The sequence below is a fragment of the Anguilla anguilla genome, chromosome 14 (genome assembly GCF_013347855.1).
Source record: "Anguilla anguilla isolate fAngAng1 chromosome 14, fAngAng1.pri, whole genome shotgun sequence".
Taxonomy (NCBI): Eukaryota; Metazoa; Chordata; class Actinopteri; order Anguilliformes; family Anguillidae; genus Anguilla; species Anguilla anguilla.
In genome coordinates, this window is record NC_049214.1 from 22,862,651 (window position 1) to 22,934,739 (window position 72,089).

The 72,089-nt window shown below is 48.3% G+C and overlaps 3 protein-coding genes across 7 annotated transcripts in view; all 3 read right to left on the reverse strand.

The window, feature by feature from the left end:
• Window positions 1-823: 823 nt before the first annotated feature.
• LOC118212827 (tyrosine-protein kinase ABL1-like) lies at window positions 824-40,538 on the reverse strand. Of its 2 annotated transcripts, none has more exons than XM_035391207.1 (11): window positions 38,112-40,538; window positions 11,825-11,989; window positions 9,506-9,801; window positions 8,240-8,512; window positions 7,700-7,784; window positions 6,777-6,954; window positions 5,932-6,116; window positions 5,155-5,307; window positions 4,517-4,606; window positions 4,086-4,214; window positions 824-3,653 (listed from the first exon to the last, which is right to left on the reverse strand). In XM_035391207.1, exons 1-11 carry the CDS (start codon window positions 38,239-38,241, stop codon window positions 2,005-2,007), a joined length of 3,333 nt encoding a protein of 1,110 aa, XP_035247098.1. In that variant the 5' UTR covers window positions 38,242-40,538; the 3' UTR covers window positions 824-2,004. The 2 variants fall into 2 exon arrangements, with proteins under 2 accessions (XP_035247098.1, XP_035247099.1); XM_035391208.1 differs by lacking the exon at window positions 38,112-40,538 and adding an exon at window positions 21,484-22,179.
• Window positions 40,539-46,724: 6,186 nt separating this feature from the next.
• LOC118213014 (PR domain zinc finger protein 12-like) lies at window positions 46,725-51,947 on the reverse strand. The gene is made up of 6 exons (XM_035391603.1): window positions 51,442-51,947; window positions 49,298-49,488; window positions 48,896-49,051; window positions 48,137-48,251; window positions 47,154-47,539; window positions 46,725-46,730 (listed from the first exon to the last, which is right to left on the reverse strand). Exons 1-6 carry the CDS (start codon window positions 51,656-51,658, stop codon window positions 46,725-46,727), a joined length of 1,071 nt encoding a protein of 356 aa, XP_035247494.1. The 5' UTR covers window positions 51,659-51,947.
• A 10,818-nt stretch (window positions 51,948-62,765) lies between these two features.
• The window catches only part of fubp3 (far upstream element (FUSE) binding protein 3), a 34,454-nt gene continuing 25,130 nt past the window's right edge, over window positions 62,766-72,089 (reverse strand). Inside the window, exons 12-20 of one of the 4 annotated variants that reach the window (XM_035391484.1) lie at window positions 71,805-71,933; window positions 70,762-70,903; window positions 69,918-70,078; window positions 69,317-69,390; window positions 68,629-68,705; window positions 67,947-68,015; window positions 65,357-65,428; window positions 64,861-64,991; window positions 62,766-64,517 (exon numbers count right to left, since the gene is read on the reverse strand). In XM_035391484.1, coding sequence (XP_035247375.1) covers window positions 64,509-64,517; window positions 64,861-64,991; window positions 65,357-65,428; window positions 67,947-68,015; window positions 68,629-68,705; window positions 69,317-69,390; window positions 69,918-70,078; window positions 70,762-70,903; window positions 71,805-71,933 — 864 coding nt within the window. In that variant the 3' untranslated portion in view covers window positions 62,766-64,508. The remainder of the gene's footprint in view (window positions 64,518-64,860; window positions 64,992-65,356; window positions 65,429-67,946; window positions 68,016-68,628; window positions 68,706-69,316; window positions 69,391-69,917; window positions 70,079-70,761; window positions 70,904-71,804; window positions 71,934-72,089) is intronic. The other 3 variants (XM_035391485.1, XM_035391486.1, XM_035391487.1) reach the window with 3 other exon arrangements.

The window sequence follows — 72,089 nt, forward strand, 5'->3', positions numbered from 1 at the left end:
AGGACCTGCACCAGCACCAGAACCAGCACCAGGATCAGAACCAGCACCAGGATCTGCACCAGGACAAGCAGCAGGACTGGCACCAGGACCTGCACCAGGACCGGTACCAGCATCACAAAAGCAATAAGGCACAAGGCACCGCTTTTTTTCAAGTAACACGTTTGCTTGTATTTTACCAAACAAAAAAAAAAACAAAAAAAAAAGAATTGCACCAAGGTTACAGAGGAACATGTGAAATGAAGAAAAATAATATTTACAAAGAGAAAAGAACAAATTAACTGCTCATTAGTGTACAAAATGGGGAGGCTGCTCAGATACAAGGAAAATAGTGGCATAATTTTACAGTAAAAAAAAAAAACATAAAAAGAGGGAAAAGAATGTTAACAGTACCGTGTTCGGATACAAAGGCAGCGTGTGGTCAGAAGGTCCTCGATAATCGCAGTCAGACAGGGCAAATTTAGCAGAAAAAAAAAACAGCACAACTAATACTGAAAACATCAAAATACACTGTTTACGCAGAGTAAAACAGGAAAAGGAACGTCGAAACATCTTAGTATGATAAACTCTGACTCCGTCGGTTTGTTAGGTATGTACACAATTGTCCCCGCCTTTCGGCCTCACTCACAGCGACGGTTAGGATTCACGGTGCGAACGCAGGAGCGAGTGTGTGTTTCAGGCACAGATTGCTTTAGAGGCTGTACAACGGCTACGCTGCCCAAACTTTTGGCAAAATTACTAAAGGTCAAAGCAGCCACATTAGAGTTTCTGTCAGTATTGTGAATCAATCTGAGGACGTTAAAAAAATAAAATAAAAACTTTCCAATACAATAGTTTGAGTTTATTCCTGGTCGTTCCCCAGACCTCCTGGAGACAGTAGTGTGTTGGGTTACGTGATGAGGCGTCAGTCAGGCTTCCACACTGTCGGCAAACGTGAGAGACGTACTGAATTCTTAACACAAACCATAAACAAAAGTAACAGGACCGTCCATCAGGGTCCCGACTCTCCGGCCGGGCCGCCGGTGGTCCCGCGTTCCTGGACGGCGGCCCTGTAGACGGTTAAGGCACGAGTGCGTTCGGAGGACGGCGCAGAGAAGACGGCGGCCTCTCCGCCCCCAGGTCCTCTCCTTGGCGTAATATTGCAGCGATTTCAGTGAAGGCACCCGGTCCAATCCCAGCCCCGCGAAAAAAAAAACGTCCGCGTTTTTAACGACGCGTCGGCGGCCGTGACAGGGGAAGGGAAACGGAAAAAGGTCACGACCTTTGGGGGAACTCCCTGCCTCCGGAACGTTCTCAAAGGCAGTTCAGTCTCACACAGACTCCGGTGCTGCGTACCCCGTGAGTGACACGGCTAAAACACCTCTCTTTCCTTCGCTCTCGCCCTGTCCCAGAAGGCAACTGTCCAAAGGCATACACGTCCACGGTGCTCTGGAAATAAAGAAACCTCCCCCACACGCATCAGGCAAGAACTCGACAAATGAGACTCAAACGAGGAATGTAGGCCATCCTCCTCACAGCAGACCGTTAAAAAAGCATGATGGCTTTATTCGCAGTAATATTCATTTGAAATATTCATAAGGAAAATATGGACCGGTAAACCAATTAAAAACAATTCAAGTGAATGCAGACTCAAGCACAAGCCTTTTAGCCAAGGCTTTAAAACGCAGTGTTGCATTTGTTTCTGTAAGATATTTTGTTTTTGTGTTTCAAAAAACCCAGACACAACAGAAAAGGTTAAAAGGTTCTGTTGATTCTGTGCACAGAACCCTGCCCTGTTTTTTGCTTTCATTTTTTTTCCTTGTTTTTCTTTTTTTTTTCTTAAAATACCATCTATCAGGCAACGAGGGAAGGAATGTCAGTGAGCTTCACGCTACGAGCTGGCCCTCCCGGCCCGCCCACGCCCCTGCTCACGCTCTGGACCGACACAGTCCGGGCCGCCGGACCGCCGTAGACAGTTTGGAGGCACACCCCCCCCCAGCCCCACCCTCCAGCGCCTTTCCCACAGCGCTACCTCTGCACGATGTCGCTGATCTCCTTGACGGAGGACATCAGCTTGGCGAAGTCCTGCTGCTGCGCGCTGCCCCCGGTGGTGGCGGGGCAGATCTGCAGGTCCCGCAGGCTCTGCTCCAGCTTGTTGATGGCCTCGCGGAAGGCGAACTTGTTCCTCATCTGCTGGATGGACTCCACGTAGCTGACGCAGTACTTGGACAGGTTCTTGCCCGCTTCCAGGACGGCGCCGTGGCTGCCCGTCTGCTCCGAGTTGCGCTCGATGGCGGTCCGCAGCCGCTCGGTGCCCTCCAGCACCATCTCCCGGGTGACGGCGGGGCTGGGCTGCTTCTCCGCGGGCTGGCGGGTCTTGCGCAGCGAGCGGCGGGTGGTGATGAGGGGGATGAAGGACGTGGGGTTCGCCTGCTCCCCGCCGAGGGGCGGCGGCTGGGCGGGGGCGGAGGTGGGGGACCCGGTTTTGGGAGGCGGGAGTTTGGGGGCGGAGGTCAGGCTGGGTTTTTTGCTGGCCTCCGGCGGCGGTGGTGGGGCTCGCCCCTGTTCAGCCGGGTTGGAGCCACCGGGGTACGGGTCGAGGTGCGGGGCGGCCTTGCTTTTGCCGTCTGTCGGGGGGAGTTCGTGGGTGGGGCTCCAGGAGGCCTTCCCGGACTTGGAAGAGGACGGCGGGGGTGGCGGGGCCGGTTTGGGCTTCTGGAACTTTCCGCGGTCCCTGTGCTGGGACTGGTCGGGGCCGTGCTTGTTACGGCGGGCGCGGCACTCCTGCCCGGCGGCGCCCATGGCGGGGAACACGTTGGGCTTGAGCAGCTCGGCCTGCAGGGCGCTGGTGCGGGACGCCTCGCCCGGGTCGCTCGCCCCCTGGGGCCGGCGGCCCAGCTTGGGCGTCAGGCTGGGCGGGCTGGACCCCGGGCTGGACTCGCCGTCCCGGAACACGTCGTCCGCCGGCTCCTCCGCCTTCTTGGGCAGCCGCGGGGGCGGGGTGAGCGCTCCCGAGCGGGGCGGGGCGCCGTCGGCCCTCTGCTCGCCCACCCGCTTGCGGGGCAGGGCCGGCTTGTCGCGGCGCCTGTCGAAGGTCCCCGAGTCGAAGTGGTGGCGGGACTGCGGGTCGCGGGGCAGCGTCACGGACTTCCACTCGGTGCGGTCCGGCCCGGGGGGCACGCTGGAGGTCGAGGACGAGCGGAGGAACCGCTTGGAGTTGGACACGGGGTCCTCCTCCCCCGGCGGGGCAGCCGCCCCCTTACTCGCCCCGACACCGGACGGCGCGGGGCCGCCCTTCCTGCGAGCCTGCGGCGGGAAGGGCCCCGGGTACAGGGGGGCCCCGTTGGTGATGCCGCCGCCGCCGTTGTTGTTGGTGCTCAGGAACTTGCTGGGGTCGACGGGATGGGCGTCCCCGACCAGGGAGCCGTTGTTGAAGTCGTCCCGGCCGTCGATCGCCACCATCCCGGCGCGGCGGTCCAGGTGGCCGTCCACATCGCGGAAGGAGCTGCTGCGTTTGGGCGGCGTGGGCGCCGCCGTCTTCTTCTTCTTCCTGATGAGGCTGAAGATGCTGGTCTTGGACTTGTCCTTGTCCTTGTCCTCGTTCAGGTTGCTGTCCAGGAACACCCTCTCCTTCCGGGGTAGCATGGGCGAGACCGCCACCTCGGGCTCTGCTACATCTGCCGCGACAAAACCAGGGCAAAAAGCTCAGCTAATGTTGCAGCTAAAGCTCGGCTAACGTTCAGCTAATGTTCAGCTAAAGCCCGACTAAAGCTCAGCTAACGTTCAGCTGACGTTCAGCTACCGCTCAGCAAAAGCTTGGCTAACGTTTAGCTAACATTCAGCTAAAGCTCAGCCAATGTTCAGGTAATGTTTAGCTAACGTTCAGGTACCACTCAGCCAAAGCTCAGCTAACATTCAGCTATAGCAAAGCTGAAGCTCAGGTAACACTCAGCTAACGTTCAGCTAATTCTCAGTTCATGATACACAACTAGCCCTGCAGGGGCTTGACGGTCAACTTTCATGACAGCCTACTTTATATTTTATTTATGTATTCATTTATTTATTGATTGATTGATTGACTGCCTGATTGAAAAGCGGAGCAGACAGACCTAGCCCGTCTCCATCCTTGTTGTCCACGTTCCTCCGCAGGGTTCTGGTCTTGGTGGGCAGCTCAGGGGCCTGTTGGGCGGGGCCCAGAGTCACCTTCCGCCCCTTCTTCCCCAGCTCCTTCTCCACCTCTGACCCCCAACAGGCAAACCCAGGGTAAGTGTTCAGTAGGACCAACCGCAGTCACGTCATTATTAATGCAGCAATTCTTTAATATCAGCACATGCAAGGAATGACAGATGAGAAACTATGTGTGTGTGTGTGTGTGTGTGTGAGTGAGTGTGAGTATGTGTGTGTGTGTGTGGGGAAGAGAGTACTACAGAAAGAGAGAGTGAGACACAACACGATTGAGAGTGAGAGAGAAAGAGAGCAAGTGAGACAGAGTGCGAGAGAGAGAGAGAGAGATAAGAGTGAGAAAGCAACAAGAGCATACCGTCTGAGATGCTGGACTCCTGGAACATGGTCTCGAAGGCCTGGTGTGTTTCGGCGAAGGACGGCCTCTCGGCCGGGTTCCACTTCCAGCCTGGATCGAAGGAGAGAAACACCCCGCCTCAGCGAGAGCCCGAATCAGGGGAGTAACTGCAGACATCTATCCTTCTCTAATGCTCTATTATCCCCATCTACAGACATCTATCCTTCTCTAATGCTCCATTATCCCCAATCTGGAATACCCAGCCGTGTACATCAGTACTCATTCACGGTACCTCCGCTATCGATGCGCGATGGCAGGCCCGTATAACTAAGGATTAAAATAAGGCTGTTTACAGAAAACTCATGGAGCACCATGGGGTTCTATACCTGCTAAAACAGCTGCTTATCTCCCCTCATTTAAACAAAACTACCACCCACTTAACAGTGTCAAAGAACAACACATCCTTCAGACATCGCTTAGAAGCCCCGTTGAGTTAAACTGACTGTTGAGATTCTGTTGAGACGGCAGGTAGTCTAGCCATTTTGAGTAAGGGTAAGGACTCCACGTTAGTGGAGGATGAAAGGAAGGGTCAGAGCAGAGAGAGAGAGGGAAAGGGGGATGGCTGCGGAGGGAAAGCGGGACCGGACGGGGGAACTCACAGGCTTTCATGAGCTGGTAGACCTTCTCGGGGCAGCCCTCGGGCCGGTCCATGCGGTAGTCCTTCTCCAGGAGCTCGTACACCTGGGACAGGTCGATGCCGGGGTACGGGGACATCCCGTAGGTGGCGATCTCCCACAGCAGGACCCCGAACGCTGCGGAAATGAGGCGGAGTATCGCCCAGGTTTCAGTCTCAAGGCTACCGCCATCGGCTCAACACAGACACCTCACAACCTCAACACAACCCCAACACAGACACCTCACAACCCCAACACAACCCCAACACAGACACCTCACAACCCCAACACAACCCCAACACAGACACCTCACAACCCCAACACAGACACCTCACAACCCCAACACACACACCTCACAACCCCAACACAGACACCTCACAACCCCAACACAACCCCAACACAGACACCTCACAACCCCAACACAACCCCAACACAGACACCTCACAACCCCAACACACACACCTCATAACAACCCTTGGAGATGTTCTCGCCTGCACCTTTCAGATTCTGAACAACAAGTTTACTCTATCCTACATTTGCCAACTTTCGACATTTTTTTTGATGTCTGATTACTTCCAAACCCCTCAGCTGCCTTAAAAACACCTGAGAAGATACTCATGAGAACACAAAGATACCCTGTCAAACAGTCCCATGTACAGCTTGAGTGACACGTCCTCAGCAATCCTGTCAATCAGTCAAACTCATTCCATTTAAACTCCATTGTAATCCCCGCCCCCCTCATGCGACCCCACCCATACTGACCCCACACGTCGGACTTGATGGAGAACTTGTTGTAGGCCAGGCTCTCCGGAGCGGTCCATTTGATGGGGAACTTGGCGCCCGCGTGTGCCGTGTAGGTGTCCCCGGTCATGAGCCGGCTCAGCCCAAAGTCCGCCACCTTCACCAGGTGGTTCTCCCCGACCAGACAGTTCCGCGCAGCCAGATCCCTGGAGGAGAGAGGGGAAGGGGGGTCAGTCATGAGCCGGAACCAGACTGGCTCATTATAGCCCTTTCCCACTGTAGAGCTGAATCAGGCTGGCTCATTATAGCCCTTTCCCACTGTAGAGCTGAACCAGGCTGGCTCATTATAGCCCTTTCCCACTGTAGAGCTGAACCAGGCTGGCTCATTATAGCCCTTTCCCACTGTAGAGCTGAACCAGGCTGGCTCATTATAGCCCTTTCCCACTGTAGAGCTGAACCAGTCTGGCTCATTATAGCCCTTTCCCACTGTAGAGCTGAACCAGGCTGGCTCATTATAGCCCTTTTCCACTGTAGAGCTGAACCAGGCTGGCTCATTATAGCCCTTTCCCACTGTAGAGCTGAACCAGGCTGGCTCATTATACCCCTTTACCACTGTAGAGCTGAACCAGGCTGGCTCATTATACCCCTTTACCACTGTAGAGCTGAACCAGGCTGGCTCATTATACCCCTTTACCACTGTAGAGCTGAACCAGGCTGGCTCATTATAGCCCTTTCCCACTGTAGAGCTGAACCAGGCTGGCTCATTATACCCCTTTCCCATTGTAGAGCTGAACCAGGCTGGCTGTTGCACACCAGTGGCTGCAGACTGCTCGGGTGCGAGAGGTGCAGTGCACAGGTGAGCTCACCTGTGGATGAAGTTCTTCCTCTCCAGGTACTCCATGGCGGAGGAGATCTGCGTGGCCATGTAGAGCAGCACCACGGCGTTCACCTCCTCGCGGTTACACTCGCGCAGGTAGTCCAGCAGGTTGCCGTGGGTCATGAACTCCGTGATGATGTAGAAGGGCGGCTCCCGCGTGCACACGCCTGCCGGAACACGAGGGGGCGGAGTCAGAACCACACAGCATGACCTCTGCTACTGGCTTTAGGGGTCCCTCAGGGGTCCCCCTGGGGTTCCTCTGCATTCTGGCTAAATCCCCAGACTGCCTCTACAAAGCTGGCCATCTAATCAGGCCCCTCTTACACCTGACTTAATCGTTCCTTACCCCTTATGAAGCAGGGTTCACACAGACATCATGAAATTCGTTTCAAGGACTTTCAAGAACTTAATTCAAGCACTGTTTCCTCTTTCTTCTATTTTCTATGGCCTAGCGCAAAACAAGCAACTGAAATGTGTGCTGGTTCTCTGAAAGCATAACATTACATCATATAACATACAACAGTACAAATATTAAAATTGTTCTAATAGTTTACTAATATTGAATAGTATATTTGTAGTATTCTTTTTTCTATTGAAACAATAATATAAAATTTTAATTAACAAATTTTTGGGAAATCATCTCACACAACATTCTTTGAAAAATGTCATTTTAGTTTTAAGGACCTTTTCAAGCACTAGATGGAAAAAGAAACTCTTTTTCCGGGTATTCCAAGACTTAAAATTTCTGGCCATCAATTTCAAGCACTTTAAGCACTGGAAGAACCCTGATGAAAGATGCATGCTGTGTGCTGATTGAGTGGATGAACCAGCCGCTGCTTCTGATTGGTCGGCCCTTTGCGCATCACGGTTACGGTCACGGTCACAGTCACAGTCGCGGTCACGGTCACTCACCGAGCAGCTGGACCAGGTTGGGATGTTTGATCTCCTTCATCACCGCCGCCTCCTTCAGAAACTCCTCCACCTCCATGGTGTCCTCCTGCAGGACCAGAGAGAGGAGGAGCGTCAGGGTATGGGGCTCGGTAGATTTGTACCGAGGGCCACACAAACTGGTCTGCAATTTCACTTACCGGCCACTAGGTGGGGATATAATGATCTGTCTACAGTGCAGCACCTCAAACTCTGATTGAACTCATGCTTTCCTTCAAGTGAGAGCACCGCTCTCCTTCCTTCCCAATTTGAACTCTCTGGAGACCAGGGCTAACTTATTTAAACAACCTACTGTAATTACTCCACATGCTTAGGAGAAGCCCTTCTGGCTGGCAGAGTTTACTGTTTTTCATATTACCCACTGATAGGACTGGATATTTACAGAACCGACTGGGTGAATCATGCTGGCTTGAGAATACAACAAACAGTGCCCCACAGTGGACTTGACCCTGCAACCCCCTGAGCCAGGAGCCCAGCTCCCGGAGACAAGGCCTGCTCTCACACCTTCAGCGTCTTGACGGCCACGGTGAGGTTGTACTTCTTCCAGACGCCCTCGTAGACCTCGCCGTACTGGCCGCCGCCCAGCTTGTGCTTCATGGTGATGTCGGTGCGCTCCATCTCCCACTTGTCGTAGTTGGGCGAGACGCCATAGATGGTGGGCTTGTTGCGCTTGGGCGCCGGGTAGTGCAGCGTGGTGATGAGGCCGTCCGCCACCGTGGAGTGGTGGTGCACCAGCTCGGCCAGCGTGTTGAAGCGGCTCTCCGAGGACACGTAGAGCTGCGGGGGGGGGGGGGGGGGGGGGGGGGGGGGCGTTAACCATGCAGGTGGAACACGTTCCGTTTACAGCCAGACAGAGAGGGAATACATGTGAGGACTACCACTGCACATCTCTTCAGACTGGACCATGACTATCTCTGCACTACTCTTCAGACTGGACCATGACTATCTCTGCACTACTCTTCAGACGGGACCATGACTATCTCTGCACTACTCTTCAGACTGGACCATGACTATCTCTGCACTACTCTTCAGACTGGACCATGACTATCTCTGCACTACTCTTCAGACTGGACCATGACTATCTCTGCACTACTCTTCAGACTGGACCATGACTATCTCTGCACTACTCTTCAGACTGGACCATGACTATCCCTGCAATACTCTTCCGCAGGGTTACCCCCCAATCCAGTATCACTCATCTAACACTAGTATCTTGATCATATAGCGCTTCCATGTTGCACTCTTATCTTCATCTGGTACTTTCGTGTTGGACTTCATGTATGTCATCTTTATGTGTAGTCATGCCTCACTTCTAGTTTGACTTGCCGTAACTTCACTGACTTTACTGTGTGAACTAGACCTGATATTTATGGCTATGGATACATGATACTTTATGAGAACTGTACCTTATCTGGCCCGTGTTTTGTAGTTGTTCCAATAACCTTCGGTATGCACTTACTGTACATCGCTTTGGATAAAAGCGTTTGCCAAATAAAATGTAATGTAGCTATATTTCAACGGCAGGTAGAAAAATGTTCTTTGGTAAGGGAGGGGGACATCAGAACAATTCTGTGGTTGGATGCATTAATCGGTCTCTGCAGGGAGAGTTTAAACTCTCTAGTTCTCCCACAGAACTGAAAAGCTTGACATCATGTGACAACTGATCCATTTTGTCTCTACACACCGCGGGGACAAAGCAAACGAACATCCTGAATGGCTGCAGTGAGCCAATCACACGCGAGCCAGCCATGAGGTAGACGCAGTACTGACCTTGGCGTCGGACGCGGTGTTGATGCGGTAGTGGTAGACGCGGCCCTCGTAGCGCAGGGAGATGGACCTCTGGCCCGGGCTGCTCTCGCTCTCGCGCACCAGGAAGCTGCCGTTGATGCCGCTGCTCAGCAGGTACTCAGCCGCGTTGCGAGACACCGGCCCGTGGTACCAGCTGTGCTTCTCCAGGCTGTTGACCGGCGTGATGTAGTTGCTAGGCACCCAGCCCTGGCCGTTCTTGGTCTGGGCCTCGCACCACTCGCCATTGTGGTTGTAGCCCAGGACCCGCAGCTTTTCCCCTGGGCAGGAAGTGACATCACAACGAACATTACACACATCACAGCAAGGATCCCCTTCTGTTATCTGGTGTATGATGCTTAAAGCTCAAACCTAGTCATCCAGTTTTAAAATATTAATGTTATCAAATGAAAGTCATCCAGATTTAACATACTAATGTTATTTTTGCTTTTGCCTGTTGACACAACATGGACTTTTAGAAAAAATATTTTACAGCACTGCAAATTTTACAGCACATTTTAAATTAGAAATGCATTTCAAATTCTGGTGACTGTCATTTAAGTTGCTCCGTCCGCCTATGTTACTACCTTGGCGATCTGACCCTAGGGGCTAATGGGATTGAGGCTGCATCCTGGTGTAATCAGGTGTCAGTTTCCCTTATTCTGTGGCTGAATGGCTAAGTGGTAACAAACCAGCGCTCTACAGGCAATTACATACAAGGGAAAGCCACAAAAAAAGTTAAAAGTTAAAGCTGCCTGCCACAAACTGAAAGACTGGACCCCAATCTTCTGTGCAAACTAATATTTGGGAACCTGATTATGTGCATTCAGAGTTAAGAGCTTGGCTTCACTGAAACCCAACCTAATAATAATAATCATAATAATAATAAAAATTGCTTCATAAGGCACTGTTCATACAAAATGAAGGTTTACACCAATCAAGATGAAACAAAGTGTAAACAGTGCTATACAGAAACGCTGACCAACTGACCGACTGATGAAACACTTCCGAAATAAATAAAAACATTACTTATTTCAAAAACGTTCAGAGACAAAGTAACAGTAATATGCAAGATCACATAGCTGAGCTGGAGATTTATTTTGAGGTTGTGGATTCAATTTTCGATAAGAATTTCGGAATCCAGCCCTCAGATAGAGACCTACGTCATTTCTGACAAAATATCATTAACGACTGTCCTGTGGCAGCGTTTCAGAGAACATATCCAGCCGTAGGACCACCCTCAGTGGCTTACGTTTTCTAGGAAAACGAACACTCAATCTCTGGTGAGATATTCCTGTTTAAGATTAACAGTAAAGGCGTGTGTTTGGCATTCAGTTCTCCTTTAACAGAAGGACACGGTGCTCTCCACCCCCCCCCCTCAGCTGGGACACAGTGCTCTCCACCCCCCCCTCAGCTGGGACACAGTGCTCTCCACCCCCCCTCAGCTGGGACACAGTGCTCTCCACCCCCCCTCAGCTGGGACACAGTGCTCTCCACCCCCCTCAGCTGGGACACAGTGCTCTCCACCCCCCCCTCAGCTGGGACACAGTGCTCTCCACCCCCCCTCAGCTGGGACACAGTGCTCTCCACCCCCCTCAGCTGGGACACAGTGCTCTCCATCCCCCCTCAGCTGGGACACAGTGCTCTCCACCCCCCTCAGCTGTGTTACTGTATTACTCCAGAGCTCTGAGAGGAAGGGCAGGAGCACACTGTGCAGGGCCAGTTCTCCTTCGCTCCGTCCCTGCTTATCTTTGTTCTGTACTTTCTGTTCTCCGTCCCTGTTTCCCACTCTTGAGTCCACATTTCCCTCTGTTACACCCACCATTTTCCCACATATCTGTCTATTAAATCCCCATTTCCCTCAGTTCCATCCCCATTTCCCTCTGCTCCATCCCCATTTCCCTCTGTTCTATCCCCATTTCCCTCTGCTCCATCCCCATTTCCCCCTGCTCCATCCCCATTTCCCTCTGCTCCATCCCCATTTCCCTCTATTCCATCCCCATTTCCCTCAATTCCATCCCCATTTCCTTCTGTTCCATCCCCATTTCCCTCTGCTCCATCCCCATTTCCCTCTGCTCCATCCCCATTTCCCTCTGCTCCATCCCCATTTCCCTCTGCTCCATCCCCATTTCCTCTGCTCCATCCCCATTTCCCTCTGCTCCATCCCCATTTCCCTCTATTCCATCCCCATTTCCCTCAGTTCCATCCCAATTTCCCTCCGCTCCATCCCCATTTCCCTCAGTTCCATCCCCATTTCCCCCTGTTCCATCCCCATTTCCCTCTGCTCCATCCCCATTTCCCTACCTTTAGTGATGCTGAGCGTGTTGTCCCCACTCGCCACAAAGTCGTACAGGGCCACAAACAGATTGGGGTCATTCTCGCTGGGTCCCGACAGCAGGTTCTCTTTGGAGTTCCAGCGGGCCGCCTCCGTCAGACCCTGGGGCTCGAAATCCGGGCGCTGGAGAGCTTCTGCACAAAAACACACAGGGAAAACACACGAGCGTGCACGTCAGAGTAAACCTGCACAAGCACACACAGGGAAAACACACGAGCGTGCACGTCAGAGTAAACCTGCACAAGCACACACAGGGAAAACACATGAGCGTGCACGTCAGAGTAAACCTGCACAATCACACACAGGGAAAACACACGAGCGTGCACATCAGAGTAAACCTGAACAATCACACACAGGGAAAACACACGAGCGTGCACGTCAGAGTAAACCTGCACAAGCACACACAGGGAAAACACACGAGCGTGCACATCAGAGTAAACCTGCATGAGCACACAGAGGGAAAACACACGAGCGTGCACGTCAGAGTAAACCTGCACAAGCACACACAGGGAAAACACACGAGCGTGCACATCAGAGTAAACCTGCATGAGCACACACAGGGAAAACACACGAGCGTGCACGTCAGAGTAAACCTGCACAAGCACACACAGGGAAAACACACGAGCGTGCACGTCAGAGTAAACCTGCACAAGCACACACAGGGAAAACACACGAGCGTGCACGTCAGAGTAAACCTGCACAAGCACACACAGGGAAAACACACGAGCGTGCACGTCAGAGTAAACCTGCACAAGCACACACAGGGAAAACACACGAGCGTGCACGTCAGAGTAAACCTGCACAAGCACACACAGGGAAAACACACGAGCGTGCACGTCAGAGTAAACCTGCACAAGCACACACAGGGAAAACACATGAGCGTGCACGTCAGAGTAAACCTGCACAAGCACACACAGGGAAAACACACGAGCGTGCACATCAGAGTAAACCTGCACAAGCACACACAGGGAAAACACACGAGCGTGCACATCAGAGTAAACCTGCACAAGCACACACAGGGAAAACACACGAGCGTGCACGTCAGAGTAAACCTGCACAAGCACACACAGGGAAAACACACAAGCATGCATGTCAGAGTAAACCTGCACAAGCACACACAGGGAAAACACACGAGCGTGCACGTCAGAGTAAACCTGCACAAGCACACACAGGGAAAACACACGAGCGTGCACGTCAGTGTAAACCTGCACAATCACACACAGGGAAAACACGAGCGTGCACATCAGAGTAAACCTGAACAATCACACACAGGGAAAACACACAAGCGTGCACATCAGAGTAAACCTGCACAAGCACACACAGGGAAAACACACGAGCGTGCACATCAGAGTAAACCTGCATGAGCACACACAGGGAAAACACACGAGCGTGCACGTCAGAGTAAACCTGCACAAGGACACACAGGTTAAAACAGCATTTCCCAACCTTTTTCCTTCTTAACTTTCCATTAATTTACAGAATCTCATGGCGCAACACTCTCGAAAGCATAAGAAATGAACACCCTGCAGCCCCCCTTCACGTTGATGTGACGTGCCAACAGTAGGCCTAAATGTTCTTTTGGGGTTTTAATTAAGCGATATGCATTTTAATGACAGGTATTTTGGCTTTTGTGAATGGGATTTGTTCATTTAAGTTTTTTAATTCATTTGAACATTAAAATTTCGGTAAAGGATTTTTCACACGGCACACCTGACCTCGCCTGACGGCACACCGGTTGGGAAACGCTGGGTTAAAAACACGAGCGTGCACATCAGTGTACCCTTCCGCACGCTCCTGCTGTTTCTTTACACACGCCAGACGCACCTACACACACACACACATCACACACCACAGGGGACAGAGACACAGGGGGTCCCGTGACCTTTGACCCGAGCCATGCCCTTCCGATGTCACTGTCCAGGCTGCTAACAGGCGAGTGCAAACGGGGAAGCTAAGACGCGGCGCACACCGAATCCATTTCCCCAAGTGCAACATTCGCCCAGTCTACTCCGCAGCCCGGCTCGGACGGCTGAAATTTCAACGCTAGCTCCACCAGCTCAGCTACGTGGCGAGAGCGGGCGAAGGGACGCCGGGTGAGTCACCGTCCCCCTTCGGCGTGGGAGCCCGGGAGAAAACGCGCGCGGCCGCTAAGTTCAGTGCTAACGTGGCGCTAACGCGAGCTAAAGCAAGCACGCCGGCACCTGGTGTCAAATTAGCAGATGTTTACCGTCCTTTTTTCGCGAGAGGCAAAAAGCGCCTGACGCGGCGGGTGACGTAGAATAGCCGAAGACGCACGGGACCCCGGTTGTCCCCGGTGACGGAACGTTCCGCTCCGACGGTTCCGTGAAGCAGTGGAGGATTCCGGGAAACTCCACTCCACGCCCGCTGAGCGCAGATCATCCGGAGCAGCACGAGCGCTTTACTGTGCTGCTGCTTTCACAGCGCGGCGGTCAGCCGCCCAGCACACGCACACATTCTGTCTCCAAGCACTGACCCTGAGTCACACACCACCTGGCACACTGAGTGGTGGGGAATTCCAATTAGCCTTTCTCAAACTGATCCTGGATCAGCCTGCTGGGGAAGCGTATATCACCCTGGAGTGCAGGGGAATGAGGAAACAACACTCAATCACACACACACACACACACACACACCCGCACACTCACACACGTGTGCCCAGACACACACATTCACCCACACATCCACACAAATCAGTGATATTAGTGAAAGAGGTCCATGCCTTAAGCATGAACGTCAAAGCTGGCTTGACTGACTGTTTTAGTGACTGCAGGAGGGGTCTATCAGACAGGTGGGGAGGACCACACCACCCAAACGCAGCACCCAAACGCCCTCCTGGGAGCCAAAAGAGCTACATCAGGACAAACATAAAGCCCCCAGAATTGGCGGTAAGCCCCCGGCGTTGGCGGTAAGCTTTAAGCGTCCAGAGACCTGAGGTCTACAGCGGTCACACAGCGGTCACACAGCGGTCAAAGGGAGAGACCGTCCCCTGGGACCCTGGAGTGGAAAAGCCCATTTTGAGACGGGCAAACCCAGAGGACCCCCATACTGAAAGCCCCATAGAGAGAGCCCCGCGGCCTGTACGGGACTCCTCCAGCATGGGACGGGGCCTCCTGCTACAGCAACAAATCATCAGCCAACAACCTGAACAAGACCCACAGTCTAACTGCTCAGAGGGAGGAGAGGAGGGGAGAGGGGAGAGGATGGGGAGGGAGAGGAGAGGAGAGGAGAGGAGGGGAGGGGAGAGGAGGGAGAGGAGAGGAGGGGAGGGGAGAGGAGGGGAGGGGAGGAGAAGAGGAGAGGATGGGAGGAGAGAAGAAGAGAGGAGAGGAAAGGAGAGGAGAGATGGGGAGAGGAGAGGAGGGGAGGGGAGGGGAGAAGAGAGGAGAAGAGGAGAGGGGAGGAGGAGCAGAGAGGAGAAAGGAGAGGAGAGCAGAGAGGAACAGAGCAGAGCAGAGGAGAGGAAGAAAGAAAGGAAAACAGGAAAGAGTGGGAGTGTGACAGACAGGTCACCACGAGTGAGCAGCAGATCCACCCATATCATACCCTCCCTCACAGACCTCCTTAAATGCCTCGGCTGACTCCAGCCCACATCATCACTCAGGGGAAGAGCGGAAAAACAAGAGCGAATCGAGGAAAACAGAGGGGGGGGACAGCGAGAGAGAGAAACAGAGAGAAAGAGAGGGGGAGAGGCGAGGGGTCTTTGATGTAATGGGGTTGCTATGTATCTACTGGGGCTCTTGTTGAGGTAAATTGAATCGTGAACTGAATTATGAAGACATTTTGCCCAAAACTTTGCCATCCCTCTGCCGGGAAGCTCAAACTTCCTACACACGGACCTTTCAACAAGACAGTGATGGCGAACTTGCCACTGCAAAATCAACCAAGAAACTGGCCAAAAAATTACCAGCTCAGCCTTTAGACCAGAACCCTGTAGGTACAAAAGTAAACCCTATGGAAAATGTGTATAAGTTCACACATGCCAACTAAGGATCCTAGGTAAACAAAATAGTACACATAAAGCATACCTTTAATTATACTTCAAGTATTCTTGGGTCCAAAATAGTATACTTCAGGTAGGCCTATATTTCAGGATACTGTTTGTCCACATGGGGTCTTAAAACAATCAGCATGTAGGAATGGCCAAAGATGCTTCCCAGTATGCTCAGCAAAATCACCATAGAAGTTCTCTTTCACTCTCCAGATTGTTATCCAAGAGAGGTGCACTAAGTATTGAAAAACAGGGCTATGAATAATCATGACTAATCTTTTCCTTAAACAAAATCTTTTTCGGTGAGCAACTGTATTAGTATAAACATAAATGTTTCCTTTTCTGAGCATGCAAGATAGCACATTACCTGCACTGCTAATTTTATAAAGCCTTCTGTGGTCATCTTCATCACGGGGAGCGAATAATTTTGAAGGCACTGTTTATAGGAGCTGTGCCCATTACTGACCACATTTAGGCTATGCCACAAACACTACAACATTCCAATGTCATATCGTGTCATACGGACCAAGCCAATCTAGCATAAACTAAATTACAAAGAAAAGACCTTACACGTTCAGGACATCACCAGTATGAGAACTTAAGACTGATCCAGGCCTGTAAACCAGGTCACTGCAGAAAGTGTTCATTTGGTTTCACAGTATATCAGTGGTCCCAGCGAATAGTACAAATAAAACACAGAAACATACGGTTTAAATAAGGTTTGCTCTGCACTGCTGCACTAAAATGCGACGTTTACGTTCGTCAGAGTAAATGAGAAAAGCACCACGCTATGCACAAGGCCCTCGGCCAGTCAGTGCAATTCAGATGTAGTCATGTCTCTCCAGTGCTATTAAAGTCACACGCTACCTAATCTGACAATATTCAGAGTAAAAACGTACAGTCAGCTACTACACAGGCGAATGAAGCTTGCAGATCCTGAGAGCTAGCCAGCGCTAAACCACGCTAGCTGGACCGGGCACACGATGGAGAGCTGTGTATGTTTGTGTATGTAAGCTTGTGTGCAAAACAGTCGGCGGGAGTTTACAAGCTACTGTTCAACATAACCAGTTGTGTTAAAAGTATTGTGTTAAGAGAAAAGTATTTCAATTGTGAACTTATCCATTACATTACATGTATTTGGCAGATGCTATTATCCAAAGCGACGTACAATAAGTGCATACCGAAGGTCATTGGAACGACGACAAAACACAGGTTCGATCAGGTACAATAGTCATTTTGTACAGTTATTCACAGGCATGAACACGTTAAGTCCAGTTCATACAGTAAACATCACTCTTTAGTGTTCTTTAGTAATGTAACCATTCCAGGTGTACACATCACAAGCAGTCAAGCTTCACTTTTGTGGAGGAAGCCACAAACAGGGAATAAAGGTTAGATACTATCTAGTCTGTAGGTAATCAGAGCACTAGGTATAATTTAGTGGTGGGCATTGTTGGGCTGAATGGTCTGTTCTCATCATTATGTTATGTTATGGTATACGTTTCACAGGAGGCCGCTCAGCGGGAGATAAACAGGATATGACATCACATACGATAATGTGAGGATGTGACATCACGTCACATCCTCCAAAAAGGAAGTATATGACCCAGAAGTACTTTTAAGCACTTGCAAAGCCTGTTATTTTTCCATAACAGGAAGGAAAATGATAAAAAGCACTAAAATGGCACATATGAGGCTGTAATTAAATCAAGGATACAAAGAGCCGGTCAGTTTTGTCGAGGAGAAAGAAAAGAGTCAGAAACGTACCCTACACAAGTGAGGCAAGGCAGCCGTTTAGAGAGGATGGTAAGTTGCTCGGGATAAAACCCTCAGCTAAATGTGCGTAATGAAGTGAAATGTAATATAACAGAAGGATGCTTTTAGTACAGGGGCATGATTAAATAGAGAGACCTACCAGGGTGCCCTTTCTACCCAGTGCCATGGGCCACATCCCAACATGCAACAGCATTCTTTCACCTCACACAGTTTAACCCTTTAAGGTGTCAGGTCACAAATATGTGATTAGAACGTTCTCAACGGAACATTCTAACGCTGATGTAACAATCACTACTGGTAAAAAAAAAAAGAGTTCTAGAACTGACTTAGGATTTTGAAAAGACATTCCAATAAACATACTCTTCAAAGGGTTAATAGTTTTTTTTTTTTTTTTTAAGTGTCTTAAAAAACAAACATCTGGGGAGATGTGTCCTCCATTGTGACCAAACCACAAAAACATGCAAGAAACGCACATAAAATAAGAAAGTTGGCCAAAACTATTTCCAAAGCACGTGAATACGATGCTCTGACGTTCTTACTCAGAGTACAAACAGACAAATTAGGACATGCACTCTGCGTCTATAAAACGCAGCCCAAATACCATGCGTAACCAGAAATGACTCTGGCCACACATCCCCAAACTCTCCACAGAAAAGCACTACAATAAAAAATAATAAATACCACAATCCATTTAGCCGCTGTCACTCACGACCCACGCTGGATGACAAACATGCTAAAATCGCCACAATTTCAATTCAATTTTGTTTGTATAGCGCTTCACACAGAGACGATGCTACAAAGGCCCTTTAAAGAGGAAACAATGGAAAACCAGGCCTGAACCCCCACAAGGAGAGCAAGTGAACCCCAAAATACGTTGCCTTGCGGCCTACCCACCACCGTGAGGCCCCGTCGCCAGCGCCGGACCGCCGGACCTCTCTGTCCGAACGCAACATCCCCGGCCGCCGGGCACACAGGACTCCCATGGTGCACCAGGAGAGCCTATGGCGGTACCCCACGGTGCAGGGTCAGGAGGAGACGCTGGAGGGGCAGACGGCCATCTTGAGTTTGGCTTGGCTTGCGATGAAACGCAGCCTGGGGAGTTCACACAGCAAAGGCTTAAGCTCGCTCAAAGTGTAGCTAACGGAAGGTGTCCCTGTGGTTCTTTCACAAAAATCTCCTTTATTTTGTTAAAATTCCTGCCTCGTGTTATCAACGTGAAACAACTTCCCCAACAAAACCTGTTTTGATCATGTGACACTCTCTTGACGTCCGCGTCGAGAAGAAGAATTGCCTTAAACACGCTGAACTAAAAATTTAATTTTCTTCTCCTGGGTAAAACCTGCTGGATTCACTTGTGTGAATGAGTGCCCACATGATACGAGTTAAAAACATTCATAACTGCCCATAAAACAAGCCGTGTATCGCTGTATTTGACATGTCAAACGGAGATGCGCGCTGTCATTAGGAAGCTGTCACACTTTATGGGCTGAGAGTTTAATCCTCCCGTGCTCTGTAGATGTTACAGAGTGTTCCCTGGGTCAGGTGCATCGCAAGTGTTTGGCACTTTCCCTGCTGATTAAGCACAGCTGCCTCCAATTAAAATGAATGACACACAGCCCGTCCTTTCCGACCGTCACGGCCTGACGACAGGGCCAAAATGTCAACGTTTTTATGAAGACGTGGTTTAAATAAGACTAAAACACTTTGACCGCGAGCGAGGGCTGCGTCTGTTCATTTTAAGATGGCTGCCGGCCACAGGTGCCATTCACCGGACAATCACAAACAGACCGACAGCCCGAGTACTGGAGACTCCAGGCAGACTCGCTCCGCTGGCCCGGCTGAAACACACGGGGGGGCGACCCATAGAGCGACCCACACAGACCTCTACATGCAATCTGTTACACGGGCTGGATGTTTAACTGCGGTACCCCGCTTAATGGTGCACTGGTACCCCACCCCAAACCTTGGAATTCCAAGCCCAGTTCCTTAACCCTTTGAAGAGCAGGTTTTTTGCAATGTTTTTTTTTTTTTTTTTTTTCAAAATTCAGTGAAAGTCAGTGTTCTAGAACTCCACTGATTTCAATTACCAGTAGTGATTGTGACGTCAGCATTGGAATGTTCAGTTATGAACGTTCTAATCACATACTGGTGATCATACAACTTAAAGGGTTAAGCATTATCCTGCTGTTACACTGCGGTCCCAGTCAAAGGAGACATAGTAACAGGAATGCTAAAGGTAAAGTTAAACAGATGCTTGACCCGACTGGGACAAAGTGGTCTGAAAAGGCCTCGCTCAATCCTTACTGGTCTGGCTAGGATAGTCTGGTTTACATATCACCACATGCAAGAAACATTTCACAACTCTTGTGAAGTAGCTAAACAGGTGAGCAGTGACAGGTGAGCAGTGATAGGTGAGATATCACAGGAGAGCATTCACAGGTGAGCAGTGACAGGAGAGCAGTGACAGGTGAGCAGTGACAGGTGAGCAGTGACAGGAGAGCAGTGACAGATGAGCAGTCACAGGAGAGCAGTGACAGGTGAGCAGTCACAGGAGAGCAGTGACAGGTGAGCAGTCACAGGAGAGCAGTCACAGCTGTAGGTGCAGCAGCTCCGGCTGTGAAGGTGCCATGGGAACAGTGGGCCTTGCAGCAGTAGGCGAGGCTGCACAAGCTGAAGTCCGCACCATATTTGGACGCATCAGACTGGCTGTCCTTCCTGATCCAGGCCAACGTGCACCAGGCTGGAGCTGCTGAACCTTTCGCCCGTTCCAGAGCAGGTCCCACTACAGCTAGCTTTCCACGGCCTGAGAGTTTAGTTAATAAGTAAACGTCCTCTCTCACACGGCAAGGTCCTCCCTGAAATCGTTTCCCAGAAGCCCGCTCCGCTACGGTTCTGCCCCATATCTCCCTTACGCAACTGCCCCCGCCCCCGCCCCCACCCCCGCGCGCTGACTGCAGCCTCCCGTCACCAATCAATTACGGCCGGTTCAATATGTGCCCAAGAGTTCTGGGAATCATCGCCCCCACTCTCCCACTCTCCCCTCTCCCCACTCTCCCCTCTCCCCTCTCGCCCTCTCCTCCCTCTCCCCCCTCTCCCCCCTCTCCCACTCTCCCCCCCCCCCACTCTCCCCCCTCTCCCCCCTCTCCCCCTCTCCCTCTCTCCCTCTCCCCCCCCCCCCCACTCTCCCCCTCTCCCCCTCCCCCCCCCCCCCCCACTCTCCCCCTCTCCCCCCTCTCCCCCTAACCCCCCCCCCACTAACTCAGTCAACGCTGGGCTTCGGTTTTATGGCTATTTCGTACGGGGGGGGGGGGGGGGTTAAAGAACCCTGAATTCCAGAGCTGCCTGTCTTATTTTATTTCAATAATGTATATGCCCTCAGATTTTATATCAGATTCCTTCCAGATTCCAGTAGCCTATTCTGACAGCTAACCTCAAGGAATGGACCAAAAAAAAACAAAAACAGAAAAGATGATACAGACCTCGTAAAAGACAAAGGAAAAAAACTGTTATGACACTTCAGCGAAAACAGAGATGACATCACGAGTAGGAAAACCGTCATTTCCCCGACACGCTTCATCCCTCTCTTCCTCTCCCTCCTCCCCCTTTCCCTCTCTCTCTCTCTCTCCGCGCTTCTGAGGGAAGTCTGAAGAACCCAATGTTCTTCGTCCCACGCACACACCCGCTCATCTGTCCATCTGTCCATCCAGACGTCCGTCCGCCCGGCTAAATCTGCCCCGGGGCCCCCCCACAGTCAGGGCCATTTGCTCTCCCAAAAAACAAGTGTGTCTTCACCTCCTGGAGCTCCCACCCCCCTTGCTCTCCCTCCCCCCGCACAACTCTTACCTTCCAGGCAGCGGCTGGAGGAGGGAGGCTCTCTCTTGGACCGGCAGCCCACCAGCTTCAGGCAGATCTCCAGCATTTTCATTTGCTTCCTCCTCTCCCTCCCGCGGCCAAAAATCCACTCTCCTTTCTTTCGTTCTTCACTCTCCCACCTCCGTCCCGTCCCACCCTGGTCTCACACAACCCCGTTTCGCAGTCGCCGCGACAACGAACGCGTACGGCCGTCCCAATCCCGCAGCGCGTCAGACAGAAAGTTTCGAGTCGAAGGAGCCGGTTTCTAAGCCCGGAAAGTTCCACCGCGGTCCCTCCTCCCGTGTGCGGTCCCGCGCTCGGCCGAGAAGGAGACCCCGAGACCCTCGTTCCTGCCCGAAAAAGCGCTCTACAGACTCCTGAGCGAGAGGGGTCCCATTCTCCCCTCGTCTGTTCCTAATTTAGAGCTGTGGAAGGGGGGGGGGGGGCCAAGCAGGGCTGTGTCCTCTGGTTCAGATCCAGCGCTAGTTCAGCGGGGCGTAGAGCTCCCTCTCTCCGGCCATGGCGGGTCCTCACAGCCCCTTCAGTGTGTGTGTGCTGCTGGAGAGGCACTCAGAGCTACTGCAACAAAGAGCTCTTTCACCAACCCGCTCGCTGCGTGCCTCTGACATCAGCTGGGCCGGCCCCGCCCACAGCTACACACGCGCGCAGACACACGCAAAGACACACACACACGCGCAGACACACGCAAACACACACACACGCGCAGACACACACATACGTACGCACACACATACCCATGGGCACACACACATACGCGTGCGCACACATCCATACACATGAACACGCACACAAACACACACACACACACACACACACACACACACACACGGCTCTTCACAGAACGTGTATAAACATTTTTTTTAAAGCTAAGACAGAACCGTTGAAGAATCGCAGGCCATTTTTTTTCTTTTCTTCCCAAAAACTCCTCCCCCAGCACCCCCCCTCCTTTCCCACACCAAAGCCCTGCCCCCATCCCTGCACTTTTCCTCCCACTCACTGACCCACCCAACTCATTCTCTCTCACTCGCTCACTCGCTCACTCACTCACTCACTCGCAACATCCAGGGACGGGACCCTTTCAGTACAAATGAAACAAGACCAGGTCAAAACCTAGTCTATGGCTGGACCTAACACACGTGATCCTGCCGACCAATGGCGTGACTCTATAACTCGGCCGACCAATGGCGTAACTTCATCACTCGCCCGCAGTCACTCACTCAGACATTCGCGTTTGTAGGGCTGGCCCCGCTGTTGCGGTCCAGCCAAAAAAACAGCCGGCCATGCGCCCGGAGGAGGCAAAACAATAACAGGAAGAATCCATGGCAACGATCGGACGCTTGCGACACGAGTCTGACTAACGCCGCTGCTGTCCAAGCCCGGCTGCACGCACAGCTTCGCACAGCATTCTGTCCGTGCGGCCATTTCACAACCATCGCCGGGTTTCTCCATTTAAAAAAAGAGATGCCAACAACAGGAAATAACACATCTCTAACACGGAGAGTGCAGGGTGGAACTGTACATAATCCAAGAGTGTGTGTGTGTGTGTGTGTGTGTGTGTGCGTGCGTGCGTGCATGTGTCTTTGTCTGTGTGTGTGTGAGAGTCTGTGTGCATGTGCGTGGGTGTGTACCCAATTCCCAATCTCTCAAAAACTTTTTTTGGGGTGGGGGGATTAGAGAGAAAAGGACATTTTAATAAACACGGGCGCGAGACTGTTCCCGCTCCGGAACGTCGCCCCTGGAAACAGAGGGCAGAGGGCAGGATTTGCGAGGGGCCCCACAGGTGCGGGCTGCCCCAGCCAGGACAGGTGTGAGGGGATGGCAGGGAGAGCCCCGCCCCCCTCTTGTTTTAACCAATCAGCTCTGTTAGAAATGAAAAAAAAAACAGGGCTAACTCCCAGCTGCTGGCTCCAGTCACAGCCGAAAGGCTCCAGAGCAGATAAACTGAGGGGGGGGGCCGGGGGGGTGGCGGGGGCTGCTGGGGGGGGCATCTGAACACCCATGGGACACGTATACCAGCTCACCTGATAATGTTCACAAGGGTGCAGAACACACTTCACCTTTTTCATGCACGTGTCCTTCTGTGACTGACAGCAGTTTGCATCTTCCTGGCCCCGCCCACAGTCCCGCCCCCGGCCCCGTCCACAGTCCCACCCCCAGCCCCTCCTCCGCTTGCCGTTGAGCACCGCTGCCGTGCCGATCGCAGAACAGCAGGCCCGAGACACATGAAACCATTCAGCGCCAAACAGGCAACTGAAATCACCAATCAAAGAGAAACTAAACGCCATTTACTGCAATCATCGGTAACCACAAACACCGCAGTCAGAAACAAAACAAAAAACTGGAGGAGTGGGTGGGTTTTGGGGAGCGGGGTGGAGGGGGGTTGGTTTTGGGGAGTGGGGAGTGGGGGGGGACAGGGTGGAAGGTCACAGATGGCGAAACACGAAGCACGTAATTTTGCAGTGAGCTCATCAGAGAAATACTCGGCTCTGATTTATATAATCCCACTCTAGGGACGTTAGCAGTTAGCTGACGTACACACAAGATACGTTCTGTAACCCCCCCCCGACACGCACACACACACACACACACACGCACACAGGCAAACACACACACACCCACCAGACCTGGGTCAAATACGTATTTGTTTTGGATTCAAATACTTTTCTGTGCTCTATTGATCTTGCCTGGTATAATTGAGCTTGCCAATAGGACCAGAAGGCAGGGTTTGCACTAGTTGACAGTATTTCATTGGTTCCAATACACCAGACAAGATCAGTAAAGCGTAGAAAAGTATTTGAATCCAAAACAAACACGTATTTGGACCCAGGTCTGATACCCACACACACACGCATGCACGCACATACACATGCGCGCACGCGCGCACGCACGCACGCACGCACGCACGCACGCACGCACGCACGCACGCACGCACGCACGCACGCACGCACGCACGCACGCACGCACGCACGCACGCACGCACGCACGCACGCACGCACACACACACACACACACACACACACACACACACACACACACACACACACACACACACACACACACACACACACACACACACACACACACACACACACACACACACACACACAAAACAACCAAAAATTTCACAGAAAAGAGAAGAGAAAAAACAACCATTTTTGATTACCATTTCGGTTTTACGAGTACGCAGTTCTTTAAATGTGTTATCTTAGATGGATGCTACTGCATCTAATCAACTTTAACTCCAATGTACAATGCAAGACCGTTTGACATCAGGCAGCTAAAAAACCTCTGCCTGTCCTCAGTGTGGTGGTCTGAGCAATGGAGAAAGGGGGTCCTCAGGTCAGATACAGGTTACCCAATCAGACCCCGGTCAGATACAGGTTACCCAACCAGACCCAGGTCAGATATAGGTTATCCAATCAGACCCCGGTCAGATACAGGTTACCCAACCAGACCCAGGTCAGATATAGGTTATCCAATCAGACCCCGGTCAGATACAGGTTACCCAACCAAACCCAGGTCAGATACAGGTTATCCAATCAGACCCCGGTCAGATATAGGTTATCCAATCAGACCCAGGTCAGATACAGGTTACTCAACCAGACCCAGGTCAGATTTCCTGCCATACTCCTGCTCTGTGCTAAAGGTTGCAATGGTGCAGCGATAAAGCAGTCTGCTACACTGCGACCCAGAACAGCGGCTGCATGCCAAAGAAGCCCAGTAGAGCCGTTTGCACCAAACGCTCCCTTGGCTGTAATGTGGGCGGGGCAGATGAGGTTGCTGATGACATCACCTGCTATGATGTCACCACAGAGGAGCCACTCGGCTCGCCTTAGCTCTGTCACTGTCAGTACTACCTTTCAGACACCGTAACACTGTCAGTGCTGCCTTTCAGACACCGTAACACTGTCAGTACTGCCTTTCAGACACCGTAACACTGTCAGTGCTGCCTTTCAGACACCGTAACACCGTCAGTACTGCCTTTCAGACACCGTAACACCGTCAGTACTGCCTTTCAGACACCGTAACACCGTCAGTACTGCCTTTCAGACACCGTAACACCGTCAGTACTGCCTTTCAGACACCATAACACCGTCAGTACTGCCTTTCATACACCGTAACACTGTCAGTACTGCCTTTCCGACACTAACACTGTCAGTACTGCGTTTCAGACACTGTAACGCTGTCAGTGCTGCCTTTCAGACACCGTAACACCGTCAGTACTGCCTTTCAGACACCGTAACACCGTCAGTATGGCCTTTCAGACACCGTAACACCGTCAGTACTGCCTTTCAGACACCGTAACACTGTCAGTACTGCCTTTCAGACACCGTAACACCGTCAGTACTGCCTTTTAGACACCGTAACACCGTCAGTACTGCCTTTTAGACACCGTAACACCGTCAGTACTGCCTTTCAGACACCGTAACACCGTCAGTACTGCCTTTCAGACACCGTAACACTGTCAGTACTGCCTTTCAGACACCGTAACACCGTCAGTACTGCCTTTCAGACACCGTAACACTGTCAGTACTGCCTTTCATACACTGTAACACTGTCAGTACTGCCTTTCAGACACCATAACACCGTCAGTACTGCCTTTCAGACACCGTAACACCGTCAGTACTGCCTTTCAGACACCATAACACCGTCAGTACTGCCTTTCAGACACCCTAACACTGTCAGTACTGCCTTTCATACACTGTAACACTGTCAGTACTGCTTTTCAGACACTAACCCTTTTCTATTTCTCTTTCTCTCCCTCTCCCTCTCCCTCACTCTCTCTTTCTGTTTAAGTGAAACCAGATGCAGTGAGCTGCCCTGCTTATATCACGCTTGAGTGGGGACAGGGGTGTGTGTGTGTGTGTGTGCGCGTGTGCGCGTGCGTCTGTGTGTGTGTGTGTGTGTGCTTGTGTGTGCGCGAAAGCGAGAGGGACAGATCGAGATCCTGTAAACCCGAGACCCCCTATATAACATCAGCACCATTTCCAACCCCCTTTGTACCCCTGCCCACCCCCCCAGCCTGTAGGTGCCAGCTGACCCCCCCCCCCTCTGTAAAATGTCTCAAACACCGCGCATACCAGAGCCTCTCTCACACACAGCTGTGTGCTGCTTTAAACACGAAACCTGCTGCTCTGTGCGCAAACCCCCCCCCCCCCCCCGATCAGCTGTGTCATCACTCGCTGCAGCGCCTCCAAACATCCCCTTCCCCCACCCCCACCCCCCCACACTCCGTAACCCGCAGCCAAAACTTTCACCGAAGCTCTTGCCGCTTTTGCAAAAGCAGAGAGAGTTACGAGATTAAACGTTTTGACGGTTTTTTTTGTTATGCGTGCAGTACGGATTCTTTGCGACCGGAACATTCCAGAAGGCCGTCACTGGATGAACAATACAGGTTTACACAAAAAGAAAAACTACAGCTGATCTGGAAATATGGCGGAGTGCAGTCAGAGAGGGGCAGTGTGGAAGCAGGACTGGCACATTCCTTCCCCCAATCCTTATCAGGAGCACGAGGGGGGAGGGGAGGTGTAGGGAGGTGGCCAGGAGGAGGAGGAGGAGGAGGAGGTTAGGGAGGGGGAGGGGAAGGAGGCAGGGGAGGTGAGGGAGGGGGGAGGGGGAGAGGTGTGGGGAGGAACGAAAGCAGAGCCAGTTAAACAGATCCCTCCAGCGTTAAAGCTTCTCTTCCCCCTGACGCCAGCTGGGAGGTTTCCTTCTCTTTTTTTTCCCTGTCAGGAATTCTGTTGTTTTTGCAGGCCTCCGGAGAGCCCTGGCATCCTCGCTCAGTGTTCCTCTGCGCGTTAAACTTTCTTACCCCCGGCGCGGTGACGCAACGCCAGCGCCCCAGCAGCGCGCCCCACGCCAGAGGCGCAAACTCAGTGACCCCGGGGGGCCGGGGGGCTGAGGAGGCCGGGGAGGCGGTCAGAGTGCGACCGTCCGGCCGTAACCCGGGAAACGCTGGGCTTCCCGCCCTCTGGGGGGGAGGGCCACGTCCGGTAAGTCCTTCCCCCGGAATGCCCACCCCGCCCCCATGCCCAGCACAAACCCCGCCCCTCCCTCGGTGGGACAGGCTGGTGTCCCACGTGCCTGTGCGTGGCGGTTGAACGAGGCTCCCAGACGTCACGCAGCTGAGCGTGTCAGGCCTGTGGGGAGGGACTGCGGTGTAGTGATAACCCTGAGAGTCAAACTCTCACAAGGGCCGGGTGGCACAGTCTGGGGGCTCCAACAGCTTTTACAGGCCCCGGGTGGTGTACAGACAGCGAGAGAGAGAGAGAGAGAGAGAGAGAGAGCGAGAGAGAGAGAGAGGGGGAGAGAGAGAATGAGAGAGAGAGAGAAACCTAGACCTGCTAGAACAATACTGCCAGACCTGGGCCCTGGCAGTAAACCTTAACAAAACTAAAATTATGACATTCCAAAAAAGAGAGAGAGAGGGAAAGAGAAGGAGACAGAGAGAGAGGGAGAGGGAGAGAGAGAGGGAGAGGGGGAGAGAGAGGGAGAGAGAGAGAAGGAGTTATGCCAGCTATGTGAGTGTGGAATGCACTAGAGGTCACATTCCTGACTCCGCTGCTGCGGCTTGCCCTGCGTTAAACTCCCCCTTCTGAGCGCGCAACGGTAATAACCTTCCCCTCCCTGCGCCTGAGAGCGTGCAGCGGTAATAACCTTCCCCTCCCTGCACCGGAGAGTGCGCAGCGGTAATAACCTTCCCCTCCCTGCGCCTGAGAGTGTGCAGCGGTAATAACCTTCCCCTCCCTGCGCCTGAGAGTGTGCAGCGGTAATAACCTTCCCCTCCCTGCACCTGAGAGTGTGCAGCGGTAATAACCTTCCCCTCCCTGCGCCTGAGAGCGTGCAGCGGTAATAACCTTCCCCTCCCTGCACCTGAGAGTGTGCAGCGGTAATAACCTTCCCCTCCCTGCGCCTGAGTGTGTGCAGCGGTAATAACCTTCCCCTCCCTGAGCCTGAGAGCGTGCAGCGGTAATAACCTTCCCCTCCCTGCGCCTGAGAGTGTGCAGCGGTAATAACCTTCCCCTCGCTGAGCCTGAGAGCGCGCAGCGGTAATAACCTTCCCCTCTCTGAGCCTGAGAGTGTGCAGCGGTAATAACCTTCCCCTCGCTGAGCGTGCAGCGGTAATAACCTTCCCCTCCCTGTGCCTGAGAGTGTGCAGCGGTAATAACCTTCCCCTCGCTGAGCGTGCAGCGGTAATAACCTTCCCTTCCCTGCGCCTGAGTGTGCAGCGGTAATAACCTTCCCCTCGCTGAGCGTGCAGCAGTAATAACCTTCCCCTCCCTGAGCCTGAGTAGTACGTGCATTTGTCAGCACTCCGTCTGATTCATTCGTTTATGCAATTAAGCGGATTCTACAGTCGTTAATTCAGCCTGCCTAGGGTTGCAGGGAAACTTGCAAGCAGACAAAACGTGAGAAACTTCAAATTCAATAACATTGATAACATATCATTCACGTAACAAATTGTACCAATAAAAGCACATACCATTTTCTAAGGGCTGTTGTATACTTCTGCGAAGTGTGCATAGTTTGTGTGATTTGCATTGTGTGCATAGTTTGTGTGATTTGCATTGTGTGCATAGTTTGTGTGATTTGCATTGTGTGCATAGTTTGTGTGATTTGCGTTGTGGGCGAGTATTTATACTTCTGCGTAGTGTGCATAGTTTGTGTGACCGGCGAGCATTTATACTTGTGCGGCATGTAGTGCAGGTGGGCTGTTTAAAATTCCTGAACTATACGAGTGACCACATGTGACCCTGTGGAGTGACGTCTGGCGGTAACCAACCAATCATTAAAACATGTGGCATGAGGTCACTGGTTGCTAACTACAGGCTTTTAAATTCTTGGGTAGCTACGCTAAATCAAGGCGAGCGAGGACTGCAACCTTTCGCACACGCCCCACGCTCCACACAAGGCGAACCCAGACACATTTCTACGTGCACTCCGCAGCCTTAATTATTTTTCAGGTGTTTTTGTGCAATTTCTCCTAGAGGAAGCTTTGGAGGCTTACAAGGCCCATCTACGACACTTCAATGCAGGAAAAACTAATTAGTTATCCTGCAGTTGCCGCTGGAAAGGCGTTAGCCTGCTACATGTTATCGTGAGTTCTTGATGCCCGATCACCAAGAAGAGGTATTCCAGTGGATTGCCATATCTCATCACATAACAGCTGCAGAAAAACCTTCTGGCAATGTCGATGTTCTATTTTCCCATAAATTGGGTGGCAATATGCAAAATATAGCCTACTAATAAAAGCTTACTAACAGCAACATAAGGAGTTGGATCGATTTTGAGGTTTACAACGGTTTTATTATGTTTGCTACCTCATTCATACCCCAAAGACAAGTACACAAAAGACACGTTGTGTGTGATACTCCAAACAACGCGCTGCCATGGAGACATGCAGACACACTGCTCACAGAGACGTCCTGACAGAAACGCAGTGAGCAGCCGACAGGACGAGCAGCCGACAGGACGAGCAGCCGACAGGACGAGCAGTCAAAATCTGAGCGGGGGCGCCTGCCCGTGTCCTCACATGCACTCACACACACACACACACACGCATACACTCACACTCACACTCACACACACATACACACACACACACACACGCATACACACTCACACACACATACACACACACACACACACGCATACACACACACACACACACTCACACACGCATACACACACTCACACACACACACACACACTCACACTCACACACACACACACACTCACACACGCGCTCACACACGCACACACGCGCTCACACACGCATACACACACACACACACACACACTCACACACGCATACACACACACTCATACACACACACACACACACTCACACACGCATACACACACACACACTCACACTCACACACACACACTCACACTCACACATACACACACTCACACACGCGCACACACTCACACACACTCACACACGCGCGCACACTCACACACACACGCACACACACTCACACGCATACACACACACACACACTCACACTCACACTCACACACACTCACGCTCACACTCTCACACACACACACACACACAAAGACACACGCACAGACAAACACACACACACACACACACACACACACGCTCACGCTCACACTCTCACACACACACACACAAACAGGCCCCCGTCTTCAAGACCCACAGGGATCAGCAGAGCTTTGGTGTCTAGACTGCACAGATTCCCCAAGTTCCAGCCAAAAAAGGAATAAAACCCCATGCATGCCCCACGCAGCCCCACACAGGGTTAAGGGGACCCCCAGCTCGGGGTTTCACATACCCCACAGAGAACAGCGTGACTGCAGCTACCTGGGCCCACCTGTGACACAGGATTCTACATGACAACCCGATCGGCTTTATTTAACCCAGCGCTATATATACCAATCAGCTTTTTTAACCCAGCTAAAAAATTAACCTCTCAGATGCTGAACCTCACATTCACCACTCATTAAAATGACCAAGAACAAGAACGTTCGCTGAATGAATGAATTCTAACCACGCCAAGCAAGGCTTTGGGTTCTGTGCTGGGACTGCTTTTCCTGTTTAAATAAATAACATGCTTTAAAAATGTATATTTACAAGAGGAAGAAAAAAAAGAGAAAGAAACAGCGTGGATAACGGGAATCTTATCACTGCAGGTAAACGCTCTAACCACTAGGGGGCAGACTGCCCGGGAACTGCAGGCTCATTTCTCAAGAAAGCCATGGCACTGTCAGAGAGAATTCTGCTGCCAAGAGAGACCTTCAACAACTCATACAAGCCGCCACCCACAAACCTACTCCACTCGTCCGTTTCTATGCAACCAGGATGAAGGGGCAGGTCCAAGCCGCTGGTCAGGGTCAAGAATTTCAGATGTCCTGTCCCTTCCAAATATGTGCCGTACTCAACAGTTAGTCACAGTAATTTGCCAAAACAGTGCAGAATGCTAGGACGCAGTGAGGCTAAGCTAGCATGTACTCCACCAGAGGCCCCGGTGAAAACAGCACTTGAATTACAGGAGAGCGAGAGCCGGCGGCGGATAACACCCTTATGTAAATACGCAACTCGCTCACTTGCCAAGTCTATGTGAGCACTTGCAGAGGGCCACGCAATAACACAACAAGCAGAGAAATGTACAGCTAGAGAGCTTTTACTCTTCTGCTACATCAGAGAGCTTTAGTTCTACCCCAGCTTCACAGAACTTCGGCCTCCTCCAGTTTCAAAGTTTTTACAGTAACATGTCTCTGCATTTCCTTAGAGATCTTTTGCAGGTTTTCCCAAAGACAACAAAGAAGAGAAGGACATCCTTCCAGTAATGTTCCAGAATCACAAGCTCACACTTAAGGCCAGGATTGTCATAACAGAAGTGAATTACCCCAGACCAGGGCCCTTATAGTCTCATTAACAGCCTCATTAACACCTCAGTCATAATCAGTCTCAGACACAGTCAGTCTCAGACACAATCAGTCTCAGACACAGACAGACTCAGTCTCAGTCAGATTCACTAAGTCTCAGACACAGTCAGTCTCAGTCAGTCTCAGACAAAATCAGTCTCAGACACAGACAGACTCAGTCTCAGTCAGATTCACTCAGTCAGTCTCAGACACAGTCAGCCTCAGACACAATCAGTCTCAGACAGTCAGTCTCAGACATAGTCAGTCAAAGACACAGTTAGTCTCAGACACAATCAGTCTCAGACACAGTCAGTCTCAGACACATTCAGTCTCAGACACAGAGGCAGGACGCTGGGGCGGGGGTAGAACGCTGGTGCAGGGGCTGGGTGTCAGGGCGGGGGCCAGGCGCTAGGGCAGGGTGTCGAGGCGGGGGCCGGGCGCTGGGGCTGGGTGTCGGGGGGGGGGGGGGCGGGTGTCGGGGCGGGGGCCGGGCGCTGGGGCGGAGGCCGGGTGTCGGGGCGGGGGCAGGACCCTGGGGCGGGGGCCGGGTGTCGGGGCCGGGTGTCGGGGCGGGGGCCGGGTGTGGGGGCGGGGGCCGGGTGTCGGGGCCGGGTGTCGGGGCGGGGGCCAGGTGCTGGGGCGGGGGCCGGGCGCTGGGGCGGGGGCAGGGTGTCGGGGCGGGGGCCGGGCGCTGGGGCAGGGGCAGGACGCTGGGGCGGGGGCTGGGCGCTGGGGCGGGGGCAGGGTGTCGGGGCGGGGGCCGGACGCTGGGGCGGGGGCAGGGTGTCGGGGCGGGGGCCGGGCGCTGGGGCGGGGGCAGGACGCTGGGGCGGGGGCTGGGCGCTGGGGCGGGGGCAGGGTGTCGGGGCGGGGGCCGGACGCTGGGGCGGGGGCAGGGTGTCGGGGCTGGGGCCGGACGCTGGGGCGGGGGCAGGGTGTCGGGGCGGGGGCCGGGCGCTGGGGCGGGGGCTGGGTGTCGGGGCGGGGGCCGGGCGCTGGGGCGGGGGCAGGGTGTCGGGGCTGGGGCCGGGCGCTGGGGCAGGGGCAGGACGCTGGGGCGGGGGCCGGACGCTGGGGCGGGGGCAGGGTGTCGGGGCTGGGGCAGGACGCTGGGCCGGGGGCCGGGCGCTGGGGCGGGGGCCGGGTGTCGGGGCGGGGGCCGGGCGCTGGGGCGGGGGCAGGACGCTGGGGCGGGGGCCGGGCGCTGAAGGCAGGCGGTCCTCAGGGCCCTGGCTGGCGCGGGGTGCAGCTGCACGGGAGCCGCGGTGCGCTGCATTCCTGCAGAGCGGCTGCGAGACGCTGCACGCAGCGCACCGACACGTCTCTGCCTGCCCCCGCTCCGCCGCAAACGCAGCTCTGCCCCGGGGGGCGCGCGGGGGGGGAGGGGGCGCGCTGACACTTCCTCTCCTCGCCGAGTGACTCACATCCCCCCGTAACCCCTTCCAGCTCACCTCCCAAAACAAAAACAAGCCCGGGTCTCTGGCTGACCTGCTCGCTCAGGCCTCTCACTCACACACTCACTAACTCACTCACTAACAAACTAACTAAATCACTCACTAACTCACTCACACACTCACTAACTCTCTCACTAACAAACTAACTAAATCACTCACTAACAAACTAACTAAATCACTCACTAACTCACTCACACACTCACACACTCACTGACTCACTCACTAACAAACTAACTAAATCACTCACTAACTCACTCACACACTCACTAACTCACTCACTAACAAACTAACTAAATCACTCACTAACTCACTCACTAACAAACTAACTAAATCACTCACTAACTCACTCACACACTCACTAACTCACTCACTAACAAACTAACTAAATCACTCACTAACTCACTCACACACTCACTAACTCACTCACTCACACAATCACTAACTCACTCACTAACAAACTAACTAAATCACTCACTAACTCACTCACACACTCACTAACTCTCTCACTAACAAACTAACTAAATCACTCACTAACTCACTCACACACTCACTGACTCACTCACTAACAAACTAACTAAATCACTCACTAACAAACTAACTAAATCACTCACTAACTCACTCACACACTCACACACTCACTGACTCACTCACTAACAAACTAACTAAATCACTCACTAACTCACTCACACACTCACTAACTCACTCACTAACAAACTAACTAAATCACTCACTAACAAACTAACTAAATCACTCACTAACTCACTCACACACTCACTAACTCACTCACTAACAAACTAACTAAATCACTCACTAACTCACTCACACACTCACTAACTCACTCACTCACACAATCACTAACTCACTCACTAACAAACTAACTAAATCACTCACTAACTCACTCACACACTCACTAACTCTCTCACTAACAAACTAACTAAATCACTCACTAACTCACTCACACACTCACTAACTCTCACTAACAAACTAACTAAATCACTCACTAACTCACTCACACACTCACTAACTCTCTCACTAACAAACTAACTAAATCACTCACTAACTCACTCACACACTCACTAACTCACTCACTAACAAACTAACTAAATCACTCACTAACTCACTCACACACTCACTAACTCACTAACTCACTCACTAACAAACTAACTAAATCACTCACTAACTCATTCACACGCTCACTAACTAACAAACTAACTAAATCACTCACTAACACACTCACTAACTCACTCACTAACAAACTAACTAAATCACTCACTAACTCACTCACACACTCACTGACTCACTCACTAACAAACTAACTAAATCACTCACTAACTCACACACTCACTAACTCACTCACTAACAAACTAACTAAATCACTCACTAACTCACTCACACACTCACTAACTCACTCACTCACACAATCACTAACTCACTCACTAACAAACTAACTAAATCACTCACTAACTCACTCACACACTCACTAACAAACTAACTAAATCACTCACTAACTCACTCACACACTCACTAACTCACTCACTAACAAACTAACTAAATCACTCACTAACTCATTCACACACTCACTAACTAACAAACTAACTAAATCACTCACTAACACACTCACACACCCACTAACTCACTCACTAACAAACTAACTAAATCACTCACTAGCTCACTCACACACTCACTAACTCACTAACAAACTGACTAAATCACTAACTCACCCACTAACTCACTCACTCACATACTCACTAACTCACTCACTCACACACTCACACACTCACACACTCACTAACTCACTCAGTCACACACTCATACACTCACTAACTCACACACTCACTAACTCATACACTCACTAACTCACTCACACACTCACACACTCACACACTCACACACTCACACTCTCACTAACTCACACACTCACTAACTCACACACTCACTCACACAACCACTTACTGACACACTCACTCAATCACCCACACACACACATACGCCCACATGCTCACACACTCGCACTCATACACATACGCTCTCTCACTCGCACATACAGATACAGTGTCTCATTCACTCATACACATACGCTCTCTCACTCGCTCATACATGCACACACTCTCACTCATACACATACGCTCTCTCACTCGCTCATACATGCACACACTCTCACTCATACACATACGCTCTCTCACTCGCTCATACATGCACACACTCTCACTCATACACATACGCTCTCTCACTAGCTCATACATGCACACACTCTCACTCGCTCATACATGCACACACTCTCACTCATACACATACGCTCTCTCACTCGCTCATACAGATACAGTGTCTCATTCACTCATACACATACGCTCTCTTACTCGCTCATACATGCACACACTCTCACTCATACACATACGCTCTCTCACTCGCTCATACATGCACACACTCTCACTCATACACATACGCTCTCTCACTCGCTCATACATGCACACACTCTCACTCATACACATACGCTCTCTCACTCGCTCATACATGCACACACTCTCACTCATACACATACGCTCTCTCACTAGCTCATACATGCACACACTCTCACTCGCTCATACATGCACACACTCTCACTCATACACATACGCTCTCTCACTCGCTCATACAGATACAGTGTCTCATTCACTCATACACATACGCTCTCTTACTCGCTCATACATGCACACACTCTCACTCATACACATACGCTCTCTCACTCGCTCATACATGCACACACTCTCACTCATACACATACGCTCTCTCACTCGCTCATACATGCACACACTCTCACTCATACACATACGCTCTCTCACTAGCTCATACATGCACACACTCTCATTCGCTCATACATGCACACACTCTCACTCATACACATACGCTCTCTCACTCGCTCATACATGCACACACTCTCACTCATACACATACGCTCTCTCACTCGCTCATACATGCACACACTCTCACTCATACACATACGCTCTCTCACTCGCTCATACATGCACAAACTCTCACTCACACACTCTCTCTCTCACTCATACACATACGCTCTCACTCGCTCATACATGCACACACTCTCACTCGCTCATACATGCACACACTCTCACTCATACACATACGCTCTCTCACTCGCTCATACATGCACACACTCTCACTCGCACATACAGATACAGTGTCTCATTCGCTCGTACACACACACACTCTCAACATTGCCAATGAAAAAATTAAGAGTGGAATAAAATATTTTTAAAAATAATAATAGTGATGAATGTATAAATAAATAATAAAAGCCAAACCTACAGACAACCTACAAGGTGAACGACAAACAAAGGACAGCAATAAGAACAGAAACTACTAACAATGCAAATAACAGAGATGGTGTCTCTATGGTTGTCCCTCATTTTGTGACAGGGGGCCACATATCCTGCCACCAACGCCACACATTCTGATATCTCCCCCAGTACGTAGGGGAGTTTTTCTAGATTTGTGTCATTTGTGAACTTTGGTAAAATGGTTCCAATTTTTGAAAATACGTTTTCATATGTCCTGGTATTTTGTGCATTCTGTCAGGAAAATGCAGCCCTGTCTCCAAACCTACAGCAACAACGATGGCTAACATAAACTTTTTTGAAACACACACATTTCAACTAATCCCTGACTCACCTCATACATACACAACAGATCACCAATATTCCACATCAACCACTTTAACCAACACCAGTGGAGAAAAACACTCAAGTCCAACACAAACCAAGCTCAGCTTTGCTCTGTGACAAGTCTTCCAGCCCACAGACAAAGCTCACAGCCTAACCTCAATCCCCCCTCTTAACTAACCATCATTCAAAAACCTAAGAGTCACTTTCTGGCAGAAAATCAGGAACTGTGTATGTGAGTGAGTGTGTGTGTGTGTGTACGTGTGCGTGCATGAGAGAGTGTGTGTGTGTGTGTAGGAGTGTGTGTGTGCGCATGCGTGTGTGCGTGTGTGAGTGTGAGAGAGACAGAGAGTGTGTGTGTGTTTGAGAGAGAGAGAGAAAGTGTGTGAGAGACAGAGGGTGTGCATGTGTGTGTGTGTATGTGTGGTGTGTGTGTGCGTGTGTTTGGTGTGTGTGTGCGCGTGTGTGCGTGCGCGCGTGCGTGTGCAGAGGATGTTGTGCTACACAGAGCATGCAGCAGGGCCATTCAGTGTCACGAGGTCTCCAACCCCAGACAATCGTGCCATCTCCTCCTTCCTCCTCTTCAACTGAGTCCCCATTAACCACATTCCCATCAGACAGAGCATAGGAACAGCAGCATTCTACTGCAGCACGTGCACACACGCAGACACACAGGCACATACACGCACGCACACAAGAGCAATGTCCCAGAGTCCTCACTGACGGTACTGGTACATATTCTCACCCGTAGCTAGTAAAAGCGCACAGGCTTAGGAAGCTCACAGGATGGCCCATTATAAGCTCACCCACACACGGCACCCGACATTCCTCACTGTCAACGGAGTAACCGTCAGGTTTGGGCGGCCACTGAACGATCTCGCAGCTGGACTTTCACACCAAAACAATAACAGCCGCATTCAGAACCGCGCCGACAGCACAGAGGAGCGAGCGGGACGTTGTGAGGAAGGACCCAGTGTAAGACAGACAGAGAGAAAGATAGACAGACAGACAGACGGACGGACAGACAGACATACGGACAAACAGAGAGACAGACAGTCAGACAGACGGGGGGAGGGGGGCGGCCCGCTCTTACCGTGCACGGTGAAGACGTTGCAGTGCGGGGCCCCATGGCGGGATGACTCCCGCCGGCCTTTGATGAAGTGCAGCGCCGGCAGGCTCGGGCGCCTCTGGTCCCCTACGAACTTCCCCGGCTGCTGCCCCATGGAGGCGGAGCGCCGGGCCGCAGCCGGGAGCCGCGCAGGGGGTCTCTGGCGGTCCGGCGGTCAGGGCAGCCAGCGGCGGGGCGGGGACACGGGGAGGAGGAGGGAGGGGGGGAGGCGAGATCTGGCCGCGGAAAGGGCGGAAAAAGAGGCCCGAAATTCCCGATGTGTCCCGCCCGACGCTCCTCAACGTTCATGGACCGCTCGGGCGCGGGCCTCCCCCGCGCTCTGCTCCCCGGCCGCGGGGCGCTGCTGGCGCCGGACGGTTCCGACACACGCGGGCGATGCGGGGACTCCGGCTCAGAGTCATGCACGTGCTTCCCCGGGCCCACTGACACCGAGCGCCTTCAGCGTCTAACGCTACATTCAATCCGGCGGGACTGCGGTTCGGTATCTTGGCAACAGTCTAGCGTCTTGTTTTTAAACCCCCCTCAGAAACAGCTGCTTTTATGTCAGGGGCACAAGGCCAATGATATTCGGCTGAATGGCTTAAAAGCACAAGTCCATTTACCTGTGGTGTGAAAACAGATACTACACGCCTGGTTATGTCTGAGACTAACGCACAGAGGAGTCCGAAGTCATAATAAGAACACTGATATTCGGTTAACACCCAAAACCCACATGTGCTAACCCAAAGCCAAAGACACGCTGCTGCTCTGTCGCTTGTTGAGACTGAAATTTAGAAATGAGTGTCATTCCTAGTAATAGTAACAATTTAGCATTGAGCAACCCAGCAAGCACCACGGATATCCACAACTAAAATGACATTCTCATTTTATATACGGCTATCGAGTATAACCAACTACAGTCCAACCATTTAAACAGTCACTATGGCGGTAGGCCCGAAGACTTTGGATCAGGCACTTGCTTTAAGAAGGCACAACAGTCGTGATACATAAACGCACACCTTGCAGAAATCTTTCCTTACGTCGCAAGGCAACACGGTGCATTAGTTTACATTGTTTGAATATTTGAATTTGTGTGTTCTAACCTGAAATAAATCGGCATATTCGTTTCCAAACTGTTAAGCTTCAGCTAGCTGTCAGTCAAAAGAAAACGACCCATATCCGTCCCTATGACTGAAATGTATCTAATGGTACACACAATAGCACAAAATTAGTAGTCAACGGTAACAGGCCTTGACAATGGGATTCATGATTTAAAGTTTTAAAAACAACACGTGCATCACAGTGTATGGAACTACCAAGAGACATTTCACTGAATGCGTCCCTTCCGTGTCACGTTTGATACTGGACTTGATTTAAAATCACAATTCCAGCACAAATACAGAAAGGCAACAACGACCTTTGGGTAGCCAATTACCTACCAAAAACCAGTCGAGTAAGTTGCTGTTAAAACTCAGTATCACCTTGTCACAGAATAGCTCATCAAAGTTCCGGTTAATTTGACTAATCCTGGCCAATTAGCCTGCTGTAAACTAGTTTCACTCTATTGCAACGTTAAGTGGCTAGCCAGCGTTAGATTTTAGTATTAGATCGCGGCCCACTGAATGTGCAACTGGTGGGTGAAGCTTATTCTTGGCAAATGTCAGTAGTCATAGCTTGCTCGCCACAACAGAGAAATAGTACTGTTAATAACAACCTTTTCCCTGAACGCTTACCGTTAGGTAGCTGACATTAAATGCTGTGCATTCATGTTAAGAACTTTTGTGCTCTAGTGTGTTGCGTTTCTGATCAACTCAAAACTTCAGCTGACGCTATGCGCTATCACTGAGCAATGAAAGCAGTGCTATATTGCTAAGTGGGCTAGCGATAAACACTTTGTTTACTGTTGCCGGGCTAATTCCAGCTAGTCGAGTTATGCAGCGCTGGAAGTAAACTTGCTATCATAGCTAGTAGGATAACGTTAACACAGTCGCGACTGCAGTTAGCGAACATTAGCTAGGTAGTAGTGTCTCCACCTCAGAAACTCGACCGAATCGATCTTGACAAACCCACGCAGGACTGGAGACCGATACAACCCCACCCCCACTGCCTTTCTTTCTTCAACTTCCGTGTCCAGTGTTTCCGTCCTCTGGAGCTCTTCTCCCGGGCTCAAGCGTACCCGGACCCCGGGTACCCTTTCCTAAAGTTAGCTTAGGCACAGATCGTCTTTCCCGTCTCTGTCAGTGTGCTTGTCAAGTCGTTTTCGCCACACCTATCCAACGCGGGCGATTAGCAAGCACTCGGTCAATGCCATTTTCTTTTCTCCATGTATTTTCTTAGCTCTTTCATTGGAAGCAAGAAAATTTAAACCTCCGTCAGGCTACCACCGCAGCCGCCATATTTCCGCACGCAAGGTGGTTTACTGAAATGTGGGGGTGGAAACGTGTAGCGTCAGAGCGTGCGTGATGCGCAACATGGCTAATAGAAGCAACTGCGCATGTTTTTTTTCCTTCACATAACAGGCAAAGATTGACAGTAAATTGGCTGTGGACCGGATTGCTTTCTTTAAACTTGCTGTAATTAACTACATTATCCGATTATGACAAACGTTGGCTCCAAAGTTTTGACGAATGAAAAAAAACAACAAAACACAGATGGCTGGTATCAATTACACTTTGGTACTGCCACAATATCCAGTACCAGGCCGCTTGTGTTTTTTTGTTTTGTTTTTGCGCATTTATTGAATAACAAACCAATAAACTTTATAAACTTTTTTTTTCAATTTCTACCATAAAAAAAAAAATATTTTTTTTACTTAAAAATAATCTTGGACACAGCTTTCCTTGAAATTGCCTCCTTTGGCTTTAATTACTATTAAACACATTATTGGAAGTCTATACAATCATTTTGGAAAGTTGAATGTGGAGGGAGGTGGTCTAAAAGGATGCGTATCTGCAAAAAGCCCTTGCTACGTTCTGTTAACGAGAAGAAAAGGCTCCATTTGGCCAAGCACCATCAACACAGGACCAAGAAAGATTGGGAAAAGGCAGATCATAGTTACCATTTCACTATAGTCAGGGAAGCTGGTTTCTCTCTAGTTGCATTGAGTTCCTCCTGTAGTTGCAGTTTTACAAAGGTTTTTTTTTTTTCTAGACACAAAATATTTTGTCTTCTGCCTCTGATGTTATCCTTCTTCCTGGTCTTCTCTGTTAACATTACTGCCCATCAGCTGGACCCTTCTGAGTGTGTACTGAACACTGCACCCGGGAATCTTTAGCTTCTTTGCAATTTCTTGAATGACCTTGCAACAGCTCCTTCCTAACAAAGCCTAACTCATTCTTCTTTGCCATATTTCTTGCAACCTCAGGGCCTACCTTACTTATACTCCAGACCAATGGTATTAGGCAACCTGTGGTTTTAAAAAACTTAAGGTACATAAGATTTCAGTAAATTTATCTACCCCTCCACCTCCCACTTTGAAAAATGATTGGATAGGCTTCCAATCATTTGTATCATTGTAATTAAAGCCAAAGGGGTCTATTTTGAGGAAAGTCATGTCTAAGATTTTTTTTTTGTTTTTAAGTAAAACTCATCTTTTTGTGATATTGCAGGTAGAAATTTTAAAATACGTTTGTACTTTGGTTTGGTGTTAAATAAATACTCATAAATTAACCAAATTATTAGTAAAAAAAGAAAAATAGCACAGGTGGCCTCCAAAATACTTTTGGCCTGTACTGGATGTAGTTAAGGGCTGTAAAGGCCTAGTCGTTCCCTCCAATAGATACATGGATATAATCAAAAACAGAACACCAGTTCAAATACAAATAGTGATCTGTTCCGAATGTGAGTAAATGGCATCATCTTAATGTGAATACATAGGCTATATGTTCTACGTCATGTGAATTAAAGTTACCATGTGAGCGCTTTAATGCTGCAAACTTGGTTTGTATGCTTAGGGGGAATCCGCAAACCAAATTTAAAGAAAGCACCGCCTTCAGAAAACCTGGATCAAACTGATCCTTCGCCAACTCTACGCGGTACGGCAAAAGGTAAATAAGAGACCTTTAATTTCCATTAATCCTCAGCAGTGAAACATAAGAGCCTACTTTCTGGTAACTCATCCTGCAGTGTTTATGTCATACAGTAACAGTTAAATGAACAAAGCCATGGTACCGTGCCAATATTATTATTTACTTAACTTTCACAAAACCAGAGCACACTTTGGGCTTGGCTTGTGCTGTCTCATCTGCAGCATCGCTGGGGAAAATAATGATTTTGGAGGTGAGTGAGAGGTGTATGACGCAGAGAGACAGATCTTTGGGTAACTGTACTGTCTTTGGCAAGGAAAGGAAACACTGTTCAGTGCCTTTGTGAGAAGTTAGGGGGAGCAGGAGTTTGGGGGGGGGGGGGGGGCGCGCTAGTCTGGGATGGGATGAGGAATATGGAATGGGGTCTGGGTACAGAAAAGGGTCCAGGGAAGGTTCCACTTGGTATATTAGTTTTTTCATTCATTCATTATTTAATTTATAAATTGGCACAAAAATTGCACTGGGGCATGTCCCATTCGCTCCCTAATTTATGAAATGGCCCAATTGTCTGCAACTGCAGCTGCTTTCACAGGCAAACCCCACTGCATGGACAACTGCAGTTCCCCTCCGAAACACATGGTGTCGCCAGATGCCTCTTTTCACACTGCCAAGTACAGCTAAGCCTGCATAGAGTGGAGTTAGAGGAAGACCTTTCATATGCAGTCTATGGGCACCCAATCGACCAGCAGGGGGCACTAAATAGTGATGAAACACATTCCTAACTGACTGAACCCGCCCGTACCCCCTGGGGGGCGCAATCACTCATCCCCCCGCGGAGCTACCAGCCACGATCAAACCTGGCAGGGTCCAAATTCAATCATCTTTTTTAAAAGTTTTCTTTTTTTTAATGAATTTTCCACACCAGTTTTCAAATCCCAATGACAGCTGTAGGCCTGTCCTTCACTGCAAGGATGTCCCACCAATTCCACACTAGTCTAGCACGCAGATCCTCTGAGGTGTGTGCTGCCAGCGAACCTCTTCGGTCACGATGCAGCATTCAGACTCCAGCTATCATGGCTGATTCAAGGTAAGACCTCGTCGCAACCATCAAATCTGAGGGCTATTTCATAAAGCAGGACTGCTGAGTTAGCTGGATAACTGCACTGAGTAAAACCCGGAACAGCGCCTTTTACCTCAGTCCATGTTCCAGATTTGGGAGGGTTCCGGTTTTAGTTATCCAGCTACCTCCGTAATCCTGCTTCGCGAAACAGGGCCCTGACCTTCGCTAGAAGGGATTTACCTGAGGATTGCCAGCTTCCTCCGGGGAGGTTAAGGGCATGCATACCTGCAGGACAGAATGACAGTCGTGCCTCTACACTTCCACCACCTTCCGTCACAACAAGAGCCAAGGAGGCAGACTTCAGTTCCAAAAAAAGAGGGTGGGGCAGCGATTAAACCTGAGTTTAATAAGGGTGCGTGTGCTTTAGGCGTGCTAACGCCAGATATGCTCTGCTCAGAATGTATCCCATCATGCCAAAGTACATCTCCCATACCTCTATGTGTGTGGAGACCACCCAGCCTCAAACCACCTCTCCACATCACTGCCAAAACACACAAAAACGACTGCATAGAAAACCTCCTGTGGTGATTTACTACTGCAGCGGTATGGAAATAGTATCTTGCAGCACATGTCATTCTGAGACATGTGCTGCAAGATGGTATGGAAATAGTATCTTGCAGCACATGTCACTCTGAGACATACCTGGTCTCACCAATCACAGGCTACGACGCCAGTACAAGGGAACCTCCAGTCTGTGCAGTAACCTTTCAGTCTATGTTCATCGTACCGTATGTGCTGAAAATTCACTTAAATGGGATTCATGCATAAATGATGCCAGCACAATTTTGTAACATGGTGCAATGCAAGAAAATGGTGCCAAAAAAATCGAAATCCAACCAACTTTGTTCATACAGGAGCTGCAGAAGCTGGTGCATGTTGAAATTCCTTGTTTGCAGTGTTCTCTCTATTTGCTCACTGCAGAAAAGGAGGACCTATGACTAGCACATACCCCTGCATATCCACCTGATGGGTCTCACACACAGGAGCTGGTTCACCCTCTCCACCTCACCAGCGTAGCTTCTTCTGTGTAGGTGGCACCACTGGGAGAAAACAGCCCTGCAATTGGCAGGGCATCAATCACATTCTCTGCTCGACAGGTTTAAACTAGCTGGTAAACCGAAATTTAGCAGCACAGAAAAAAATGTAATAAACAGAGAATTCTGCCCAAACCTGATTGGCCCATTTTTTAACCAATGACATCAACTTTCACCTTCCACTGTCTTTCAACCGTTGTTGATATGGTATTTTAGACGTCTCGAAGGCTCAAACTATGATGGCGTGAAACAGGAAGTTGTACGTGAGGGATGACAACTGCACTGTTCCTGTTGGTTGAGGCCATGAAAAATTTAAATATGTCTGTAAACAGAATAAATGTTAAAAAAAAATTTAAAAAATCTAAAGGGTCATGGTGGAAAAAATCATCGGAGTCTTCTATTTCACTAATCAAAAGTCATATTTTGTCAAAATAAAAAATCTTTATAGCATATTTCATATAGCAAGAGTAAAAGGAGAAAAAAGGAATTTGTTAGTCCATTAACATTAACAACATACATGAAAATATATGGAATTTAAGACAACAAGCTTGGGCATCCACGATTGTGTGTGTGCGAGTGAGTGCGTGTGTGTGATTTTTACACTCGACTCAAAAGCGACACCCCGTGGAAAAGTATAAAACAACTGTGATGGGGTGAGGCCACAGAAAACGTTGCTAGGCTGCTATCAAGCTTGTTCATTGGCGATATGATATCTATACGGAAAAAAGGCAACAAACAAAAAAGCGAGGCGTTTTGCAAGTTTCGGACTATATGATTAGTGGCAGGCAGTTCAACGAATGTAAGTATTTTCATTTTTAACAAATGAGATATGAACTAAGTCCACTAAGTCCACAGCTAACAAAAAATTTACCCGAAGTCTTCTTGGCCCCATCTAGTGGACACAACGGATACGGTTACAGAGAAGCTCAAATTAATTGTCTGCCGCCCGCTACAAATTCATATTGGAATATGGCCATTTATTCATTTTTCCTACCTGTTGTTATTTAACCATGTATAAAGAATGTGCATACCTGGATGTCTGCTTTATTGGTTTCCTTTTCACATATTTAAATTGTTAATCCCATAATGAAATACGTACTCTTTCCTCCACCCCCATTATATAGTCCATTAACAGTCAAAGTGACCCTCAAAACGAACCGCTGCAATAATGCGTATGAAATAGCCGTCAATATTATATATATTTTTTTGACTCTACGTTGGCTTTATTAAAGTGACCGTTTGATGGTTTGTAGTTTACATTTCAATTCGCCGCACACATTTACAAACTGGTTTTGGTAGGCACACTGTGGTGATTCCAGGCAAAGTGTTGAACAAATCAGCTAAATGAAGGCTATAAATGACTACGCCTCCGAATGATGCAAAAACGTACAGGGTCCTTAGACTCTTAAAAGGAAAATTAATTGCTGGTTGGGCGTTTCACGTTTGTAAAACGCACGTCTATAAACATACCTAGTTTAAAATAAAATGACTCGATACCAAAGTTATTTTGTGGACGTTTATTTGTTATACATTTTAAAGTACAACATTATTTACAAATGTAAACATAATATACTGTTAATAATATATAATAACATCTTGGAAATAATTTTACACATATGTACATACTTACTTTTCATAATTCGTAGAAGAACACAACTGAATATAGAAACATGACTGTTTATCGTTTTACGTTTTCTAAAATAACGTTGTTTCCTTCCTTTGAACTGACAGGCCTGTAGTAACACCGTGAAGACTCATGGGGAGCTCTCGTCAGACGAAACAAGAGGAATCCCATAAAATAGGTTAAAAAAAAAAAGTTTTGCCAAGGACTCACATTTGAACAATATCAAATAGACCTGGACCATAAACCGAATGTATCTCGGCGTTATATTTTCACGAACATTCCCGATAATTTTATGGAAAAGGCGTTTAAGTACCAGTACATACAGGAAGAAAGCCCACTTTTAGGGTTTATGTCTCCCAGGGTCATACATGGGAGGGACCATTTGTATTATATGGGTCTGAATTAATCTTCAAATCAAATATTTTTTATCATGCACTGTTCAAATATTAAATCAAAAAATGTTTACCTCAAAAATATAATTACTACATGCACAACAAATTATTTTGTCTATACTCTTTGAGTTTAAAAACTAGGGCCATGTGTGTGTATGAGGCAGTTCTGTTCTGTCTCCTTAAAAATAATGACAATACTGTGAAAATTTATATATATACGCACCAGGTAGATCTTGAGAATAATTTTCCATTAAAACCACAATATCCTCTCTAATGTCCACCCTCTCAAACAGTGTTGAAATATAGAACAGATTCCATTTTTCTTAGAATGTGCTTCACATTCTAAATCCTTAGCTGAGTTCCAGGCAAAACCAGTGGCTGGCTAACAGAATTAGTCAGTGCTCTATGTCTGTGGCACAGTTAGGCAGCTCAGACACCATGAGAAGGTACCAGTGAAATGCAAGCATTGGTAAAGTGCGGTGAAGCTGTCTGTGCGTGTGTGTGTGCACGTATATATGTGTGTTTACAGTGCATGTGTGTGCTTACAGTGTGTGTGTGTGTGTGTGCGCGCACGTGCATATGTGTGTTTAGAGTGCATGTGTGTGTGTTTACAGTGTGTGCATGTGTGTGTTTACATTGTGTGTGTGTTCACAGTGTGTGTTTATAGTGTGTGTTCACAGTGTCTACGTGTGTGTGCGTGTTCACAGCGCGTGCGTGTGTGCGTTTCACAGAGCACTCCGCCCGTCAGGTGTCGGGTCAGCGAGCCAGGGTGGGGCAGCAGGGCCACCTGCAGGGCGGGCGGGGGGGGGAGGGTGGTCGCCGTGGCAGCGGCAGCGGCGGCGGCGGCGGCGACCCCCGGCTGGTGGCGGGCGCTCTTCTGGTGCGCGCGCAGCCCGGCCAGCTGGGAGTAGGCGCTGTGGCAGGCGTGGCAGCGGTAGGGCCGCTCGCCCGTGTGCAGGCGCACGTGGTTGCGCAGCGTGGAGGACTGGCTGAAGCGGCGCTCGCAGTAGCGGCAGCAGAAGGGCTTGTCCAGTGTGTGGATGCGCATGTGCGAGCGCAGGTTGCTGCGCGAGTTGAAGCCGCGGCGGCAGATGACGCAGCGCATCCGCGCGGCGGGGGCCGACGAGGACGAGGAGGAGGAGGAGGAGGGCGAGGACGAGGACGAGGAGGAGGAGGAGGGCGAGGAAGATGGACAGCCGTCCCTCAAATGGGAGTCATCTGTGAGGTGGGGGGAGGGGTTTGTGAGTGATCTTAATCTCGTGAAAGCTGTGAGCACAACAGGTGGACATCTACGACCCAAGCCTTTATGGGACAGTTCACAGTTCACATGCTGTTAATATTAATCCTGATATTCAGAAAGAAACGGGTCTATGCGGAAATGATTTCGGCGCAAAGTGATTGGTCGAATGCAGGACGCATTCATAATCAGCACACCTGGAGAGCGCTTGGAACTCCCACCGGTGGAATAACTCCTTCTCAGAGCCCTAAACACCCTTTATTGTTTCAGATATTGATATTTTTCACCCCAGTATCTGTGAAAAGGGGAAAAGTCACAGTTTTCCAGTCATAGTGAGCAGAGCTCAGAGAGCAGTACCGGCTGTGAAGGAGCACGCTCCATCACACATTAAAGAGCCAGAGTGAGTAGGAGCTTAGATCAGATTAGGATCTATCGGCAGCTAAGGCCATAAGTGAAGGCAAAGGCCCAAATGAAGCCCCTCAGTAACCCTTAATTGCAGTGATAGTCATCAGAATCCCCCCAGACCACCTCCCCAACCCCCCCCCACCCCCGGCCCGCAGCTGTTTAAGCCTCCTCACCGCTCCTGTTCTTCTTCTGCTGCTCCTCCTTGGTTGCAGGCACTCCCGGGATCCCCAGGAAAGTGTTGTAAGAGTTCCCATACCACACCAGGAGCTCCTGGTCTGGGGGGATAGTCTGCGGGGGTGGGGGGGGGAGGAGGTTATTTTTATAGAAGAAGTGAACAAACTTCGGCTGACATCCATGCCTCACACCACCAACAAGCCAGGATGGAACAGCGAAGTCACTGACGTCACACAATACAATCGCTGACATCATAATGGAACCTCTGACATAACAGTTAGAATCACTGACAACACAATGGAATCTCTGGCATCACAATGGAATCACTGTCACCTTTTGTGGTGCTATTTCCACATCCCCCCCCCCCCCCCCCCCCCCTCATCTCCTGTCTCGATCTTTCTTACATATGAATTCTATTCCATTTTTTTTCTTATAATAAATGTTCTTACAGATTGCTCTGTCTTTGTGTAAAGTCACAGGGGGGAATCCAGAAACCCCCTGTTCAAAGCAGGTGTTCAATGACACACATCATTTCTCTTATTTATTGTGGCATGAAGCTGTCTCCCTATGAAAAGCTTTTACAATATTGTAGCAGAAGAGCAGGTCATCCCTGGTGCTCATTAGCAAAGATGAGGAAATGAGAATTGATATTTTGCAATTTAACAATGAACGATAAGAGTAGCCTATAGTGAACTGTATTCTCTTTTCACTCTGAGAAAAGCCCGTAAGAGCTTTTGAAGGCAAGCCGCCCTGTTCACCTCCACTGCTTTGTAGAAGATGCTACTGCCGATCTGCACCACTTCCAGGTTCTGCTCCTGCTCGGTGCGCGCGCATTTAATGTAGGTCATCCAGCTGCGGTGATCCGCCTGGCTCGCGTCGATGAAGTAGCGCACGGTTCCGTCCGAGTTGAACACCTGAGAGCGCGAGAAAAAAACATCACAATTCTGTGAAGGCCTGCCTGAATCTGTGCGAAGATCGCGAGTTATTAAATAATATATACTATGTTGAATTTATAGATCGCCTTTCGTGATAAGGAGACGAAATCATATATGTTTCTCCTCTGTTGTTACAGGAATCATTTCAATGGTACCTATGGTTACGCACTCACGCGCGCACGCACAAACACACACACACACACACACACACACACACACACACACCTCCCACATTAGGTTGTTGTTCCTGAAGAGGTCCACGTGCTGGGGGGATATGACTCTGCCCGTGAAAGGTCCCATCTCCGTGCCGGCCTTGATCCAGGTCTTGGAGAATATCCCGAGTCCCTCGCCGGGGATGGAGCTCTGCGCGATGATCACCTCGCTGGGCAGGACCAGGCTCGAGAGCTTCTGCACTTCTGCCAAATGGAAAGGGTGGCTGACTTGTATTTAAGAACTGGCGGTACAGATGCGCGCGAGCAGGGACTGTGCCTGTGCGGCAAGTATCCGGTGACCCACTTCTGGTCACGCTCAGTGTCAGTTATTGTTCGGGCAAAAACAATATGACGCGCTGAACTGGCATTAAAGGTCTGTGAGAAGAAATTCATTATGAAATATAATTTTACAAAAATGATAATTCGACTAGAATACAAATTTAAACAAACAAACTCGTAGCTGGAATAATGGATCATATGATTCAATTTTTATTTATTTTACAAAATGCCAATAAAACAGTTCATATATCAAGGTACAAATAAAGTAACCTGAACCTGAACCTGAAAGGTTTAGTAGTAAACAATCATCTCCGGCAAAACAGGCAATTTACCTTTATTTTGAATAATTTGCTTGCACGTTTTAAAAATATCAAGGTTGCGCTGTAGAATGTCATCTAAAAATAATTAAATCGGGCTGTAACAATTTTAGCAGTGTATTCTAAGCAGGGAACATAATGCAGCGTCTCGTTTAGGTGCCGGAATATTTAAGCTTTGCCACCCATTAATTCCATTAAATGAATAAAGTTAAACTGATTGTTCAAGAAACGGAATATCCCAAACGCGTTTTCCTCTTTACACAAAGCTTTAAAAACGAAGGTTTCTTTAATGTCAATTTCAAAGGCATTTTGAGACGGGTAAAGAAGGCAGACCCAAAAGAGGTTAAACGGTCTTCTTTTACTCGGGGTCCAGCAATCTGTCATGCTTTAGATGTGATATTCATTAAACTCAAGTGGAGAGAAACGACTAATTCCAGATTCATTATCCCTTTAAGAACTTTGTAGCAATAAATTTGCGCTGAATGAACTGAGGACTTGTTTAAAAGGCCCGGGAATTTGGCTGACAAAAAAAATGGAAAGGCGATTAGATGGTTGACATGGTATGAATGGTAATAGAATTAGCTTTCATGGCGCATTAGCGGAGGAACAGCAACCTTTTTAGGTGAGTAAAAGAGAAAAGAGCTGGAGCCCCATAGCTGCCAGAGGAGAAAAAGAGGCCGCCCGAAGACGGATGAATGAGGGACGTCGCAAAGAAAGGGAGCCGTTCTCGCTCCTCGGTTTAAGTGGAAACTTTCTCAGGTCAAGCACAAAGTTAACCAAATGAATTTAATACCCCTATTTTTCATTGAGTCACCAACAGTTACACGCCTAACAAGCTTCTAAATGCGAGGTCTCAATGCGCTAAACGGGTTAATGCGCTAAATTGGTGGAAATAAAGCGGAGAAAGCGGGAAACCCCGGAGAACAGTAATGCGAAAGTCACGGGGACCTTGGGAAGAAATCTCGAACAGTGCGCGAGTGTGGAGTTTTCACTTTTTTTCAGTTCATTCCAGTTGACAGCTGGGGCAGGGCTGCGACGGGACCCCACCGAAGTTTTAAGATCTTATTAAAAGGAGAGGTTTTTAGGCCCTTAATTCCTTCACCGTAAAATTTTCGGCCAATGAGCTCGCATGTTTAGTTTTTTTTTTTTTTTTTCGCGCCAAAGAAACTAAAAAGGTCGTTGGTGAACAGACTCACTGATCAGACTCACTAAAAAAAGCCGTCTTAAAGAAAAAAAAAACATTCAAAACTACATCAAAATCTATCTGAAGTGAATTTAAAATTGTAGAAAATAAATAAATTACAAGCAAGTTGATAACAACAGGCTTCTTATCTGGATGTTTCGGTGTTCTTTTGGCTCGCCTTAAGTATACATATACAGCCTATATAGCCTCTACATACACGTCTCTCCTATGAGACTGTACTGTCTCCAGATCCACAGATTCATGTTCATTTCTACACAAACGAATAAATAGCAAGACATTTCATGACAAATGAAAACACAGTAACTCACATTTGCATTGGCTACCACTGCATAAAAAAGGAGAAACAACTCAACTGACCTCCTGGGAAAGGCTGCGCGAGGACCTCCGCGGTGAAGGCGGTTTTGGGACTGGCGGCGTCGCGTTTTAACTCGAAGTGTTCCCCCAGCAGGTTCCTCCAGCGGCCGTACAGGAAGCTGTGCAGAATATCTGACGTAATGGTTTCGGAGAGTGAAATACCTGGCGCTTTAAATGCAGACATCAGTGCCAGAGATTCCGCGGGCAACACCGTACCCATGGCACCATCAATTTCAAAAATAACCGTAATATTATTATTATTAATAATAATAATAATAATAATAGCCTAATAATAACAATAATAATAATAATAATAATAAAATGTTGGCGTTGAATCAGGGCGAAGTCCGTTAAGGGTCAAAGGAAAGTTCAAATAAAATACTGCCGATCTGTAGGCTAGCCTATAATTTTGCCAAAACGATAGTCCTCCTTAGCATGCACGACGAGGTTTGAAATGTTCCGTCCTTTCCAAGTCTCGGCTCTCCTTATAAGTGGTTGTTTGACCCCTCTCCAATTATTTATTGATGACCCTCCCCTTGCTTGGCCATGCAAAAGGAGCAGTCTTAAATGAGTAGACACGCCATTGGGCAGGGAAACTGCGGAGAAGGAGGGGAAACGAAGAGAGCGAAGTGGGCGTTCAAATGAACCAAGCACCCACTGGATCCCTCTCAAACACGCGCAACACAAACACGCGCCAAGTTAAACCCGCTATCCCGGTGGACGCGTCCCGCCGTCCCCACCCGTTAAAGCGCGAACGACGCACCTAACAGCGCCATACACTTCTCGCGCTGCACCTTTCGTGGCGAAGGAAAAACAAAACTTGCATTCCATCCAGTTTGAAAGAAAACACGGGAACCGGCGGGATAATTATAATATGCTCTGAATATACGCGTAGTTTCTTCAGATTGGTCAATATATGATAATACTTGAAATCTCATTTTTCAATAATTCGTACGTTGCCAAATATAGACTTATCTTTCTGACAAAGATTCATTAGGAGGATACAGTGTGTCTGAAAGGTTGCCTAACTTGTATGTGGGAATAAAAGAGTACCAGAATTGATCAGTTTAAATATGCTAAATGGCTCGACCTGTGATAATTTTCTAGGATATTCCTGCGTAAATGCCTATAAGACTATATATATATATATATAACACGTTTACATAATTCCCAATGCACGTCATTTCTCCTGCATGAATACATGAATTTGAAGCTAGGAGTAGCCTACTTTAAACGTTCCTTCTGAGACCTTTAAGCATCCCTAATATTAATAAGGTCCTGGGTAATAATTGAATAAAACAATAGATGTGAGGTCTGTGTGTTTTAAAGCATTGTTCTAGAGCACAGAGAAATGTGAATCGTCTGAGTTGCGAGCCTACTATCTCTTGTAAGGGTGAGCGCTTTAATATTCATGGATGTAAGTATAAAGCCTTCAGTACATTGTGACAGTCTTTAGATGTGGTGCATACGGCCTTTCTCTCAATAGGCCGAGCTCTTTCTATTTACTCCGCTCTGGTTTTCAGATTTGATGGACTGGGAGTAAATGGGCAGTTTTTCCCCAGTTTTCCAGCAGAGAGAACATCTTTATTCTGTCCGGGGCTCGCGCGTTTCCCATTCAAGCCCCGACGAACTCATGTCACGAGAAAGAAAAGCGCTGCAAATCAATCTTTCACGGTATTTTTGAGGGCAGTTTGACATCCGTGCACTCCTCCGTTGTTGAAAAAGCTAGGGGATGGGTCCGAAACTGTGGACATGACTGGGGGGGGGGGGGGGGGGGGGTCCTACAAGAGGATAGGAAATTGAATGAGTCGACCGGAGAGATTTCGAGAGAAACGGGTCAGACGCGGGAAAAAGAAGGCGAGTGACAGTTCGCGAAGAAAAAGAGATTTGGTCTACAGCTCAACAACTGCTTGAGAGCGGTCGTTGTCCCCCCGTGACGCGCCTCATCTTTTTTCCCCCGTGATTTTCTCTCCCTATGTGAAAAGAATTTACAGAAACTGAAAAAGTTGAACGTTTATTTCAGGCTAACTTAAAATGTACATTTAGATTTTGCGGACGCTAGATGTATATGTATACGTATTTTTTCTTGATTTGACTCTGTACTCCACAATTTTAGATTCATGATCAAATAATGTGGTTAAAGTGCACATTCTCAGCTTGTATTGAAAGGTATTTTAAACACCTTGGTGTCAACATGTAGAAATGACAACACTTTTCATATATAACCCCCCCACCATAATATTAATATGGGACATATTAATATTATGTGAATGAAATTAGCCATGTTTAGTACTTTGTCGCATATCTTTTGTCTACTTGATGTTTGTTATCCATAGACATCACCAGGTGCTGAGTGTCTTCTCTAGTGATGCTCTGCCAGGCCTGTACTGCAGCCATCTTCAGCTCCTGCTTGTTTTGGGGGCTAATTGCTGTAAGTTTTCTCTTCAGCATATAAAATGCATGTTCAATTTAATTCAATTTAGGTGAATGATTGGCCAGTCAATAATTTTCCAGTTTTTATTTCTGAAAAACTCAATTGTTGCAGTATGTTTTGGATCATTGTCTTCCTGTAGGAAGACACGCGGTCCAATGAGTCTGGAGGCATTTGGCTGAACTTGAGCAGATAAGACGCTTTGTATACTTCAGAATTAATTCTGCTAATGCTATCAGCATCAACATTATCAGTGAAGGTAAGTGAGCCAGTATCTGTGGCAGCCATACATACATGCCCAAACCATGACATCCCCACCACCACGTTCACAGATGAAGGGGGTGCTTTGGATCCTGGGATATTCCTTTTGGCCTCCACACGTTGCTCTTGCCATCACTCTGATACAAGTGAATCTTGACCACAAGACCTTTTTACAGAAATCTGCTGGCTTTTTCTGGTAGTTCTTACAAAACTCTAACCTTACCATCCCGTTTTTGCAGATAACTGGTGGGACAGTAGTCACTGACACATCCATGCCCGTGTCCTGAAGAGTGTTTATGATCAGTCGGACATGTGTTTGGGTTTTTTCTTTATTATAGAGAGAATTCTTCAGACATCAGCCGTAGAGGTCTTCCTTGGCCTACCAGGCCCTTAGTGATTATTCAGATCACTAGTGCTCCCTTTCTTCTTAATGCTGTTCCAAACAGTTGATTTTGGTAAGCCTAGGGTTTGACCTGTGTCTCTATGCCTTTGTTTTTATTTTCTTATTTCTCAGCTTCATAATAGCTTCCTTGGCTTTCATTTACGCATCTCTGGTCCTCTTCTTGACAAACGCCAGTAATAGACATCAAAGGAAATCAAAAGCTTAGAATCAAGACTAGATAGGCTACCGAAAACGGTCTCATACCTGCACAAGGAAGCAATAGAACACACCTAACTAATCAGAAACACCTATGAAGCCACCAAACATTATGGTGCCGTGAAAAGGAAAGACTAGCCTACGTATAAAAAGCGCTGTAATTTCGACACGGTGAAACCAAAATGTATAACAATAAAAACTTTAACCACATGTGAATTACTGGATTACAAATGTAAAATAGTGAAGTAGGCTACAGCGCCAAATCAAGAATTAAATATAACGTCGCCCGAAATATATTGATATACACATTTATGATATAATAGAAATTAATATATTTGTATATATATTATTTGCACATACCTATGCAAACATTAAATTAATCATTTGGACGTGATCTAATCGAATTTAATTCGCCTTCTCCAAATTAGTCCTTTTAGACCTCGTTCTGTTTTAATAGATTTAAAAAAAATTTTTTTTTAGCTGATTTCACAAACAAAACATCAATTGTTAACTGCAACGGCAAATACAACTCTTGTTTTAACGAAAATGCATTTCACATTCAAACCTTATCGATATTCCGTCCAGGTTTAGAGGTGTGCAGTGTTAGGCCGATGTCTTAAAAGCACATTTTAAATAACGAATTAGTCTACGTATAAACAACAAATAGTAGGCTACATATCAGGGAACCAAAACCGAGGCATTCAATTCAACCGAAGTCGCGCTCCGTTCTCAACATTGCATTCGGAATTTAGTTACGTATAGGCTAGGTCATACATTTTTGTTTTCATACAATGTTAATGCTTGTCGTTGGTCTCACTGTGTCCCCGAGATCGTGGTTTCTGTAGGCCGTGTTAATGGCTGGTTTCCCTTTAAAAATCAAATTGTAGCCTATTTATTTCTCATTATGTGCTTTATTCAATTCATTTTTGTAGCCTGTTCCATTTTCATCTTTGCTAATTAATCTTAGTATAAATTGCTTCTACATAGTCTGCAATATCCAGGGTCATAGAGGCCTATTAAAGACGCGCTGTTAAAAAGGCTACGCGAATCGAATTATACGTTCAATTACAATTACAGGCTCAGTTACAATGTTGTTATGCGTCTTGAAAATGAATAAACAAACAACGCTTTACGGTTTCTTTTCCGTCACACAATTCTATCTGTTTTGGTTAACACTTTAACAATGCAATGTAATCGTAGTGGAAATACGTTAAACCAAAGCCAAAAACGGAAAATAATTGCTGCATCATTCTTTTAATTGAAGAGACACGAGCCAATGATCGACGCGACATAAAGAACAATACGCAACGAAATATCTAGCATCAGAGTGAACTATAGGCCTATATTTATGTAACTTAGCCTATTTGCTTTTATGACATATCACTACGTTGATCACTTTATACGTTCAGTAAAAACAGTTGTCAAACTATTAATGCAAACATAATTTCCGCAAGCAATTCAGGTAATTTTAATTTAAATATGAACGCAGTTCAAAAAACTAAAAAAAAAACGACGAATGCACATACGTTCATGTAAAAAACGCAAGATGCCAACAACTCGTTAGACACTGAAAACAACATCGGTTAGCTCTGCAAAGTTATTTTTTGTGATATTGAGGTTACAACCGTCAGTATTATCCTTTATTGTAGAATTATTTCCATCTGATAATCATTTGGAATTAATTTCTGAGATTAAAAAGGATCTGCCATTAAAGCAAACGGTCACTTCTTAAGATGTGAATTGTTCACAAAATAAATTAAAAAGAATAATAAAAAAGGATTATAAAACAAGATGCACTGCAAACGCAAAGGCTTGTCTGTAGCGTGTCCACAGTTGGCTGACAGCCTCACTGTGAGTAGTGAGTCCAAATTTGCTATTGTGCTGTAGCCCGTGGTTAGCACAGGCCTATCGTGTTTTAATTGCCCAAAACTCAGGGTATTTTACTTGTATATTACCTTTAAATTACATCAACAAAATTAGTACATTTACTTCAACATAAACCACACAAGGCATACTCTATCTTTGGCATTTAAAAAGGAATGTCTACATGTGGATTCACACACATTCACATAAATGCACTGACGGACAGACAGACAGACAGACACACGCACACACGTAGAGATTTACATAACCTCCTAAAACATGGCAATTCATTTTTGTCCCCTGTAGGGGACACGATTCTCTGGTCTTAATCTCAAGAATCATATATTCTACTACGCTGATACCTATACTGCAAGGGGCATCCAATAAAAATAAATAATATTTTTGAAAATATTTTCACTGCAACATGTTTTTGTCATCCAAGACACTTGTATAATGTTAAAAAAATTTCAAAACTTAAACTGTTTTTCTGCCGAATCTCAGGAGCGTAACTGTGTTTGGGCCCATGTGAGGGCTTGGTGTGACACAAATTCAGGCACGATCAGAACATTACTGATTCATATTAAAAGTCACACAATAAAATGTTCAGTGTTAATTCAACTCTAACAGTACATATGAGTCAAATGGTGACCATATTTACTCTGTAAGAATTTATTTAACACTGAACATTGTATGGTGCAATTGCAAAAAATTCAATCGTTTTCACGTGTTTACTAAAACTGGCATTCAATTTCTCATATTTGCACAGAAAAAAATACTTTTAAATGAGTATCAAGCTCAAATAGGCATCAAATTCAATTTTTCATGTGAAAGATAAACTGAGGATTTTTCCTAAAATGGCAATGAAATCAGTTCTTTTCATGACTGACAAAAAGAACAAAATGAAAGAACATTCAAACCTAGTATCAGTTCTTGAAAACCATATTGTATGTAATCATACTTAATCTCTTCCATCATTTTTCCTCAGACATCTTCAGTGTGCAAGGACGTGCTGTAATGGTCTTTTTGTGCCCTTGAAGTGTAGCACAAAGACCTCTCTGCCTTTAACACACACACTCACGTTTGTGTGTGTGTTTGTGTGTGTGCGTGTGTGTGTGAGACTTAAGATGCACTGAAATACAAAGACTACAGTCTAGCCGGGCAGATGCTCTATATTCTGACCAAATATTGAATTCCTTCCCCCTTCCCCCTGCTTCCGCCATTGTTGAAGGCCAGTGTTCCAGCTGACAGTGAGGAGCAATGCAGAAGGAGCAGCAGTTTGGAAGTCACCAGAACCTTCTAGAACACAGGCGTGAGAACCCAGTCCTGGAGGGTCTCCATGTCTGCTTGTCATTTGGTGAATTTGATTGGCTAAAGAGACCGCATACCTTGTTCTCAGGGCTTTGACAGCAGACAAGGCAATCACAAACACCCGCAAGCACCATAACTCTTCAAGACAAGACACTCCTGCCCTTGGACGTACAGATACAGGATGCAGGAGTTGAATATCTGGTTATCACATAGCTTCCAAAAACATGTAGCATTTAAAACCTCCTTAATGACTAAGTCACCGTGTCAGCAATGCATTAAACAGAAGAGGGTCTCTCTACGAATGTTCCGTTTGAATGGGGCACACTGCTTCACCTCAAACCAGACCTGAGAGCACACAGCAACAAGCATCTGGACTGGGGCTAAAACCACTGGGGGTGTGCGTATGTGAGAGTACACCCTTCTCTAAACAGATACAGGTACACACACACACTCACAGGTGGATCGCGAGACAGCATTCATCCACAGTGAGGGGGTCAGTCACAGAAAGCGCAGCCCTATAAACAGCAGCTAACTGCAGCCTACAGGGTGCTGGACTCAGCTAAAGAGCTAATATGGACCAGCTAAGGGTACTGGACTCAGCTAAAGGGCTAATATGGACCAGCTAAAGGTACTGGACTCAGCTAAAGGGCTAATGTGGACCAGCTAAGGGTACTGGACTCAGTTAAAGGGATAATATGGACCAGCTAAAGGTACTGGACTCAGCTAAAGGGCTAATGTGGACCAGCTAAGGGTACTGGACTCAGTTAAAGGGATAATATGGACCAGCTAAAGGTACTGAACTCAGCTAAAGGGCTAACATGGACCAGCTAAAGGTACTGGACTCAGTTAAAGGGCTAATATGGACCAGTTAAAGGGATAATATGGACCAGCTAAAGGTACTGGACTCAGCTAAAGGGCTAATATGGACCAGCTAAGGGTACTGGACTCAGCTAAAGGGATAATATGGACCAGCTGAAGGTACTGGACTCAGCTAAAGGGATAATATGGACCAGCTAAAGGTACTGGACTCAGTTAAAGGGCTAATATGGACCAGTTAAAGGGCTAATATAAACCAGCTAAAGGTACTGGACTCAGCTAAAGGGCTAATATAGATCAGCTAAGGGTATTGGACTCGGCTAAAGGGCTAATATGGACCAGCAATGGTACTTGACTCAGCTAAAGGGCTAATATGGACCAGCTAAGGGTACTGGATTCAGCTAAAGGGCTAATATGGACCATCTAAGGGTACTGGATTCAGCTAAAGGGCTAATATAGACCAGCTAAGGGTACTGGACTCAGCTAAAGGGCTAATATGGACCAGCTAAGGGTACTGGACTCAGTTAAAGGGCTAATATGGACCAGTTAAATTGCTAATATGGACCAGCTAAGGGTACTGGACTCAGTTAAATTGCTAATATGGACCAGCTAAAGGTACTGGACTCGGCTAAAGGGCTAATATGGACCAGCTAAGGACGAAAACCAGGCTTCCAGAAGCCAGATATGGGCAATAAATCAAATTCATGAAGAGAATCTGACTATCTTCAAACGCAGACTAAAGACTCATCTCTTCAGGCTGCACCTCTCCCCACCCCGCCCTAGCCTATAGTTTAGCTCAATGTACCTAGTTAGGCTAATTACGATTACGTTAGTTTTTATTTGGCAGGATTGTTTTAGTTTTTGTCTGATTCTGATTAGGCAAATGTGATTTCAGTGCTAGTTTGTACTTGGCAGGATTGTTGTTTGCTGAACAGGTTACTCTACAGGGTTGGAGTCCTGATCTATGTGGTCACTTCTGGCACTACGATCTTCACTTCACTCTAGTGTGTTTCTTTTGCACCTCTGCACCTTGAACTAATGCACTTGTTGTACGTCGCTCTGGATCAGAGCGTCTGCTAAATGCCTGTAATGTAATGTAATGTAATGAAGAGATTGACATATCAATACATTTCCAAAACAACATTTCCAAGACTGGGATGGGTACACATCCATTCCAAAAAAAAGTATACAGTTCCCACCATAATGTTTTGGACAAAATTATATATATTTTGATCAATTTAATAAATTGACACTATAGCACAGTCCTTAAATGTTTGGACAGTGACACAGTTTTGATTTGGCTCTGTGGTCTGGTTATAGTATTGCAGCAGTGAACACGGATAAAGTTCAGACTGTCAGCTCTAATATGAGGGTATTCACATCCATATCCAGTGATTCATGTAGGAATTACAGGGTTTTTAAAAAATACTTAGTCCCCCTCCCCATTCCAATTTTAAGGGATCAATCGTATTTGGCAAATTAACATAATATTAAAGTTGTGATATTTAGTACTTGGTTGCAAATCCTTCACATTCAATGTCTTAAGTCTGTGACTCGGATATCGTCAGATGCTGGGTATTTTCCCTGGTGATGCTCTGCCAGAACTGTACTGCAGCCATATTTAGTTCCTGTTTGTTTCTGGGGTGTTTTACCTTCAGTCTTGTCTTCAGCAATGGGTGACTGATTGGTCACTGACATAGCCACTCAAAAACATTCCACTGTCTGGCCCAGGCAAACCCCTTGCTTGCTTTAGCAATACGTATCAAATAAGTTGAGGCATTTGGTTGGATCTGAGCAGATAACATGTTTCTGTAAACTTAAGAATTCACCTTGTTACTGTCATCAGCAGTCACGTCATCAGTAAAGACAAGTGAGCCAGTTCCAGTAGCAGCCATACATGCACAAGCCATAGCACTACCTCCTCCATGTTTCACAAATAAGGCTGTATGCTTAGTAATTTCTTTCTTCACTTTTCTCTTTCCATCACTTATAGGCTAAACTTGTCTCATCTATCCATGAGTTTGTTCTATAACTCCACATTTAAAAGAACATTTTTTAAAAGCTAACTGTAACCTGCCATTCTGTTCTTGAGGTTTACCAGTGGTTTCCATCTGCAGTGAAGCTGGTGTAGTCTTCTCTTTTAGTCTGGCACAGCCATGCCCATATCCCGGGGAGTGGTCTTGATCTGTTTGACAGTTGAAAAGGCTTCTTTCTTTTCCCAAAACTGAAGGTATTCTTTGGTGATCCACTAAAGTGGTCTTCTGTGGTCTACCAGAAGCTATGGCTGAGCTCACAAATTTGTTCTGGCTTCTGTGTACCAAAACCAGTTGTTTTTTGACACATCAGATGTTTTGGATATGATTTATTCTTATCTTCCACCCCATGAAGGCCTGCTTTACTGGTAATACACACTTAGTCGGTCCTCACGTCGAGGGACGACAGCAAGGTTCCAAATGCAAATCTCACGTGTAGAATCAACTCTGGACCTTTCTCTAGTGTTCTTGTGCATGACCTAATGATGCAACCACACAGCTGGCAACGCTGAGCAGCCAATGGGACAATTACTTTTGGTCCCACAGAATGGGGTTGGGGTCTGTGCATAAGAGGTTGCAGCTCCTACATGGTTCACCTGTTATGGATGCAAATACCCTCTAATAAAAGCTGACAGTCTGCACTTTAACCTCATATGCATCATAATATTTCAAATCCAATGTTCTGGAGTCCAGAACCAAAACAATGAACAAAATTGTGTCACTGTCCCAATACTGACAGACTGCACTGTAATTCAACGCTGGTAAAATACCTTTTGACCGGGCTGGAATCACGAGAGCCATGCTAATCAACTCCTCACTGCAGCCTCTCCTTATAAGGCTTGCAGGGCAGAGAACATGTGGGCTTTTGAAACCATGTGCAAATCAACTGCCTGTAAGAGGTGTTCAAACGCGCCTAATGCACCTTAATGGACTCTCAAAATCAGACTGAAGAAAAGAAAAAGCCAACACACAAGCCAGGCCTTGAAATTAAATACCACCACCACCACAACCACACACACACACACAGAAGCCATGATTTAAGGGAGGGGGGGGGGGCCTGAATGCAAAATACCCCTTACCTCTATACAACATGAATCTATTGTCTGATTGATGGCTTTAAGTGAAGAGTAATAAAGGCAGATGGCTTTTAATGCTGCTCTTAAAGGGGGCCCCTCCGAAGCTGCTGCTTGGCCGACTCTGGGCTCCGTTCGTCCCCACTTGGGATTCGACCGAGCCACAAATTTCACATCCTCACAGGGACGGGGTGCGGCGTGTCAGTTTAAACTGTGGAAGGTGATGACAACCTCGATCGCACCTCCTTCATCGTCATTTGTTCATAAATAAATACGCACAATTTCGCAGGGCTCCACGCATCTATTCCAAGGAGCACGTGTTCCTAAGCTGAAGAATTCAGGAGTACACTGCTGCATATTAGTACCTGTGCTCCTAAATTATTTTGTCAGGGGCAAATGCTCCTAAAATGGGAGCACCGTAGAGCCTCCGAGTCCACCTTGGGGGACGAATCGGCACCACCCTTCCAAATTTGTGTGCAATTGGCTTCGTTGTTTAAGCTTTGAAAAATAATTTATCTTTGTCTGTCACCAACAGAGGCATGGCAGGCTAGCCTAGCTGCACACCTGGAGTCAGTGACAAATTTCACATCACAAATGCATAGGGCATTCAAGACTAAATGTTTGTGCAAGCGCTGATGGATTCCCCCCCAAACACACTTATCTTGGATGTTTGCACATTTTTTTTATTGAAGTCGTATCATATCACTGTCGAGCACGAGTCTTCCGCCCTCCTTGAAATACCTAAGGAACGGACGGGCTAGTTCAACTTTGTGAAACTCAAATTTAATCTCACAAGGGTAATGATGTCAAAAAAAGCAAGAAAATCTGAAGTTCTTTAGCACAGAGCTGTTAATAACTGCTTCACAACACATATCATAGACCCTACACGCCCATGAAAACAGAAACTTGCGGACAATTTTTTAGAGAACGAAATGGATAGAATATCTACAGGGAATAAACATTTTTATTTTTGAGAACATGAAATTCTGAATATATCTTCAGTATACTGGATAGATTGCCTTTATAAGTCTTGGATCAACCCAAGGAGCCCTGATTTCAACTCACAAATGACAAAATTACACATTGGAATGTGCCCAAATTAAAACCAAGCCAAAAGAAAGCAAAACCCTCCTCCCCCCTCCCCAAACATTTCAACAGAAACACAGTTACTTTCGACTTTTTTTTTTTAATACACTGTTATCTGTACATGAGGAAAAAAAACACTAAAATTAAACATTTTTTTGAAATTATAATATCCCTTTTCATTAGGCAATGCAGTTAATACTAGATTCATTTTGTAACTAATCAATCATACATACATTAGATCACACATAGTAGAAAGAAAAATAATTAAAAAGGTATTAGCATTGGACTGAAAGAGAGTCCACAGTGTGTACTGGTTGGGGCATAGAGTGATCTGGCCGGTACCAAATAAGACAACTTTGATCTCAATACTTAGAATATAAAAAACTACTATTAATCATTACACAGGTAGGATCCAATTGAAGCTTAGCAGTCTTGAGGTTGAAGCACAGAGTACACATAAAAAAATTCTATCATCGCTTATTTTTGTCCACACAAGCAAGATGCAACATCGAATTTCAACTAGCACATTCACCATCTTTGAACATTTTCAGTATGAAAAGAACGCAGAGCATAGGGACAGTTTTTCTCCTGTGAAAATGACTTGCTGAAAAACTCTTTGATTTAATCATATATAATATATATTTTAAATAAAGTATTTAGTCAAGTATTTGATCATACATACATAGTTTAACAAGATAGCAAAGGCAAAAAAAAAAAATCTCGCAAAATGAAATACCCCCCCCTTTTCCCATGCCAGAGCACTGTAATTTAAAAAAATTATCCATTACATTTTCAATGCCTAAAAAAATAATCTAAGAAACTACAAGTTAACGTTTGTCAAAATATTAGAATCCATCTTTGTTTCAAAAATGAAATAAGATATTGCACCTTTTTTAAACCAGAAGTACAATAAAAATGATACTGAATAACAGAACACAAAGCCAAGAAACAGGAATTACATTAGGAATTTACTGCCATTTTTTGACAACACCCCTGGTATTTTGTAACAAAAGAATACCCTTTTCCTGTAACAAAATATCACAGTTTCGTCTCACTGAATTAAAATGCGTTATGTAAAAGTAAAAGACAACACTTCTTTACATATTCTTAAAACATCTGTTCTTTCATGACAAAAAAAAAACAACAAGGACAATAATGTGCTCAAGACTGCTAAGCCATTAATTACGATTTTATTGCAACAGAACTAGAAAAAATAGATTATATTGCGTTTTTCTGAAATGTTACAATTCCGGGGTACGTTTTGGTGTTTTCATATTTCAGTTAAAAAAAAAAGAAAGAAAAAAAAAAGTATTTGAAAAACAAAACAGTTCACTCAAATCCAAAAGGGATCCCGGAAATTGTCCATTCAAATAATGGTGTACACAAGTATTTAGTAACAATTAAATGTTCCTGATTTAGAAATATTTTTATTCTTTTTTTTTAATTGTATAAGTCGTTCTACAGCTAGTGTTTCTCACTAAGAAAAAAAGTAAAAGTCTTCAAGGCGTTGCAAATCTAGAAACCTCTGTTATAAAAGGTTTGTTTTTCATCCTCTCAGCGATTCAAAAAAAAAAAAAATCTTCAACTAAAGGGAATCCACTCTAATGTTCCTGGAACAAAAAAAACAAAAAACAGTAAATTAAACAGTTACCAAGTGAGGATGGAACAGAGAGAACACTGACAATTCAAACAAGACCAGGTTAAAACCTAGTATATGGCTGGACCTAACACACGTGATCCGGCCGACCAATGGTGTAACTTCATCACTCAGTCAGTCAGTCAGTCACACACAGACATTCGCGTTTGTAGGGCTGGCCCTGCTGTTGCGGCCCAGCCAAACAAACTCAGCGCACAACTTTCCCAGGACCAACATGAGAAAAGAAGTCAGTGATGCCAAGTACACAGGTGCTAAGGGCACAGGTAAGGGCGGGGGGGGGAGGGCGGGGGCCGTACCTGAAGGCCGGGGGCCTGTGCGGGCTGGGTGCCTGGGCCGTAGTACGCCCCCTGCTGGCGGTAGTACTCTGCCCAGGCGGCGCTGTAGTCCGGGGGGGAGCTCTGCTGGGAGCCGGGCCCGGGGGCCTGACCTGGGGGGGGGGGGGGGGCAGGGCAAAATAAATAAAGCGCTGCTCGCTCCTCTCTGCAAAACGCCCTGCATGTGCCACTGAAAACGCACCACTGCATCTGGCCCTGCAGCATTCACACACCCCTCTCCTCGCATACACCACTCGCATAAAACACCACTACTAATAATAATAATAATTAAAGAGGAGCAGAATGAACGAGAAGTCAAATCATCTGTATGAAGGCAAGAGTGCACGACCCCTTTCAGAAACATAACGAGAAAAAGCACAACACACTCCCCCCTGTGCAATGCACATGCTCCAGTGCTTAAATAAGAGGAGGGGGGTGGGTGGGGGACCCCCCCCATCCCTGCAGGGCAGGTACCCACTCTGCTTCTTGTAGTACTCCTCCCAGGCCTTGCTGTAGTCAGAGCCGCTGCTCTGGGCCTGGGTCTGCTGACCTGGGGACACAGAGCGACAGCCGGTTAGCAAACGAGCCGCAGAAACAAACGGACACAATGCGGCAGGGCTGCAGCTTGCACAGGAAACCCTGAGCAACCAATAGGGTTTAACGGGGCCGCCTGGACGGCCTGTCAGGGTCCCGCTTCACACAGCAGGATCACCGAGTTAGCTGGATTACTGCACCGAGTAAAACCCGGAACCCTCCCAAATCTGGAACATGGACTGAAGTAAAAAGAGCCTTTCTGGATTTTACTCAGCACAATCACACAACTAAGTCAGTAATCCTGCTTTGTGAAATCCCCCCCTCCCCATTACATTTTAGGCATTTATCCAGAGTATCTTGCACAGTTTATATATACAATCCATTTATACACCTGGGTATATACTGAAGCAGTTCTGGTTAGGTACAAAGCTGAAGGGTACAACGGCAGTGTCCTACCTGGGAATCAAACCTGCAACCTTCCCTAACCACTGCACTACACTATCCCCACTTAATCACTCTATTCATCGTCAAGAGCTCGTGGATTATCGCCCGTAAAATGGCATCTTAATAACCAACACCTCATTAATAAATACTTCAACAGTTATGCAGGAGAAAGGGGGCGAGACAACCCAGGAAGTCCATAAATTAATTTCAGTACCTTTGTTAAAGTCCCCAATCTTGGTCTTAGAGGGCCAAAGGGTCTTCCTGGTTTGTTTTCGCCAGAGAAGTTACGATTTAAACCGTTTCACTGCGAACCGGGCTTAAAAAACGTTGCGGTCTTCAAACCGGAAGAATTTTAGAAGCTACAGTACTCTGCGTACTCTGCAGGCACTGCGTTCGACGTTGCCCAGGCAACACTCCTCTCGCGGTTTGTTGTTCTGCGTGAAGCGAGCTGGCAGAGGCTCGTTTGTGCGGGAGTGCCAGAGGCCTAATCCAATTTGCAAAACATTCAGGCGAAAAGTGGCTGACGACACGTAAAACGTGCTTCGTGCATCGATCCGGTTCACGGCGAAGCACGGTACTCTGAGTGGTACTTTCATTTTCATTTGAGCCGATTGTGCGGGGATACGGCATTGCTAAAATGTACCTACTTCTCCCCCACCTTATTTAAATGGTAAATATAAAGTCATATGAAGTAGGGATGTGAACGACATTTCTGACCGCAGACTAGCTGCTGTTTGAAAAGGGCAATTACCGACTAATCGTTTTTTCCCACGGTGGGCTATGCGTGGCAAATTGTGGTCACTCACTCACTCGCTGACTCAGGGAAGACCTGAGAGGGACGTTTGGTGGGCCGCATGCGCAGGTGGTGCTTTGTTTAGTAGGACGCATGTGCAGGTGCATCTCCCAAAATCACCACTTCGAGCAGCACAAGATTTTTAAGCACAGCTTTATTGCCTAACGTTACTTTAGCTAACCCTAACATGTTAGCGCTTCGGGGGGGAGGGGGCAATGTGCAAGTACCATAACCATTCAAAACTGTGTGCTGCCATGTAATCTCAGCAGCTAATAAAAATGAGGAAAGCGGAGAAAAATACAGGAAAAATACAGAAAAATATGCAAACTCAGCTCTGAATATACTGTTTAATAGCTTGACTTATAGCCTAGCCTACAATTTTCCAGGACATTTTGTAAATTTTCTCATTTTCCAGGTGTTTTCCATGACTGGAAGACTAGTGGATAAATTTCCAGGTTTTCCAGGACGAGTGGGAACCCTGTGGGTGCTTTTTTGGCTGTGATGCCTGGGCTCGGATGTTTGGTTCATAGGTGGGTTAACACCAGAAACGCTGACGGGTGGTACGCGAAGAATTTGGCAGCACACATTTGGCCATGAACAGTGTTTCTACGGCGCTTTGAAAAATCACTCCACAGAGCACTCTTTTGAGAGCTGGCCATCCTTTCAATGGACAGCAAGTGAAGCGAACGAAAAGTCCCTCCCGCCCCTTCTGCTACCCATTAAGAGCAGTAGCCAAGGTAACATTTGGCAATCTTTTGTTTAGAATAATTTGAAGGGGGGATGGCGAACCTATTTCAGATTAATTGAAAATTAGACATGTTCTGGGCTGACAATCAATGAATGGACACATTTATAGCATCCCTAATATAAAGTAGGCTCACGCGTTTTATTTGCAGATCCAAAAGTACAGTGAAAAATGCAATAAAAAGCTAATTTATAAATTGCACGGGTTTTTTTCCATCCATATTGTCGCATAATAAATAATAATAATCGTAAAACTGTGAAACTCATGTCCTCAGACTACCATCCCACCATCAAAAACATCTCATACCGATATGTCCCCAGTTATTGCCTTAAAATAAGAAAACTATCCAGGTCAAAGAAACCAGGCAAGGTGAGTTAATTAAAGATAATTAAAGCAGTTAATTAGTTAAGTACTGAACAACACAGAAACCCCCAGCAGGCTCTCTGGGACCAGGAGGGGGGGGGGGGACCCCAGATTTAGGCAGATGCAGTGTGAGGGGGGGGTACGGAGTCAGTGACAGAGGTGGGGGGGGGTATGGCCCGTGGCACTTGCCTAGTTTTTTATAATACTGCTCCCACGCTTTGGAATAATCCATCTGCCCCACCTGGGATCCATTGTGACCTGCAACCAAATACAGATACCACTGTTTGAGAAACAGCCTCTGCATCAGGAGTTCAGATCCATTTATTATTTCCTCTTACTCTTGCCTTCAAGACCCCAAAGACTTAACCGCACCAAAATCTGAGAAAAATCCGTGCAGGTTATGCTCCGTAGACCCCCCCCCATACGCCCCCCGCCATTTGAGAATGGGATGCACCAGCAGACCGTTTTTAAGCTGCAGAGTTTAGTTTAAGGCACGAGTTAGTGGAAGCTTAAGGAAAGCGGAGTCTGGTACGTTGAGTTCCTTTGCGTTTAGAGAACTGTTTGGGGAGTCCCCCCGTCCCCCCCGTTCAGTCTGCTCACTGTCAGAAACTGCACGCTGTGTGGGGAGGGCTGAGGATATTACACTGGGGAATAAGTAAAGGCACTGCCCCCCCCCCCCAGATCATTTGGCCATGCTTCCAACAATTTGGAAATTCATCCCTGCCCCCCCTCCTTTCACAGGTCTCCTGCCTTAGCTGTGGATATGTGGGGATTTTTTTGTGTTCGTGCACTGAGGCCATATTCACCCCGCCCCCCCCCCCCCCCCCAAGTACAGGTATGGATATTTGGGGATTTTTGGGGGTTCACTTACTGGGGTCCTGCTGGCCCTGGGGTTGCCATGTCTGGTATGTTGTCCCCCAGCCGCCAGTCATGAAGGTCTGAGGTCCACTGCAGAGAGAGAGAGGAAACAGAGTGAGACATGGCAACCTTCAGGACATCAGAGAGAGAGACACACACACACACTCAGGACAGGAGAGAGACAGGAAACACAGACAGACAGACAGACAGACAGACTGACTGACTGACTGACTGACTGACTGGAGAGACAGGAAACAGACACACACAGACACTCATGACAGCACAGAGACACACACTCAGGACAACAAAGACACAGGAAACAGAGACAAACACACACACACACACACTCAGGATGGCAGTCAGACAGGAAACAGACACACACACACACACACACTCAGGACGGCAGAGTGAGACACACACACACACAGTCAGGACGGCAGAGAGAGAGAGACACACACACACACTCAGGACGGCAGAGAGAGACACACACACACACACACACACACACACACATTCAGGACAGCAGAGTGAGAGACACACACACACACACACACACTCAGGACTGCAAAGACACACACACACACACTCAGGATGGCCGTCAGATAGGAAACAGACACACACACATTCAGGACAGCAGAGTGAGAGAGACACACACACACACACTGAGCAGAGAGACAGGAGACGGGGCGGGGGGCACGTACTTTTGGTGAGGTGTCGCGGGACCCTGTGAGAAGGGGTTCAGACCGAAGCTGCTGCTGCTGCTGAGCCCGGAGCCCTGTGGGGGGAGGGGACGGGGGGAGGGGTCAGCGAATGAGGGAACCCAGCGACCCGCACGGCGGTAACCAGGAGCACGGGGAGGGCCGACAGCGCTTTAACAGGACGAGCCGCCCGGCAACCCCAACGCCGCCTTTTTATCCCCGAGCACCGAAGCGCAGGGAAGGCTGCGGCCACCGTGGGGCGCTGCTGCTCACGTCCCGACAGAGCGGCGAGGAACGGGGAGCGGGGAACCTGAACGCCAGGGCTGCCCCCACCTGCCCCCACACCCCAACCCTGTTCCAGGAGATCTACTGTCCTGTAGGTTCACTACAACCCTAACAAAGCACACCTCATTCAACAGCTAGAGATCTACCATCCTGTAGGTTTTCACTACAAACCCTAACAAAGCGCACCTCATTCAACAGATAGAGATCTCGTAGAGCTGATTAGTAGGGTCAGGCGTGCCAAATCAGGGTTGAAATGAAAACCTACAGGACGGCAGATCTCCAGGAACAGGGTTGGGGGCAGGCTTTGCGGTAAACGTACCCCGATTTTTTCGTCGATCAGCTGACGAGCGAGCTCCATCTGCTGGGGGGTGCCCCGGATGGAGAAGATGCGGACGTTGGGGTCGGTGTTGGGCGGGGGGTTCCTCTGCAGCTCCACGTGCGCCCCCGACTGCTGGTTGATGTTCTTGATGGTCTCCCCACCTGCAGGGGGGGGAACAGACAGAAGCAGAGAGAGACGCTAGGGTCAGTACCCCAAAACCTCACAGCCCAATAGCAACCTCCAGAGCCATCATGGGGACAGGGGTGACACCTCACAGCCAAAAGCATCAAGGACCTCCTCCAATAAGCTTCAAGAAGGAAGCAAAAAAAAAAACAGCAGCTAAACAAAAGTCAAGATTGATGGAATTCCATAAATGACCCCATCCCTCATATTCTGCAATTAAACAAATTTGAAACATTTGTGAAAAGAAAAATTCTGAAAAATAGACTAAGATTCCATAAAAGGTGCAATGGAGGAACAACGACAGTCCAAATCCGGCAGCTCCAGCACCCCTGGCTCATCCGGGCAAGGCTGCATGATTAGGCCTAGCGTTGCCTTGCAGGGCAGCTACAGTCGGCCCTGAGCCCACCCGGACTCGGCACTGAGCCCACCCGGACTCAACACTGAGCCCATCCGGACTCAACACTGAGCCCATCGGGACTCAACACTGAGCCAATCCGGACTCGGCCCTGAGCCCATCCGGACTCAACACTGAGCCCATCCGGACTCGACACCGAGCCGCGAGGCCCATCAGAGCGCTAGAACAGCACACGAGCCGGACGAGCCAAGATGGCAGACCTCCCGGAGCAGGGCTGGGCAGCCCTGATTTAAGCGGCCGGCGTACCTTTCCCGATCACCAGGCCGCACTTGTCAGCGGGTATCGTGTACGTCACTTCCTGCAGCCCCCCCGGCGCCCCCATGTTCCACTCCCCGCGGCCTCTGCCCCGGCCCCGGGGCCCGGCGGGGCCCCCAAATCCGTCCCTCTCCTGCAGGAAACAGAGCACGGGAAAAAGAAAAATATCAGCACCGATACAGTCACAACCCCCCAAAATACGTTTTCAAAAAATCAGCACGAGTACAGTCACAGAACCCCACAAACACGTTAAAAATTTTTAAATCAGCACACATACAATCACAAACCCCCCAACTGCATTTAAAAAACTCGAGCGGTGTCTGTAGAGTGCCCCATTCCTGCCCACGTGCACTGCCCCCCCCCAGCGGTAAAGCAACCTTCCCGGGGGGGGGGGGGGGGGGGCAGGGCAGCCGAATCATCGGCCCCAAGACCCACCCCTCCAGACTGCGGCTCGGTACCCCTCCCCCACCTCCCGCCCCCAACACTCCATCCAGCCTTCTATGGCGGCTGTGGAACCTTTATGCATTCAGGCCATGATGCTCTCAGTTTCCGGTCTCCATTTTGGGGCTCGTTACGGAGGTAACCTGCAGGTACGGCACAGTTACCCTGCGCTAGTGCTTCAGCGGGGCTGTGCACACAGCGCTGCACAGGGTTACACAGTCACTCAGCAGGACCACAGGGGGCCGCACATTACACCTGTAAACAGCTGTAACCATGGCGAATCAGTCAGGACACGTCCGCTAATTTACTGTCAAGTCCGGCAGCCTGGCCAACGCTCGACCGAGCCTCCACCTAGAAGGCAGAGGCTTCCGGAGTTCACGCTCGTGAGAGCAGATCCTTCGGTGGGGAGAAGAGGGGAGGAAAACAAAACCGCGACAGGAAGTGACCCGTGTAGCACCACGTGGAGCTCACCGACCCCCCGAGGGTCAAAGCGTGCGACCGTGTCCCCGAAACCCCAGAAATGGGCACCGTGGGTGGTGGTGGTGGTGGGGGGGGGGGGGGGTGGTTTAGGCAGTCGGTTGAGGGCAGTTTACCTGACCGTACGCCTGTCTGAGGAGCTCCCCCCCGCCCAGCCAGAGGGACAGGGGTTCGAGTCCGGCCGAAGGGGAGGCGAGGGTGGCCCCGTCCAGCGGCCACCTGGCACGGGTTTGGGAGGAGACGGGCTGCGCGGGTGACAAGCGTCAGAGGGGGGGGCGGGGCTTACCCAACCTGCCAATCAAGCCACTGCCGCGTATCCAACCAGTGAATACGTCGCATTCAAGTGGACGAACCACCTCTGACCGTCCTTGCTAGTTCCAACCAAATGCTAAATTTTGGGG

Coding starts and splice junctions, on each gene's coding strand:
- LOC118212827 (XM_035391207.1), bottom strand. CDS start 38,241: ATGGGGCAGCAGCCGGGGAAGTTCGTAGGGGACCAGAGGCGCCCGAGC. Junction 6,955..7,699: donor CAACCTGGTCCAGCTGCTCG/GTGAGTGACCGT, acceptor GTGTTCCGGCAG/GCGTGTGCACGCGGGAGCCG. Junction 4,607..5,154: donor CTACCAGCTCATGAAAGCCT/GTGAGTTCCCCC, acceptor CCTTCGATCCAG/GCTGGAAGTGGAACCCGGCC.
- LOC118213014 (XM_035391603.1), bottom strand. CDS start 51,658: ATGGGTACGGTGTTGCCCGCGGAATCTCTGGCACTGATGTCTGCATTT. Junction 49,052..49,297: donor ACAACAACCTAATGTGGGAG/GTGTGTGTGTGT, acceptor TCGCGCTCTCAG/GTGTTCAACTCGGACGGAAC. Junction 47,540..48,136: donor GCAGAAGAAGAACAGGAGCG/GTGAGGAGGCTT, acceptor CCCACCTCACAG/ATGACTCCCATTTGAGGGAC.